The sequence below is a fragment of the Anarhichas minor genome, unplaced genomic scaffold (assembly GCF_050575085.1).
Source record: "Anarhichas minor isolate MPS153535 unplaced genomic scaffold, ASM5057508v1 ptg000136l, whole genome shotgun sequence".
In the NCBI taxonomy this organism is placed as follows: Eukaryota; Metazoa; Chordata; class Actinopteri; order Perciformes; family Anarhichadidae; genus Anarhichas; species Anarhichas minor.
The window spans coordinates 18,175,197-18,245,945 of record NW_027466582.1 but is presented as its reverse complement, the minus strand read 5'-3'; the positions used below and the strand labels follow the sequence as shown (position 1 = coordinate 18,245,945).

Below are 70,749 nucleotides of genomic sequence, written 5' to 3'. Positions count from 1 at the left end.
AATAGACAATAAAGTGTAACTCATATGTGTTCACTTTAGTTGTAGGATCTGTGTTTTATATGCACCAGTATCATATTAACGAGTAAATAAGGGTTAATACAGTGAGTGTAAAATGGAGACAGTTAGTTTAGTCAGTATTATTTTTGCCAGGAGGATCATGTGATCGGTCGCATGTCTGTGTGTGTGAGTGAGTGTGCACCTCTGTGTCTGTCCAAGTGTAATCTCACATTGTGCTAACGTTATTTCGGGTGGCCAGTTACTGTTGCATGTTCAAGGACCTCTCGCGGTTGAGGTGATTCACACTTTCTCAAAAAACTTTTATTGCCTGTTTTACACTGCCATTGACGCTTACATGGAATTTGACTCCAGTTTTCACTTTGGTCTCAACGTACATACACAAGTTTACAAATAGACAAGAGAAATATAAAAAACATAAAACAAAGACAATTAAAAAAGTAGAACAGATGTAAGTATAAACATTTAACGACTATGTACAAATAAATACAAATATATATCCAAAAGTATATACAGTATATATATGAACATAAACCTATACAACAACGACAGTGTAATTGAGGTAATAGTGAAAATAGAGGTAGTAGTGCAGTTTCTCTGATTAATTGTTCATCAGAGTGAAGGCCAGCGGAAATAAGCTGATCCTGTGTCTGGTGGTTTTGGCGTACAGTGCTCTGTAGCGCCTACCAGAGGGGAGGAGTTGGAACAGCTTGTGCCCAGGATGTGAAGGGTCTGCAGTGATCTTTCCTGCATGTTTCCTGACTCTGGAGGTGAACAAGTCCAGGATAGAGGCCAGGCTGGAGCAAATGATTCTCTCTACAGACCTGACAGTCCGTTGTAGTCTGTTTCTGTCCTGTTTAGTGGCCGATCCAAACCACACAGTGATGGAAGAACAGAGAACAGACTGGATGATGGTGGAGTACAACAGAATCAGCAGCTCCTGAGCTGGCGCAGGAAGTACAACCTCTGCTGGGCCTTTTTCCTGATGGTGTCGATGTTGGTGGCCCACTTCAGGTCCTGGGAGATTGTGGATATATGACCTGTATATGCAGGTGTCATCAGCATAGTGGTAACATAGTGGTGTGTAGGACTTTGTCAGGAGGTAGAGTGTAACTAGAAAAGTCCTAGAACTCAACCTTAGTTGACTAATAAGTCCTCAGGAGTCATGTGTAAAACATTAGGACCGGATCCATTGTGACATACTGTTTTTAGTCATTATTGAAAGACAGCCACGAACTGAACTCTGTGATGGTGTCAGACATGGTTGCTAGGAGATTTATGATGCAAGTGCAAATCCTCGATGACGCAAGGATTTGCCTTGTTAGCCGACTGTAGCACAACACTAGTGTGACTCAGCTGGTTATGCATGACTGCTGTCTGAGGAGTCAGTCCACCGCAGACAAAGAGTCTGCCCTGCTCGTCTGCCCTGCTCCGCCTCAGTGATGCTGTCAGTGAATGAAGGATTCAGCTACACGTCAATTCCAAAGCACAAAGAACTGAATATTACGAAATATTACGAATATTAAGAAAACTGCAAGTTTCAGTTGTAACTATACTTTTCCAATATAGTTGGATTACGGAGACCTTGTCACATTGCACTACCCATCTCACTCCCCTCATTTCCTGTCAGCTCTCTACTGTCCAATAAAGGCTGAAAATAGTTGCAAGCACGGCCGTTCCAGGCTTTCGTTGATACAGAAAACATAACATAACGTAATACAATGATTCCCAACCAGGGGTACTACTTAGTTGGCAGGGGGTACATGGAGAGACTTTGGAATAGCTCAACTATTTTAATTAAACAAGAAGATTTAGGTATTTCTTTATTGTAGAACACAACAATGCAAAAGTTTTAGTGCAAAATCGATTCCTTAGTTGTCATTTTTTAGGTTCACATAAAGTTTATTTTAATGTTCTAATGAACACAAAACATCCATCTTGATGAGGCCTTAATCTCATTTGATTCTGTAATAACAGCAAACTCCCAACATTTGTGTTTTCCATGCCATCTTATGATTCATACTAGAGTATTGACATCATGATCTGACAGTCATAGAGTATAATTCATGGTTATTATGGAAATACAAAAGTGTTTAAGAACAATCAGAAAGGAAAATCCTGAATTTGTGGAAATTCCTTCTGACAGTAATTATCTCACATTTGAAAGGGTTACACACAGATGGGAAGAATTTATGTTACTTATGTCACAATTACTTTTGAGTATTCTGTAAATGGTATTTGACAGGGCTGGTCAAATCTAGCATGCACAACAAAGTAGGCTAGCACGGTCACCGAAATATAGCTAAAAAGGCATTTTTGGTTGAATCATATTTGGGAAATGTTCATCATTTTCCCTTCATACAACTTCTTAGGACTTTTTTTTGTGTCCTTTCATATTGAGGACAGACAATCCACTGAATTTCTTTTTGTTGCAATCTTTGTGAGGTTGAGCCACATTTTTTTTCGGTAAAATTCCTGGACCAAAGGGGAAAATCAGTCAGACACTGCAGTTCAAAATCAAGTATTTTACAGGTAAAAAAGGTAACTACGGGCTACAGTATAGACTTTCAGTCTAAAACGTGAACAGATAATCCAATAAATGTAAGCAACACTTATATTATGTATTTTTTCCCTAAAAAATATAATTTTCTCATAAAATCTAAACATTATTCTCAAAATAGAATTTTTTCCTTTTAATATTAGGAATCTTTTGTCAAAATCTGAGATTTTTAGTTTTGTCCTGACAGTGGTCCTAATACTGTGACTGGAAGGTTTACACATATCTTGGGACAGACATTTTCTGGTGGAAAAGCAGAGCAGTGCGGTGCTTCGTTTCAAACTCATGTCATCAGCTGGCATCATCAAGTTTGAGTGTTCAGTTGTGAGGCACAAAAGTTTCCATCGTTCTGCTTACGATGTCCCGGGCAGTGAGTAGTATTTGAGTTGGCAGCAAAGTTGGCCACGATAGCAATGGGAAAAAAAGAAAAAAGAAGCAATCTGCGAGAGGAGAAAGTCCCATGTGTGAAAGTGTTCCTGGCAGGCCATTGGCGTCATCTGTGACCTGTTGCTTCTGTCTGGCCTGGATCACCGCTTACTGTGTGTCAGTGAATGCTGGTTTAGTTTGAACGTGGAGGGACCGTGAGTACTAAGTGTGAGTCAAGTGGAGTGTGTGTGAGTGCGTATATGCAATTCATGCTTCAGATATGTTGTATTGAAAAGAACACTGAGTTTAATGCTATCGACAGATGATTTGACGTCATGAACCGCATCAGGAATCGTTTGGGACATACTTACTTTTTACTCACAGGAAGAAAGGTCACTCCCACAGAAAATGACATTTTCTCAAGTGCTGTGCCATATTTTTGTCAGATAATGATTAATTTCCCACTCCAGATGTAAGACAAAAAGCTAATTTTGCCACAAGGGATTCTGTTGACCTTTGAATCCAGAAAGAAGTTAATCTAAAAATTTTGTGGACTATCTTTCTCTGGGAAACCAGTCTACTGGCAGCAAGCATGAGACAGTTCAATTTGGTGTCATCAAGTCAGATCAAGTTGGTCTGTTTTTTCCCTTATGCTTCTTGTCCTTGTGACAAGTCTTCTTAGAATGTTTTACTTTGTTTTCAGGTAATTGTAAAAATTTGGTCACCTAAAGATGTCTTTTTCAGTGTTTGGTTGCACTTAGCTCCTCCCTCTCTTGTTGCATATGGTTGCAAAAAAACCAAGATGGCGGCGACCAAAATGCCGAACTTGAGGCTTCAAAACCATGGTCAACAAACAAATGGGTAACGTCATGGTGAAACAGTCACGGAATGCAATCTATTGGTTGCTAGTACAACATCAATGGTCAGTTTTTTTTTTGTTGCTCGGTGCGACTTTTTTTCATTACAAAATGAGAGTTAGATTTAGGTAACACAACCATTTAGTAAGGTTTAGGAAAAACATCATGGTTGGGCTTAAACTAGCAGGATCATAATTGACTTTCTATTGGCATCCTTAGTGACAAAAAAAACAAAACTGTAAATTTGTGTCAATGCACATAAAACAAGAGATTGCATTTCGTGACTATTTCACAACCTGCCATGATACTGAGCTAGACTATGTCTACTCTTTATATACAGTCTATGGCCAAATCCATTGTTCCTCCGGGCTCCCTTACAGGCAAGGTGCCGGCGAAGATAACAAAAATGAAATGTATTCATCTCGTGTCGTACCTACCTTTGATTGGCGGAAATGCCTTTTGCTACTGAAGCAGACGTTGATCACTTGCGGCCATTAACAGCCAGTTAAGAGAAGTGAGGAGACTGCAGTCAATGACGGTATAAAACAGTCAATAAAATAGTCAATCAATCACCACAACCACCAGAGGTCCTTGAGCATACAGTCATAAATGAGCACAAAAAATATCAGGCTGATGGGTCTAGTAGTGTGTGAGATTATCTGTGGACAGACAGATACACACTCACACAAGACTGAACAGACCATCTCCCCACAGACCTATGCCAGGCGGAGATAACTAACAGTTGAGCTGATGGTCAAAAGGCTATAAAGTGCAGGGAATGTCAATTAAAATAATTTCATTCTCTAATCCCAAAAAGAGGATGGGAAGTCACCTTTCCTGGTGAGTAAACAAGTGCTGCTTGCAAGATGTTTGTACGATATCTTTTTTCAAAATCCGAAATCTGTGTCTCTGCCATATATAAAAAAAATATATATATTTTCTTGTTACATACTGATAACAAAGAATGTATTTGGGTTTAGGTTACCATAATACAGCATTATTAAAATCAAGAATAAAGTTTATTCATGAGAGGACGGAAGTTACATAATTGTATAGAGCTGAAACAATTGCCATCCCTTGTTAACTCCAGTGTACCATAAATATCCATGAAAAAGCACTTACATCCTGCTGTTACAAATATGTCATCACTCTTGCTGTTCTTTGTATGTCTTTGGCACGTCATGCAAACCCGTTGAAGCATTAAGAGTGTGACCTTGTGAATATTTTTAGCCCATTAGGTTACACCTTGACTTTCCTAAGCAACCTTGAGCCTTTATTCCGAATGCGTGTGCCAGCTCTTGTTAAACAAAAAGTGACAATAATTGTTCAATGCTTGTTAGTCAACATGTGCAAGGCCTTGGGACATTGCCCTTCCCACTATGATACAGTAATTGAATATCATTTTCTTTAGCTGATGATTTGTGAGGAAAAGTGTCTTAGTCGACACATCCTCTTTGGCAATAATGTTGTTTTTGTCACTACGGAGGTCTTTTAATAATAAACCCCACCACTGAGACGCCAACTCATAAATCCAGTATGACAGTAGCTTGCTGCACTGCCAGTTGTGTTCTGTGCTAGCGGGTGATTTAGTTCTTCCATTGTTGCTGGAAACACGTCAACGTTAACATTTTTTTTTAAAAGGTGTCTTTTGGGGGACCACAAGTAATACATTTCCAAAAAGGCAAACCACAGACAGAGCCAAAGAAAGAAAAGTCTCACACTGAAGCGGCTTAGTGGAATAATCAGTGGAATAAATGCTATGTTGAATTCCAAAAAAGAAGTCTCCAAACGGCAGGGTTTGGTTAATTAATTGGCACGATCAGTCGTCTTGCAAAACTTCCCGGAACACCACAGCTTTGGAAAGGCCTCTGCTCGATCTCTGGACCTGTGAGAAGTCAAAGCTGAACTGATTCCCAGTGTAACCAGCCACAAAACAAAGAGCCAAGTCAGACGACCAATTTAAGAAATTATTTGAATATCTCTTTTAAAGCTACATCATAAATCAGCCTTAAATTAAGGATGAATGGAAGCTCTTTCCTTTTTTTCCATTTCTTTTGTTGGAATTACTTATATAGTAAATTAGTTAAATGTGTTTTAGTTTCCTTTATCGTTTGTTCAGACGTTTAAAATGACCGTTGTTTTCTCTCCAAAACATTAACCCTGACCACAATCTTTCCCCAACCTTTTTTACCATCAGCTTCGTTCTTGTTGTTTTTTGTTATTATAATAGCCTAATAGCAATTATTGCTGCTTATAAGGCCTTTACACACCAGGGGCATTTTTTTGTGTGATTAATTGATTTTAAATATATTTTTTCAAACTGTTTCAGAGTACTTTCACACATAATGTGAATATTATGCAGTGAAAAAGCTATGTATTTTTTTTTTTTCAGAAATAAAAATTAATCAACCAATCACGTTGTACAGAACCATAGAATAAGAGGTGAACATAGTCACCGTGACGTCATCCATAGGTTTGTGGACTGCAGTTTTGAAGCCTTGAGTTCAGCATTTTTGGCTGTCGCCATCTTGTTTTTTTGCAACCAGTGAAGGGAAGTGACTATATTTGGCCTGTTGAAGAGTGACGTAGAGACTCCGCATACGGCTCTGGTAGTGGTAGAGACAAGGTAGCCCTGCCCTAAAGCATATCCTGCTTTATGGTCTATTTGACTCTTAATAATTTACTAAATGAACATCATGCTGTACTGAAAAAGACTTGAAACTAGAGATTGAGACCATAAATTCATGTTTACAATGTTTACTGAGGGAATAAATCAAGAGAGAAGTAGAGTCATTTTCTCATAGACTTCTATACAACCAGAGGAGTCGCCCCCTGATGGTCAGTAGAGAGAATGCAAGTTCAAGACACCAGTATTGGCTTCACTTTTCAGAACCGGAGGCTCCGTAGTCTGAACCAAACAACAAACTTTATTACTTTTCACCTTGACAAGTAGTTTTGCCATAGTTTTAATGCGAAAGTCAAGTATTTTGCATTTTCATGTTAGTCATTAGTCAGAAAAAAAAAAAAAGGTAATATTGATGAAAACTTTTAGGAATTCCTTTTCACTTCTCTTAACTACAAAAGCTGAGAGCGGCCATGCTTGTAATTCTTTTTATTAATGCCGTTATCTCAAGATCGCAAGTTAATTATCCTTGTTATCTTGAGATGACGAGATAATCTCGTCTTTTTATATTAAACTTTCTATACACAGACTTCTTTCCAGTCTATGGTCAGCTCCATCTGGGCCATTGAATGGTATTTACCATGAGGGTCAGTATATGTGTGCACAGCAACTTTTGTGTCCGTCAGCTGATTTGACCGCGGCATCGTGGGTTTCAGTTATCACTATGCACGCTGGCGTTCTTGATCTCTGATCAACGTAATAAGACAAAACGAACTTTGTCAGATAACAACATTCGTTTTCTCTAAATAACAAGATAATTAACTTACTCGTGATATCGGGATAACTGATTTTTTGCTCGGCAGTTCTTGGCTTCCGTAGTTTACCGTACTTTCCATAGTTTAAAAGTGGCTGCATTTACACCCATAGAGACAAGTGACCTGTCCTTGTATGGACACATACTGAACTCATGAGCATGAAGGAAAATTTCGTTAACTGGTGTATTCAAGGCAACCGCAGTCAAATGCATGATGTCAAAGGTTTATGTAAACAACTTAACCCCAATATGCCCCTGACTGGAGTGTGAACAGCAGCCGGGGTAATGCGTGCATGATTAATATGTGAATAAAGTCCTGACAAGATTTATAACTAAAAGGGTATCTTTTTTTATTCCCATATTTATCTGTAATGATTAATTCGCATTTCTAAATACTGAACATTCAGTGCTAGCGTGACATTAGCAGCAGCTGTGGTCTGTGCTTTAACTCTTTCGTGACATCTGGAGTAGAGAAAGAAAGGAAAAAGTAAGTCACACGGTCCATTACGCTGCAGCAAACATCCTTTTCATATTCAACTTCATCCTCTTGTACTGTTTCAAATTTTCAGCAGGATGTTGTTCTCCGTTTCTCTGGGTGACCTGCCTAACGAATTAATCAGATTTAATAATAGTGGAACTTCTCGCCATACCTCGCCAGATTCAAAACATGTGGGAAACTAGTCTCAGTGTTTATGGTTCAGTATAATTTTCTGGGGTGTGGGCCTCCAATGTGAGGCCAGACCGATGGAAAACCAGAGGAGGATTTTCAGCAACAGCACAACAATAGACACTGTATTGTGAATGTGCCAAAGCCCTCGCTGACTTATAGTCCACGGTTATGTAACAGGCAGGAGTAAAACTCCATCCAGAGGACAGTTGTTTTTTACCTTCTCTTGCCTTGCACATTTTAAATGCTCATATAAAATCTGGCCCTGTAAAAACACCACCACCACCACGTGGTTTACATTGCTGGACTCCGGCCTTGCATATGCTGCAGAATTCATGCAGAGAGGGAGCATGCATACCTTGAAATCCAGCCTCAGGGCTGGAATGTTGCTGAAGCTGTTTTCAGCTCATTTTTGAAATACCTTCGAATGTTTAATCATTTTGGAGACATGACATTTGGAAAGAAAATCAAGAACTGTCTCCAAACAACAAACGGCGGGATTAAAAAGCATTTTTCTATAATGAATCGCTAAAACTACACCATTTATCTAGGCAGAAGGTGCAAAAAACGTCATTATCGCCAGATTTTCATCTTTATGACGGTCCTTGAACACATCATGTGATCCTTGAACACATCATCTGATGGAACGCCTTCCATCAGAAAAAGTAGCCAAAATGAATCTTAAAATTATGGTATTTCATCAAAATATTTAGTTCTACCTAAAAAAAATTTGAAATCTCGCCCCATACAAACAGTTTGCTTTCACCAGATGCTGTAAAAACCATTAAATTCTAAGCTCCTCAGCGTAATTGGGAAGCCATCATTGACTCGGCTGAGAAAAACAGTCGTGACAAACAATTCGGTGAATCTTCGACTGAACTTCAGGCTGCTGAACACAGAGCAGAGAGGAGAGGACAGGAGAGGCTTTAAGTAGAGGTTGTAAAAATGTGAATAATTGAATGTATATAGCACATTCTCTCTACTTCTAGCCATGATTGTGTTGTTTCCATATAGGTTCAGGACTTTTTATACTGCAGTGAAAATCAAGGCCACAGAGAATAAAATGTGAGAGGAGCAAAAAACGCCCCAAAACCTCTTGGGGCTCAGAGGGTTGTTAAATGTCTGTAATTCAATTAGTCGATTAGGAAAACAGAACCTCATTAAACAAATCACGTCGAAGTCCTTTACCTCTCGTCTCCCCGTCCCTGGCTTGCTGTCAGTACATTCACCAGAATCATTCGTGGAGTGATAATTAATCCTCCACCAAAGCCTGTAATCACTGTGAGCATTCCTTCATTTTGGCTCACGCCTCCATGAACAGAGATGATTTTCGGGAGCTTGTCCAGCCCACAGACAGAAAGTCATGATCCTTCTGATGGCTGGTTAATTAGAGCTGTTCTGGTAAAACAGGGAGAGAGTCGTTCATGTCTATTAATATTTTTCAAATGTATTAGACCATAGGAATAACATTCATGAATTTTGAAAATGGGGCGTAGTTCCTCTTTAACGTATGTATCAATGTAATGCAGAATAACCTCATATAGTCATAGCCTTCTGATCATATACAGGTCGAAACAACTTCTTTTTTATTCAGAAGATTCTCATTATGAGGAGAATTTTGTAACGAAAGGAAAAAATAAATCAATATCCATAGTTTTCTTGTAGATTAAAGATAAACTAAATTAAATTATAGAGTAATATAATACATGACTGTGATGATTATTACAATGAAGATTATGTGGTATCACTCTAGTTGCGTGTGAAAAAAAGAGAACTCAAAGCAAAGACAAAAAACAGCAGATGGAGTTTCCTCCGTTGTCATGGAGACAGAGATACAACCTCAGAAAATGTCCCGGTTTCATGGTATACGTCATCATGGAGACCGGCCATCAGAAGTGACAGGTTCTGAGCCAGGCTAAAAGTCGTTAGTATGTCACTTTATTAAGTTTTAATATGTTTTCATGTGAGAAAGTAACAGCTAAGATTCCCAATACGTGGTCAGTTTTCAATACCGTAGACAAGCAAACGTACACGGTATGATGACCGTCACAACCCTATTGAATAAGCTGAAAAGGATTTGTCTCTCCTCCAGATCCACATTTTAATATATTCCCTGGTTCCTCACAAGTCAGGACTGAAACAACAAAACCCACGCATGATTACAAAGCAAGTATGCACCAACAGCGCACGCGGACCAGCTGACCCCTGCTGGGTTGCGTTGAAGCTGGTATTTCCTCAGTAATCTTCCAGCTGTTTTCTTTAGTGGGATCAGTCACCTGTTTGTCCGTCTCTGACTGTCTGCTCAGACTGTGGGAACATCCTCCTCAAAGAAGTCCACCACAGTGAGAATCCCATTGTCCTAAAAATGCCTTTTTATAGTGCTAACATTGGCTTTTTGGATCATATACTAAAGAAATGTCTGTATAAATCCACCCATAACAACACAAAACCATTTATATCAGATGCTTCACTGTAAAGTATTATGGCAGCTGCCTTCAGGACGGGCTTGACTTGAAGTACACAAAACTTATAAACAATCAAAGATGAACTGCATGCATGCTCATAACTTCTGGAAGCTTTCCATAGTTATATTTCAAGACACTGTGTATTGTCTGGGGAGAGGCGTCTGTTTATTTAAACTGGAGGACAACTGTAAGAGTTTCTGGGATGCTTGGCAGTGAGTTGAACTTCTTTATGGTGCTTCTATACAATGACAGCTTTATGGTTGTCTGGGGGTATGAATGTGTCTGCTCTGTGCTTCCTAGAGCACACATAAGAGATTATCCAGACTACAATGGTGAAGGTAATAGAGTCTTTAATGTTGTATCTGTAGTTGGCGTGGTTTCATATGTTGCATCTTGAATCATTTCTCTTTTGGGTTGTATATTATTCAGTTGTTTGTAAATTTTTTTTCACAGCACTGGATGGGAAAAAAAAGATTCATGATTGTAAATTAACTGTATTTCTGACAGAGGGGCATGTATTGAATGAAGAGGACAGAATGGCTGCCTCCCACTGGCAATAGCCATGGCTGGATATATATATATATATATATAATTATATGGCATAACCACTCGGCTACTAAGGCGCTGCCATAGAGCAACAGTTTAGTGTTAATATTAAGTAACTAGTAATACTCAGTGGCCAATTTATTACATGTTTTAACATATAACTGGAATTCTATTGTCTACTTTCACACTACTGCTGAAGAGAGAACAAGATGGAGTAAAACAACAAAATGAACCGATGCGTTCAGTAGCTAAAATATGTGCTTCTAATGCGTCTACAGTCTTGTATGTGGCTGCAGGAGACACGTAGTCTCTCCCAACTCGCTTTTGTTAGTGGCTCTACGCTTAGGTTTAGGCAACAAAAGTAGTTGGTAAGATTTAGGAAACGGTTTTAGGTTTTGTTATGTAGTTAACGAGTGGAATGTAACGTAACAAACTTACAGATTTTAACGTAAGTTAAAGTAAACATTGACTTTTGGTTTCACGCTGGACACAAACACTCTTTCACTCTGCTTGGTGAAAGTCCTGTGTTTTCTGACCCATCCGTCCACCCTGAACTCCTCCCTATGTGAATTTTGCCCGTGCTTTTCACTACCTCGCTTGACTTTACTCCAGCTATAGCAAGGTCTACGTAGAGCATCGTAGTTTGCAGCGTAGGGCCTCTGATCAAGCTGCAAACTTGGTTAGATTTAGGAAAAAAGTCATGGTTTGGGTTGATATAAGTAGGTTTGTTTCGTATTCAAGTACGACATAACTTAACGTGGCGTAACAAAACATTTAGGAAACAAAAAAAAAGAGAATAACTATTGTAATGTAATGTACCGTAGCTTAATGGAAAAGAGCGGCATGGAACAAACATACGTAGGGTTAGGTTTAGGAAAAGGGTCATGGTTTGGGTTAAAATATGTATTTGTTACATATTTAAGTACAATATAGCATATCATAACTTAATGTAACGTTAAGGCCACGAAACAAAACGGAACATATTGTAATAAAACGGAACGTAGCTTAACGGAACAGAACGGAACAAAAGTACATGGGGTTAGGTTTTGGAAAAAGGTAATTGTTTGGATTGAAACAAGTATATTTGTTACATATTTAAGTAAAATATAACATAACGTAACGTTTAGGCAACTAAACAAAATGTAACATATTGTAATAAATGTAATGTAGCCTAACTTGAAATAAGTCAACATTGACTTGTGTTTTAATGCGGCAACACAAACACTCTTTCAGTCTCCTGGGTGAAAGTCCTTCGTTTTCTGACCCATCCATCCACACCGACCTCCCTGTGTGAACTTTCTCGCTTTTTTTCCCTCCCTCACCCCTTTCTCTCCCTCTATAACTACGGCCACGTAGAGTGTCATAGTTTGCAACGTAGGGGCCTCGGACCCAGCTGTTTTATTTGACTGCTGGGAAGTGAGAATGGGCTGGTACAGCAGGCGTCACATTTAAATACATTTGAATGTCATTAAGTAACTCCCTACAATCTCCCTACAATCCATCTTTTAAAGACTGCATCTGGACACTGGGCACCATGGTAACTGTGGCTGAAAACAAACAAACGTCTCTCCCTTTTTTTTCCTAAAGTGTTGGTCTTGATTGTTCAAGAACTCCCCCAACCCACCACCACTTCCAAACACTTCCTGGTTTCTCCTCTTCCACCGCCATCGATCACACCAGTTCTTTTCTGACATTCCTCCCCTCGGTGACTCACAGCACAGGGCTAGGGTTCAACATCCCTCTGCATTAAAGCTGCCTGTCCAACACAGCATATGGGAATCAGTGAAAAGCTCTCTTGACACTGGGCCCGTATCCCCTCGATGTAATCCAAAAAGGCCCAAAACCAGATGTGGAGCTTCCGTTACAGTGTCCTATCTCACCATCATGGCATTCAGCTGCACCAACAAACACAAGAGTTAAAACCCTGCAGCTTGACTTGCTGCTGAGGACAGAAATGAGTGATTGTCAAGGAAAGCTCCCTAATTTACAGAATATGATAAAAGCCCACTTTTTTTTTTTTTCGCATGCAAGCAAACAAGTGGCTGAGTATCAACTGTGTTTTCAACCAGGACAAACTTTGTTAAGCCTAATTGGCCGAATTTGGCCGTAGAAAGTGGATGAATCAAAGGTGCAGTCTGTCCGGTTGACTCGACATAATCAAATCCTGCTCAAATGCTCAGTTTAGATGATGTTTTGGCACAGAATCTTGCAGCGGCTGGGCTTCATAGACTGCAGTTGGACATTTGTTTATGTCTTTGCTGCTCCAAAATGAAGAGAAATGGAAAGGAAGCAATCTGAATTTTTATGAATTGGGTGACATGGAAAAAGTAGATCATCAAATGGAGCGTGGAAAACATTCTTTCAGCGCAGATAGAAGTTTAAAGGAGTACCAAGACTGAGGCGTATAACTGACAGATAATGTGCTGCAGAGTGGATGATTGAGAAAAGAGAGGTAAGGAAGAAAGAAGATCAGAAAAAAAGATTAGCTTGGAAATGACCCCAGATCCACGGTTGTTTGGTTTCACAATCTGTCAGTTGGGGATCGGAGGAATCTCAGGATGCGTGAGGTCTTTTCTGTTATTTTTAACAAAAAGTATGCTAACAGAGTATTTAATGCACTAAATGGGAGGAGCTTATTAGAATAAAAGGGAGGAGCTTATTGGAATAAAAGGGAATACGTATCAGACTTTAAATGGAAACAACTTACTTACCAGCCCTATTTCTGTCTGATAAGAGAAAAGTTCCCCCCCTTAACAAACCACCAACTCCCACGCTGATCCCCACACACACACACACACACACACACACACACCATAGAGAAACATCCAATCAAAACAACACACACACATGCTTGCACAAATACACACTCGCATTCTCTCATTTCCTGGCACGGAGGACGAGGTGAGGTGTCGGATGAGGACGTCCTCGCATGGCTAGCGCGCCCTCATCTGCTTTCACTTACTTCTCACCAACTCCATGTCATGACCCTGGCGCACACAACCATTGGCTCGACAACCTACTGCCTGGCTCCATGCAGATGATCAACTTGTTCTGTATTTGTCCCATGACTGTCTTGTTCTTGCTCTCTTTTTCTGATCTTCTTTTTCTTCCTTATTTTTCGACCATTTTGTGTCCACTTTGCTGTGTTTGGGACGTTACCGAGCATCAACTTCTATAAAGATGGAGCGACTATAGGTGCCAGATCGTGAGCATGCATCTAAGAGGAAGCATAAAAATGACGTTCCTATACAACCAAACTGCATTTAAAGTGACGAGGTTAACTTAGATGACATTTGACATACCACAATTACGTTTTTAATTAAATCCCAGAAGTCTGAATGGGGATGAGGTGGATGGGTCAATCAAACACAGTATTTTAACCCAAGGGACCAGTGTTCGTGTCCTGCGTGAAACCAAAAGTCAATGTCGATTTATTTTAATCTACGGCAGTAATTTAAATGATTTAACAAATTTACCTATTTTATGCCAAACCATGAGGTTTTTATCAACCTAACCAAGCAGTTTTGTTTTATGTTTGGTGTCATTAACAACGTTAATCACGTGTTTTAAACTGCGACCATAATCCGGGACGACAGAAGTTTCCCTCTTAATGTAATGCAGGACACAGGGATGAGGCCAAATGCCAAGCGGATAAAGCTCCGAACCAAAACAAGAGTGAATCTGGGGTCAGCTTTCACCCGCTGGCGAGCACTGCAGCCGTCATTGAGTCGAGGAGGAGGAGGAGGGGCCAACTCTGAATGCTGTGTTTACAAACCGCAAACAACAAGTCCTACTCATTGTGCCTTAAACAAAAATCTGTTTAACACCATTTCAATATCATAAAAGATAATATTATACATTTAGGGTTCAAAAAATGAATTTGATCCTACTTCATACAAAGCCAAATTCATCGTACAAATAGAACAATTGTCGTAGGCCTGGCGACATTGATAGATGTTAACAATACAGATTTTTTAAATATTTTTAAAAATTGGCTTTGCAGGTTAACCACTGTAATGGGAAAAATGTCCATTATACTAATTAAATGTTTATACTTATGAAATGTTCCTAATCAGGTTGATAGTTTTGTGATGCTTGACAGTTTCGGTGTTAAGACCCTTTTGTCGCCTACGCTAAGTTTCCAAGAAGCTAATTATTATTATGCTAATTATAAAGCCCTGAACACAGGCCCAACCCTAAAACAGACATTAAAGGAGGCCTTATTGTGCTTTTCCTCTTTTTCCCTTTCATAAAGTGTGTTATATATTTTTTTGTACATGTAAAAGGTTCGTAGAGTTGTAAAGCATGAAGTCCGCTCCCAAAGGCGGTCACTCTCTCCCTCAGAAACACTGCTCCTGAGCTGCTGAACAACCTCAATTTGACTTGTAGCTTTTCTGTTACATGTAGGCAGATCTCTATAACCAACAGTGTAGCTGTTCTCCAGATAGACAACCGGGCGTGTATTTGTGTAATACAAGGATATAGTGGATTATTATCTCCATCCGCCTTGATGTATTTTGACTCTTTACACCTGTCCTCGTGCTAAATGCCTAGCTGTCTGAGTTTAGCTGTGAACCGTGGGTTTGTTGTTGTTATAACTCACCCTGGTGTGTGCTACAGCTGTCTTCACAGAAGCTGATGTGTGATGTCACAGCCTCTGTATACTCGTCCACACATAAGGGTTTACAGAGTTATATGATATCAAAACAATCTATCACTTCAAATATCTCAGCTGGAATGACAATTGATTGGTGTGTTGACTGTTTATGAGCTGCTATTTTACACATGTTTTTGTGAAGTTACTCAAGGGCCAGCTGCGACTAGTGGAGCCAGAACATGCATGGAGGAGAGACTGCCTGGTTCATTCATCTCAAAACCTAATGAGGAAAATAAGACACTGATTCAAAAGATCTCTCTTATAATAAAGTAAATAATGATTTGGGAGGCAACAATTTTGCTTCAAATAAAATGCTGTTATCATATTGTTGATTACAGTTCTTAGCATCTTAGATAAAGAGAAGGACGTGTGTTTTAACACTACAGCATAGGCCCGTAGCCTAATGCTAGCTGTGTGCTACTAGTGTTTCCAGGTAGTTAGCTTGCTACATAGTGCAGTGATTGATTATACAGTATATACCTGTCGTAATATTTGACGTGTTCAACTTTGCTGAGCATTCTGGCACAGTTTCTACAATTACACTGAAATAAAATAAAACAAAAAACATTACATAGACAGCTATAACATAACAACTTACCCCTGTGAAACGTCCTGCTTCAGTCTTGGTTGCGGCGGTGGTTCGGGTCTATCGGCTTCTACTTCCTGACTTTCTGTCTGACTCGCGTTCACACTGATACGGCAGGACAGATGCAGTCGTTCATTTAGCTAATACAGTGTTTTGAGCTGCTCTGGGAGCCTTTGGGGCTGAATTCTGTTTAATCAGGGCAGAATGGGCTTTTTGGGAAGGAGGAGCAGCGCTCAGACAGAGGGCCTTTCTCAATATCAAGAACGCCAAGTACGCACGTGTACCCAAGAACGGGAGGACGCGGTACAGTCATTCTGCAATTGGACCAGCAGCTAACTTGATGACCTCACCACCTCAGCTGGTCTTGCTCATGAGTTTACTCCAGTTCTTCACTGTAAAGTATTTTTACATTCAAACCAAATATGACAACCCTGCCTTGTTTTGTTTTCATTTAAAATAAAAAAATGATATACATATAATGTGTGTATATATATATATAAGAAGAGGTGCAGCAGGTCAGTCAGGATGAGAAAACAAGGCATTTTTTGAGCATTAACGCATGTAAACATGTAACGGTAACTTGCACCCAAAAAAGAGCATTATAGGACCCGTTTAAAGGGGCGTTTACCAGTAAAGTATTTAATCTCTGCAAAAATTCCAGAATACACACATTTTCTGTCTGTCTGATCTCCACACAGGCACACGGTGTTAGCAATTAGCTCACAGTGTTTCCTCTGAGCTGAACCAGCTGCTTTTAACCCCAGCAGGGCTGAGCTTCACTCAGGGTTCGTACGGTCATGGAAAACCTGGAAAAGTCATGGAATTTTAAAATGGTTATTTCCAGGCCTGGAAAAAAATAAAATCCCAAAAGTTTTGGAAAAGTCATGGAAATTTGTTATATTCATATTTTCATGTCGTTCATTTACACTGAGTTGCCAGCCAGCGTTTCTCAGATTGGAGTGAGACGAGGAGAAAAGGTGATGTCGTGGTCTTCACAATAGAACATCTTTGACGTGTCGAGTCTTGGCCAATCAGCGTTCAGATGTGTACAGCGTCTTCATTTCCCTCCGTTAAAGTTTAAGTTCCGTTATGTTCCGTTGCCGTTCAGACTTGCTGGGTTAAGTTAACGTCCACTGCATGCGGAACTTTGTCGACTGTTAACGTTCGTCATTATCGCGATTTAGAAGGAAAAAACGTAACGTGACGAAACATGAAGCCCCCCCGTGTTCCGGTTCAGTTCACGCGGTCACTCGTTAACGTTAAACCAGAACACCGGCGCATCTGGTTGCAGGTTGTTTGTTTTAACTCAAAGTAGAATGAGGATGATACTGATGAGATGATGAGGTCAAAGAGCTCCAGGAAGAGGAGGCTGGTTGTAGTGCAGCTTGACGCAGGGCTGAGCTGTGAGTGGAGCTGGGCCTGGATAAAGGTGGAGGTGGGCCTGGATAAAGGTGGAGCTGGGCCTGGATAAAGGTGGAGGTCTAAACAGACGTTAGTACAGCTTCCTGCTGTCACAGTGTTTTAAATACATTGATAAGGCAGGTATGCTAAATGCAGCCTCTGCTCCAAGGAGATGAAGTACAGCAACAAGGGCTCACATGTCCTCTCATCACACTGTACACACTGTTCACTGTGATGACCACAGCCAGTGTACTAACAGTCCCACGTTGCTCTCAAGAACCCTGAAGTAATGAGAGGGTTAAGGTGCCTGTACCTTGATTTCAGCAGGTTGCTAATGCAGAGGAGTGTATAGATCACAGCTATTATTTTACTCTTGATAAGTTACCTTAGCCAGAGTAGATTATCATTTTCATTTAAATAATTGAACTGGATTGAATGCATATTAATTGCAAATAGAAGATAGGCCACAGTTCTACCAGCTGTACAGTAACAGTGGAAGTTAATATTAAGCCATACAGTAACAGGGTTCAATGAAACATGTGCACTACAAAAGGGAAAGCAATGTGTGCACTAGCTGGATGCTACTACCTACTAAAGCTCTTATTGATGTGTCAGTGGTATGAATGTCTGTCAACCAGAGTATATTTATAAATGTTTATTCTTTTAATCAAACTATTGTCTCATTCGTTTGTGTCATTTAAGGTAGACTGTATGCTTTGAATTCTCATTGTTAGTTTAAATACATTTTCTCACTTTTTCATGTATACACCGAGATTTCACAAAATGTTTGGTCATGGAAATTTGGTTTAAAGTCATGGAAAAGTCATGGAAAAGTCATTGAAATCCATTGGTCAAAATGTGTATGAACCCTGTTCACTGCCGTGGCTTTGAAAACAATGAGGTCATCTGTTTTATCCTCAAGTCACCACGCAAGGGATGTTTTCATGAATTGTACAATGGGAGGTTTCAACCAATGGGATTGGGCAAAAACACGTTCTGCTGTTCATTTTGTATTCCACGGGTTGCTATGCCAACTCCAGACTTTGAAGAAGTTTGAAGAAATTGTCTTCGACATCAGAAAACAACTGCGAACAATTACAACAACCGCAAACATTTGGTGGATGTGGAAAGATACTCTTAAAGTGATAGTCCACCTAAGACCTTATGGAACAGTGAGCTTGCACATTTTCAGCAGAAATGGAAACTGTGCTGAATGTGTGGTTTTGAAAGTTTTATATGGAATTTCTTCTACTTTACTGCATTATTACTATTTTTTTGGCCACTTGGTGGGAGGTACAGCAGGGAACCTCCTCTGCGTGTGCTGCTTAAACGTAATCCTCCACTGGGGCTTCTGAGTGTCTCTGGACAATCCTGGCAGATCCATTATCAGCTGTTTTATCTCAACTGGAAACAATTGTTAAATTATGATGAACTGAAACAGAGCTTAATATGAGTCATTGACTACAATGGTTGATCAGCCTTGTTTCAGCATTTAGGAATTTCAATCAGGAGAGCCAAGTTTGATGAATTGACAATTGTTTATTATTAACAGATGAGATGTGATGATAAAGTCTTGACAGAGTCTTTGGCTCTTGGACTCTACAGGGAGAGGGGGCGTCTGGCCTGAGCAGCAGCAAGATAACCCCTCCCCCCCCCCCCCCCTCCTGGAGGCTGATGAGGCTGATAGAATGATGAGTTGATGAAGCTGATGAATCTGATGAAGATGGGGAGGTGGAGGGGTGCGTAACAGCAGCATGAACGTACTGACGGTAGAGAGACAATCATATTTAAAAGAGACAGCAGCAAGATGATAGGCTAACCATGTAAATGCTTCGTTGTGTCTATTGGATAGAGGAGACTAGCTGATCAGAACAGCTGATGTCATGATTGACAGCCCCGAACAGCAAAGGAAAATAAGGAGTGAGCCTGCGTGAGGAGTGCTTGGCAGATGTATGAGAAATAAACTACGGGCTTAGGAATGCGAGAGTATAGTCCTCCTGACTGAACTTACACTTGAGCTTCATGTGTCTCAAATCACTTTTTCCCAAATGGGCTGAAAAACCTGGAGTTGTTTTTACTGGCTATGTCTCTATCCCACTGAAACATCTGAATGTCATCATGGAATAATTGTGGTAAAAGTGGAACACAATAACCAACACTGGGGGACACTGGCTTTATGTGTGCTTTCTGTCTGGAAACTGCCTTTGGACCATAAATCACTTGGTTAGACATATCTGCTTCAATTAATGAGGATGGGCTAATTTAACTATCTGCACTCTTACAATAACAATGGTGGTTGAAAGGTGGGATTTCCCAGCATAGGGGGCAATGTTTTAATGATGAAATGAATTCATACCAGGCATATTCTGTCTTCGATTGGTAAGTAAATGCTCTTTCCTTCGAGTTTTATAGCTTTTAAAGATTGTTAACTCAGTATCTTTGTGGCTTTACATAGTCAAACATGTATCATTAAATGTCAAATGACCAAAATAAATCCACAACCTGGTCATGGATGGGCATGAGTTCGCTGACTGCTGGATTTTACAGTCTGCTATACATTTGGGGCATATAGGAATACATAAGTCCTTAGGAAAGAAGATGTTATCTAACCACTACTGAACTCTTTGTAACCAAAGAAGGGAGGATGGACTTTGTCTTTAAATAGTGAACAGCAGCTTTGGTGAGTGAGGCCTGTTGAATTGTGTTATTTGAGTTTTATGTTATTCTCCCTGCTTTGTTATCATATAAATATATGTGACTGGTTCTTGTGAGTTTGTTCTTGTCATTGTGTTAATTACATTGATTTTGACTATATGCATTGCCCGTTAATGATGAAGCATCCCGTCATGCTGCGTCATAGTGATAGACCAGCATCCTTTATAGTTTTGCGCGTAGTCATGTATAGAGTGCAGTCATGTATCTGCACTCTGCAGTTAGTGTATTTGTAGGTCTCGAGCTTCATGTAACATTTTATTTCACTTGTGAAAAATGTGACAGTGTTATGTGAAGATGAGGTTTTTACATACAAAAAATAATAACCTGTAGCTGTGGCGTCACAACGAGGTTATTAGGAGGTGGTTCAAATATAGTAGGATAGTTTTACAGCATTACTTGGCATTCTGGGGTGGCCTGTTACAGGAAACCTTTACATTTGTTCATTCCCATGCAGGGACCTCCCTGCGGAGGAATGCTGTTTGTACTGGTCACCATGTTAAGACACAGCAGCATATACAGTATACAGTTAAGCTTTTGAAACAAATCCTCTAACACTGCCGTTGGTGAAATACTACATTGTACCAAAAGAGAACCTTTTCAGCTGCTTCCTTCATGGAACTCAAGTGTTTTATGATGCTAAACTGTAAACAGACCAGAATACGTTTTCAGTTGCACTGCCATCATAACTCCCAGGGTTGTTGAATGAAAGATGCATTTTAAGAATATAAAGACGGTAAACCACATTGATGTCAGAGGCAAGGGGAGACTTAAATGGGCCCCCGATCACTCCGGGAAATGAGCTTGACCCATACTCGGGACTGAAAGTCAGGATATCTCAAACTGCAGATTTGATTTTGACCCTTCGTAGTTGTGTTTGCCTCTTTTGGACATGGCCAGGTTATGAGACAATGCCCCTCGTTCTGTTTCTCTGTGTAGTCATATTGTGTCTCCTTATAGTTGTTTTTCATCTATTTGTTGTCGTTTTGCAGGTGAGCCATACTCTCAGGTGGTGCTTTTAGTTGAAAAGCTTCAGCTGACTTTAATTTTTTTAGGCTGTCTGACTCCTGTCCAAATTTTACTGCAAAAACACAGGCACACCGATTATAACAAATACTGCAGCACACTGTACAAAATATATGATGGAAAAACATGAAAGAAAGCCTGAAATGCAGTTTTATTTTCTTAAAGCAGTTATTTCTACTTTAAATTATTTTATTTTATACATTTTTATTTATTTAATAATGTGTATCTGTATTTAATGCTGTTCAGCTGTAATATGAAGGTTAATAAAGTTTCTTAATTTTAGGGGAAAAGGGTCACGGCCAACTGTGCACCTCTGACTAAACTCCATACTGTAGTTTTTCGGTGCCCAGGCAAGTACAAGGCAAGCGCCTGGCAGGGGACCGCGCTGCAACGAATACCAAAGCAGAAAGTTAGATGAAATATATTGATTGTATTTAAAATAATTCAACTTTATATTAAAAAATGTTAACTAATTGAACTCTTCTGTTTCCCATATGGGTGTTTTGTCAAATGACTCACTCCCTAACTTCATCAGAGAGGAAGAGTTCCACATTCTCTTTGTTTAGAGTACGAGGACATGGTGTACTTTTCCAACACGCAGTATGCAGATGGTGGGCTCCCTGTCGATGAAAAATATATTCATGATGTGTAGTCATTGCCGTTTGTGCCTCTGCATATTTATCATTTATTATTTAAAGTTACCAAATGCTGTGGTTTATTGAGATGCTATAACAGTTCTTGAAATGCAGCCAATCACAACTCACGAAGACTTTTTCCAGATTGGAAAAAGCTGTTGTGTCGAAAGTCTTCCAGACACACAGATGCATTGCCTATGTACCGCCTTTAAAGTGTGCAAATGTGTCAACAAGGTATAAAAACCTATTTATATAATTTCCTTAAATTACAGTTAATGCACATATACTCAGAAGAACTCACGTTGCATTAGAAATGGGAAATATGTTTTCATGTTTCAGCAGTACAGACACTGACACACCATGTTGGGTGTGTGTGAGTTTACCAAGATACAGGGCACCACAAGGAGCCCTTTTACATTAGACAATAACTAGAAGAGGACTGATCAAGACCTCTGTGGTTCACTGCTACCATCTAGTGGCTACTATAAAAGAGTGCAAAATGAAATGGCTCGCTTTATCAGGAGACAAAGTCTGTCTGCCTGGACTTTACATGGTCTATCCTGACAAATTAGCTTCACAGGATCAACACAGTTCCCTGTTTTAGACAAATAGAGAGATACACAACTTTTACTATGTGTCACATCCTGTGCGATTTATGTTTTCTGGGTAAGCTGGTGTGTGTATAAGTCTTAATTATCATAGGACAACAAGTTCAGCAACATATAAGGAGTTTAAAAAATAAAAGAATCGATGCACAGACTTGTGATTAAGTACAATACTTAAATACTGTAATTGCATTTGACTATTACCCACCATTGCCTCTGTGCATTGTTGCAGATGCTTTTTGCAGTTGTGTTATTGTCTGATTCAATGCATGCAGAGAACATGCAACTTCTGATCATAGAGTTTTCTTAAGAGACGCTCAAAGAAGTACACGCGTAATCGGTCTAAACTGAAGGCACACAAGCATCTGGTTTTTTGTTGCAACCTTGGTTGATATAATCAACACAGTCTGTTTTTAGTTTATGCTAAAGTTTGCTGTGATTTGCACGCTCTGCCTTTGCACAAACGCTTGCAGACAATGAAGCTCCGTGGCTCGACCTCCCTGAGGTTACATAGAAACAATGATCACGTCAACACAGAAAAACAGACACATTCACAGGGAAACTATAAAAAGCCCCAAACACCAACAAAACATGATGAGTGATGCATTTCTTCAAAGTTACTGTGAGGAACTTTTAACTGGTTGTGAAACAGTCTCAGTTTAGTCCTGATCCTCTATATGACCGCCATCAGTAAACGAGACCATTAGAGAGAAGATGGTCTATTTCTATATAGTTCTTCTTAATGCTCGTCATCGGTGCTAACGCTGCGGATTCTGGTGAAATCAGATGAAATCATGCAGGTTCACCAGAAACCCCTTCAGCTCAGCAAGGCCTCCAGCAGAGACCAGTCCACCGTGGTCGGACCCAGATCCGGCTTCACCGCAGCCTTCGACCTGCAGTCAGAGCTCCGGCGGGAGGAGGAGAGCTCAGCTCCCGGCAGCAGCAGTGTCTCCTCCTCCTCCAGGAGCAGAGCTTCTTCTCGCTGCTCCTCCGGTCACTGCTGGGAGCAAACACCGACGCCACACCACTGGAGACCCAGGACGTATTGCTGGGCCCGCTGGAGGGAATGGAGACATGGGAGAGCCGGATCCAGGACTGCGCATAGCAGACTGTCAGACCCCTGCTGCTGTAAAATGAGAGGTTTTCTGAAGGGAATCTGTTGCTCGGAAACATTACCTGCCTGGTCATGAAGACGCATCCTGATTTGAAGTTGGCTCCTATTCCACGGAGTTATAGATTTCCAAATCTCCATTATATTTTTGGATCGTTTAAGGCTACTGTAGGAAAAGTAAATTTCACAAAGCTTGTCTGCAGCCTAGATCTGATTTATACATCCAATCTTAATCTAATAATTCCTTTGACAATTTGGTGAAGATTTAAATAAAGGGTTATCTCTCCAGAGTCAGAACTCCAGTTCAGCCGTGAGGAACTTGTCGTCTCTGTTATGTCATAAAACCTGTAAATATAAAAAAAAGGTTTTGCGACTTTTACTCAAAGCTTTGATGTATGTAGTTTTCTTACAATGAGAAAGTCAATTATTAGAATTCAATTTAATATATCTGTATAGCCCAATATTACAAATCACAAATTTGCCTCAGAGGGCATAACAATCCGTACAGCGTACCACATCCTCCGTCCTTGGACCATCGCATCGGAAAAGGGGAAGCTTCTTCCTCTCAGCAGTCTTTGTATCAGGAACTGTTTTATCATCATTGTCTGCAATTATTAGCATCGTTTTTCAAGGAATACCTTGTAATTTCATTTGTAATATATTTACAATAATTCTGAAAGGAATTTAGTCCTTGTGTGTTTGCTTTGTTGGCTTTACATTCTTATTATTTTGGGACCTTCAAATATATCTTTTCTTTTCTTCTGACTTTGTTAAAAAGCTGTATGTGGAATAGTAATGAAGTAAGAACCCTTTCCTTTGCTACAAACTTGAACATTTGATGAAGGTGACAACTTTGTTACTACACCAAATAAGGAAATATTTGTATGTGTATATGTTTGCCAAAAAGTCATTCATAGACAAATAAATATAGTACTATCCTGCAGAAAAAAAGGTATGTATTGAGCTGAAACAAACACTCTTAAGTATGTTTTTGAGCTGTTAAAGATGACATCAGGGTTAGGAGTTGATCTGAAAGGTTGTCATTATGAGAGATGTGGTAAAATTGAATTAATGAACAGAAGTGCACTCTTGTTATATAACCTTATAGGGGGATGTTTGCCTTCACCTGAGTTTATTATAGATGGGCTGACAGGAAATGTGGAGAGACAGAGACACGTGCAATAAAACTCCCTGGCTGTGTTTCAGCTGAGCTTGTTGCAGTTTACATGGTAGTCCAGACCTCAGGGACGCCCCAGGAACATCGAGAGCACTGTGTCTATTTCCCCCTACTGTTAGTGTCAAATCACATACTTAACCTTCTGAAGAATTTATAATTATATGTCAGTTCCTTTCCAGGAAATTATCAGGAAACAATGGGACCTGTAAAAACAACAAAAAACGTTTTCAACTAGTGCATGCTGGGATAGAGTGCTGCCCCCTTGACGATATTAGGAAAAAGCAAGTGTACTATTAGTGTAAATTCCATTCAAAAGTAAGTACGAAATCACAAAATGGTAACTTTTACTAAACTGAAACTACACTTCCTAGATAGCCTTTAGCCTAGCCGTGCTCATTGGCTGCAAACTGGACACTCTGGAAAAGGTGGTGGAGAGGAGGACACTGAAGAAACTATTGTCCATATAGGATAACCCGGACCACCCTCTCCACCACCTACTGCAGGCACAGCTGAGCACTTTCTCCAACAGACTGATCCAGCTCCGCTGTCACAAGGACCGATACAGGTAAACATTCCTGCCCTCTGCTATAAGACTCTATAATAAATCAGCTTGGGCCAAATCATTCAGATGACTGTAACACTGCTACACTGTTGTTTGTCTGTTGTTTAGTTAATCTTTGCACTACTGGTTGGTTAGTTAGGTAATTCATATTATTCTATTTCATTCTATATATTGTGCATTTTTTATTTTTCATATTTTTTACTCTGTTATTTATATCGTATATTGTGCATTTTTATACTTAATATTTTCATTTTTTTTACTCTGTTACTTTGATTGCTTAAATATATTTTTGCTGAAGAAATTTCTTCTTGCGGGATGAATAAAGTATCTATCTATCTATCGTAATTGAAAGTGTGCCATGGAGAATCTGACCACAATTACTCACTTGTTTCTGTTGCCCATTTAGTAAAAAGACATTTTAAATTTTGGTAAACAACATGGTTCATGTCACATGCTTTGCAGAGAGGCCTCGGTTTGAGCTCATGATAGAATTGCATGGACATTTTAACAACACTTTCAGTCTCTATTTGTAGTTTATATGAAAGAGAAACACTTGAATACATTAGTAATCAGTTGCTTTTGGAACGCATGATCTGTCAGAATAAAAATATCTCTTTGCAGTCTACACAAACACTAACACTGCTCTAAAATTTGGTCTGTCTGTTATACATTATCAATCCCCCACACTTGATTAAACACATTCAATTCCCAGCGTCAGAATGGCGCATATGTCTGAAGACACATGTGAATTCGGCAACACTGTGTTCAGAATCTCTCTGATAAAATCTTGGATGACGCTGATATATGCTGCTGTTTTGACTACACTGTTCCCTGAAAGTAGAGATGCTCCTAGGCCACATGGTTTCAATGTGGAACTATTTGTGACGGTTTACTTTGCTGGGTCACACGGCCAGTCTGTCCGTGTCATCTGGAGGAAGTGGTCCAGCAGCCTCTCGGTGACAACAGGCCTAGAGAGGTGGCCCTGGATTAACTGTGAGTGGAGCATGACAGCCTGCGGCGGGGGATTGTGAAGAGGAAATTTCACATTTAATAACGGCATTCTTGCAGAAAAAGATGAAAGAAAAAAGCCACAGAACACTCACTTGTATGAACTTCTGTATTCAAGCTTCCCATTCACAGTCATTGACAGACATGTGATTAAGGAAATAAAGTCAAATATCACTGATATGTCACAATGCATCGGAAGTGATTTGGAGGGTTTATGTCATTAAAAAAAGTGCATGGTTTGTGAAAAGTTTATATATACAGTATATTGTATATATATATACATACAGTTTATACACGTTCAATTTCAGTAGAAAAACAACTGTCTGATTTAGAAAACATAAATGCATACCAGTTTTCTCACTGTAGAGTATTTTTTTAATCAACCAAATACAAAATGTAAAGGCTTTAAATTATACAAAAGAACCACGTTTTTGTAGCGTCATAGGTCAAAAAAGACTGGGATGTAATCTCTGTTTCTACGGGAGATGATGTAGGGTCGGAGCAATATGACCACACACTTATTGTGAGCTGATCATGAGCAATCAGGCGTTTTTGTCATAATGCAACCACGTTGCAATCGTAATTTTGGAAAAGACTTGGTTATTTTGTTCAAAAACAGTTCCTCAATTGATTTTCCAAGAAGATTTACTTTAATCGTGATATAAACTGATACCACCAGATAAAGGAATTTACCACCTAACATCCTATCTTTATTTAGAGGTAGAAAACAAACCATTTTAGTGAGTCCTCGCCACTGAATAGCTGCACATTATGCATGGCTTCACAAATAGCACAGGTATTCAATCAATCAATCAAACTTTATTTTAGATCCAGGGTCCAGATAAAACGGGACATTACATTGAATAAATTACATACAAAAGCACAAGAATAGAGTACATAGGCCTACCAACGCCTTACAAAGAGCCTCCACAGCTGGTCCTATTTAAGCCTATTGTGCCACTATATGACACCACCACACCTCTCCATCCCTGTTGTCCCCTCAAGTATATCAAGTTTTCCAGGCTTGTAGCTTAGTTTCAGGCATTATACCCCCCCCCCCCCCCCCCCCTTTTTTTTTTGTTATGCGTTGTCTGGGTGAGATTTGCAGAAGACAGATTCCAATTCAACCAGTCTAACCTGAACAGGTAACCTAAAGGGGGGGGGGGGGGGGGGGGGGGGGGTACTTCTTTAAAAAAAACACTTATCGTTTTATACATTTCATTCTTATTTCATGTTAAATTACGTTTTTTTTATAGCAGCAGTGCAGATGGGTAAAAACTGAACACCATGTGACGATACCAGGAAGACTAGTGGCCTCTACACACACTAATTACTTCCATACTGCGATACTGTATATTGACAAGAGGAGCATTGTTCCAGTGGTATTGACATAAAGTTAATTCTAACTTTCGATAAGAATATATTTCCCGACTGTTCAACTATTCAAATGTAGCTTGATTTACATGTCCTTCTCATATTACACGACGAGGGAGGACATTGATTCGTCGAGCGGGAGCTCCGGCTCTCTCCAGTTGGCTGGGTTGTACACGTCAGCAGTCAATAAGTTGGAACCAAGATGTATCACCGTCCCGTCATCCTCTTCCTGGTATGAAGAGCGTGTTGACACATAACACCTCGTTTGGTGAGTCAAATTAAGCTAGCTGCGGCACATAGCTTCCTTTTTTAACGCCACATTAGCACATATCTTGTATTTAATGCGCACCCACTCCGTTCGCTTTGTTTTACTTTGTTCTTCTTTCCAACAGGTGGAAAAAACAAGCGGCCCCAGCGACTGTTTGGCAAATGGCACGGGTTTCAAGTGCAGAGACGTGAGGAAGCAGCCATCAAAAACCAGTTTTGACGTGTGGTGTAAGACACGCGAAGCGCGACTGTTGTAACAGGAGTTGGAGCTTCGCCGCGCGAGGAAAACAAGTTTACAATGAGGGCGTGCGTGAGACAAGGTGACTGAATTTCTGTTGTCTTCCAAAAGTCCGGTTCACCGCGAGAAAATGAGGTTTCGGCTGCTCAAACGGAACCTGCTCGCGCTGTTGGGTGTTTCCTTTGTAGTCGTGACTCTCCTGCTTACACGCGTGTTATTAGTTTCTGATAATGACACGAGCGGACCCGATAGTAACGTCGTTCAGATAAATCAAGTCGTGCATTCTGGCGACACGCCGAAGTTCGACTTTGGTTCGCTTCCAGAGTTGACGAAGTCCGTTTACAATGCCAATTACAAGCAGTGCGTGCGCAACGCGGGTAAGTTCCCAGGGGAGCCTCGACTGGTGCTGGTTGTGCAGGTCCACAACCGGCCCGAATACCTCAGACTGCTCATAAGGTCGCTGGAGAAAGCCGCCGAGGTCCACAGCTTCCTCCTTATCTTTAGCCATGACTACTTTTCAGAGGAAATAAACGCCATTGTGCAAGGGATAACTTTCTGCAAAGTGCTGCAAATTTATTTCCCCTTCAGCACTCAGCTGTATCCCGTTGAGTTTCCTGGGAAGGATCCACGGGACTGCCCCCGGGACATATCCAATGTCAACGCTTTGAAAACAGGATGCCTCAACGCAGCGCACCCGGACTCCTACGGACACTACAGGGAGGCCTTCATCACTCAGACCAAACACCACTGGTGGTGGAAGCTGCACTTTGTGTGGGAGCGGGTGCAGGCGATGCAGGGCTACAGCGGCTTTGTGATCTTCCTGGAGGAGGACAACTACATCTTGCCGGACTTTTTCCATTACTATAAATCAATGATTGAGTTCAGGAAGAGCAGCTGCCCAGATTGTGACATGCTGGCGTTGGGCAACCACAATGGCCTGACTGATTTCAACAAGCTGTCCAACAAGGTGTCGACCACCGGGTGGATGTCCACGAAACACAACATAGGCATGGCCATCTCCAGGGAGGTGTACTACAAGCTGATGGGCTGCAACAACGAGTACTGCACCTACGATGACTACAACTGGGACTGGACCCTGCAGCACCTCTCGGGAACCTGCATATCGAAGCCCGTCAAAGTGCTGGCAGCCCAGGGCTCCAGGGTTCTCCACACGGGAGACTGCGGCCTCCACCAGAAGGAGAACTGCCGGCCGGAGTGGGCCTCGCAGAAGGTGGAGGAGGGCCTCCTCGCGGCCAAGGACGGCCTCTTTCCTCCGTCTCTCGTGCTCAGCGGCGCGGAAGCGGTGGAGCACAAGGTGCACATGAAGAACGGAGGGTGGGGGGACGTTCGAGACCACATTCTATGCAATAACTACGCCAAACGTCTTTGAGCTGTGACTTTTCCCTGAGCAACGTGGGTAAAATGCTCATTGTTGTTCTGCAGATGTGCCATTCATACGTAACACTTCAGGGTTTCAGGGGCTGCGGCGGGTGTGCTAATATTCTGCTTCCGACTCGGTCTTCCAAGAATCAGGACCAAAACCCACGTCCAAGAGGGCTGCATATACACAGCTGGACTTCAACTTAGTTTTTTAAGTATTTTATTTTGAATCACCAAAGCTGCACAGTTGCCAAAGACTCCCTTGATATTTGTGTTGTGTTAATAATGCAAGCTCGGTCAGGCTGTTCAGTTTCATGTCACCTGGTCTGTTTATCTCTGGGTGTCTTACGAGCCAAACAATTAGATTAGATTTATTGCACAATGATGGGAAATAAGAGTAAACTATCAGAATGCCCACAAACGCATGCAATTATTTTTTTGTGCAAATGATTTCATTGACTGGCAACATTGCACAGGATGCTGTTTATTTACAAGAAGATCAATGCGTTGGGGATGTGTGAGAATGACTTGCATTGATTTTATGAACTGCAATGCATTTTACGTGTGCTTTTTATGGTGCGATTTTTAAGTGCAACAACAAAAGGGCACATGCACACGGTGTACTGTACAGACTTAAGAGTTTAACACATGTATGACAATCTTAAATAGAAGGGGGAACTTTTACTTTATGCAGGAACCGTCTCTCTGGAGTTTACCGCTGACTTTTATTATTTGCTGCACACGATGAGATTTGTGTTACTGAATGTAACCTTCACCATAACCAGGGGTCTTTTCTGTTGAGCTGATGTCAGCTGACACCACTTAATCAGTCTGCTACTCCCCACCTGTATCGACCCCTGGTTTGCAACAAGAGAGCTGGCTTGATGTTGATTTTTTTTTCTTCTTCTTCTTTTGATTGTGAATCTATATTTGCATTCTGATAAGTGAAAAGTGACCCTTTGGAGTCTCGTTCGAGGTCTTTCGCTCTGCAAACATCGGGTTTATCTGTGATTCTGCATTTCTGTGATTGCACCTTCTTTGTTAGAATTTTATTTTGAGATATAAACATCCACATGAGAGCAGAATGAATTGGATTGGGATTCTATAAAAAGCTGTTTTTTGGGGGGCATTCATTCAATAGTTGGTGAAACTGAAAAAAAATGGCCTCTTTACAGTGTAAAACTGAGAAAATGAGCACAAGCATATTGATGCCATTATTGCCTTAAATCTGACCAAAAGTGCCTTTTTACTTTGTGCCTCAACTTGTATAATGTGTGCATTTATCAGTGCTGGGGACTAGTGAAAATATATATATATATATATATATATATTTTTTTTTTTTTGGGGCCGTCTTTCTTGTGAGGTGTGAATGTGATGTGAATGGTGTCAAAAAAAAACTTCATTGTACAATTAGGATAAATAATTGCATCACTTTGGAAAGATGTGATCAGATAAGTGGTTTAATCTGATATTGGTGCACCTCATGGTGCCTTGTGGAGATTCCTGGTAAAGAAATATGAAGTGAATGACAATGAACTTAGTAAATCTTTTACTTTATGTTGAAAAGCACAATCACTTCTTGAATAACACGGCAAAGATGGCCTAATACACCAAGGCATATTTTGTACAGATGACTTTCCCCGACGGTGTGTCTGTGGGGTGTGTGTATTTGGGTTTTATGATTCTTTAATTGGTTGAAAATGAGACCAACTTTTTTTTTTTCTAGCGTGTTTCCTTTTCTTTCTGATAATCACTTGAAATAGCTGTTCATTGTTCACGCAATGTTTGCCTAATGGGGAAAAAATAAAAGGCTGAATTTTCATTGTTTTTCTCATCGTGGATAAAAAAGGTGACACTTTATTTTACAGGTCCCATTTTTAAAAATAATGTAAATATTAACTTGTATCAAACTGTAAATTCCTATGGAGGTTTCCTGGGAACTACAAATTCAAATTGAGACCGTGTTCAAAGGGGTACACTCCTAGTTCATTCCATCGTCTATCTTAAGGGCAGGAGGTTTACTGAGAATACAAAAATGTAAAAATATGTCTACAGACAAGCATACAATTTGCATGTCTGTCAGTTTCTTTAGTTATCCCTTATTTTAGCAGTTCAGTCAAAGAAATTATTCTGAAAGTCAACAGCTATATATGAACCCAACAAACTAAACATTACCTATAGTTAATGGGCTATGAAATTAGTTATTACCAGGAACAGTTTGAGGAAGTTACAGGACCGGTCAAATAAAGCATCATCAAGACAACTAGTTAGACAAAAGGCTAATTCCAGTCGGAATATCAGTGAGTGATGTGACGGCTGTTAAAAGTAGTCGCATCATGGCATGTTTAAGGTCTTTTGAGCTGCTGAACCCTGAACAAAAGAGAAGCTGATCACAGATCTGTGGTATTTTCCGGACACACGTCATATGACTGAACGCTGTGCTTTCATTGGCCAGCTTCCTTTCCCGTGTTTATTTCCGGAAGTAAGTTGTTGTCAGTGTCAGACTTTCCATAAGGACTATTTGCTTAAACCTCAAATCTACCGCACCGGAACCACAGGTAAACAGCAAACGTCTACTTTATTTAAACTAATTAAATTTTTGTTTTTCGTGAAGTACAACTAGTCAGTTGTCACATCGATTCAATTCGTCATGTTTACGTTTCCACAATGATGTAGCCAGTGTTAGCCGTTAGCTGTTGCTTACGTAATAGACGTTTGTTTACAACAGACGGACAATTAATTGTCAAAAACACCATTTGTAGCAACTAAAAGTAACGTCAGAGTCTTAGTATCCTTTGTTTCAGCTAGGTAACTTTGGGAAGGGTCAGCTAGTGCCTCGTGAGAGTGCTAATACAGCCGCTAGCGAGTTGTAGCGATAAGATGACGTTAGCTAAGACGACACACAAGCTAGCTAATGCTGCCTACTTAATAAACAATTCACTAAAATGTATTAACTTTCAGGGAGGCCATCCATTCCGCTGTATGCAAAAATGTGTTACTACCGGAAGTACAACTCATTCATTAACCGCTTGTCGTCCTGTGTTTTTCAACCTTTCTTAAGGTGTGTCCACGTCCACAGGATGGCACATTGGTTTCACAGAAACCCACTGAAGGCAACAGCGCCCGTGTCCTTTAATTACTATGGAGTGGCAGGGAGCCCCGCTGCCAATAAGATATGCAAGTACGTCTTATCTCCATTTAATATGTCGGGAACAGTGTTGTCAAATTAGACTGTGACTGTGCCCATGATCGCGGACAGAAATGCTGTAGTGTAATTCTTTGGTCTTGTCACCTTACACTCTACCGATGATGTAATGTCCTATGGCATGCTACTGTTACTGCCATTTGATCACAGTCACCACTGTGGCCTTACAACAGGGCAGTGCCTTGGTGGATATGATTACACTTGAGTGCCTAATGATCAGCATATTTTTAGAGCATCAATTGATCGCTACATGTTTGACACATTCAGTGACCTGAGGACAAACAGGGCGAGACTGCTGGAGATGTTCACTGATGTCACCTGCAACCCCGAGATGATGAAAAATGCCACTGATGCATACTTCTCCCTCCTCCAAGGTGTGTTTACACTCCCAAACAAATCGATCATATCTATTCTTCTCTATGTCTTGTTTGGGTGTCAACCCCTTAAAATGCAATGTTGCCTGCCAATGCAAACTCTTGCTGTCATGTCACACATAGTGTAAGTCAACATAACTTTACTTTAATTCTGGTAGAGATCCCAAAGTTCACCCAAGATACCAGTTCAATCAGGAGAGACAAGTGAATGATTAGTAGTTAACATTTATTATGACAGATGATGCGTTAATGAGTTACACAGAAATTATTTGGCGTGGAGTCCAGACACTGGTGGTGATGGTGGCTGATGAGGATGATAGAATGATGAGTTGATGAATCTGCGAAGATTGGGTCGAGATGGGGAGGTGGAGGGATGCGTAACAGCAGCTTGAACGAACTGAAGGTAGAGAGACAATCATATTTAAAGAAAGACAGCAGCAAGATGATAGACTAACAATGTCGTTGTGCTATTGGATAGAGAGACCAGCTGATCTAGACAGCTGATATGATTGACAGCCCCGAACCATAACAGCAAGGAAATAATGAGCCTGCATGAGGAGTGATGGCAGATGTATGGTAGATAAGCTATGGGCTTAGGCATGCGAGAGTATAGTCTTCCTGACTGAACTTCTGCTAGAGCTTCATATGGGACAGCCTTAATTGGAAAAAAGTACATTTGTGTTATGTCCATTTAATTGAACGGTATCGGTGCTTATGATGCTGTCAGACGGAGTGGAATAAGGATTTTCCAACTTTTAAGGTACTTAAGTGGAAATTAAAGGGGAAAACTAGATGTTAAAGGATTAAAAGCTAACACTTTGCACAGTTAATGTTCAAGGTCTTGGCATGTTATTCCCTGAAAACACTAGTTGTTAATTATTATAAATTGTGTTTCTGTGTTTGCCTTCTATTATTACCTTTCGCGGGCAGACACCTTAATAAGTTCAATTTAGTTTTTAGCAAGATTGTTTGAACTTTCTTGTAAGACGACTTTGAGTCGATTGCCTGCATACATCGTTTGTTTTTAAGTTTGAAAGAAGTGTTTTTTACGAAGCCTTAAAGCCTGTAAGTGTCTAGACTGGGGGGGTTAGCCAGTCGTGGGTTGTAGTCATTCAGTCACACAATACAGCAGTGTTGTTGCAGACACACCTGGCGGAGACCTTTCAGGATTTTTCTTTCATTTGGCTTTACACCTAACCAACTGCTTCTGTTCTTTTAAAATACTGGTTTATGATACAATAGGCTTTATCTCATCCTTGGATGGAACTACTCAGGAGAACAAGATGAGGTTCATCCAGAACTTCAAGTGGACTGACACCTTACAAGGAAACACACCAAGGTAAAAACCAAGTTATTACTCCCCGTCTCACTTCATGTAGTGTTCACGGTCGCATGGTGTTGGTGAGTGGATGGGTTGCAGTTTTAAAGAGGGGCAAAGTAAACAGTTTGATGTGCTTTCCAGGAGGCCTTAACCACTTCTTTGAAAGAGTATTTAGTCATATTTGAATTAAAGAGTGCTGCAAGTATTAAGCACTCCTGAATGAGGAGTTCTAGTAAGAGCCGGTTAGTAGAAACGTGAAGAAACTTTCCAAAACGCAGTCTATTATTTTCATTCTTACTCATGACTTGAGTGACATTCCAGTGAACACACCGATAAACATCTGACATCAGTGCTATCTCCTGCCTCACTGGGTCTAACCCTGTGTGAAGGTCCTCACAGCAATGAAGACTACCCAGCTCTGGTCTAGCTCATTACATTTTTACCACAAAGGCTCATATGACATACACAAGGGCTCATATTTAATTTTGTGTGCTTGTGCCTACACCAGCCTGTATAACCCACCGTCTCTCCATGCTCTCCTCCCAGTGCCCAGCAGGATGCGGTCTTTGAACTGGTCTCCATGGCCTTCAACGTAGCCCTCTGGTACACCAAGTTTGCCTCGAGACTAGCAGGGAAAGAAAAGTATGTGCTATTAGTTGTTGTCTGTATTGTTGCACTCATTTCTGTGAAATCAGTCGTATATTGAATAATGCTTTGTTACTATGTTGAATATTTGCTGCTGTCATGTTTTCCTGTTCTATAGCGTGACGGAGGCTGAGGCGAAAGAAGTTCACCGGAGCCTGAAAAGTGCTGCTGGTATATTCAAAACCCTCAAGGTGAGGTGCATCTACAGACAAGTCAAGTCTCCCCAAAGACCCGTTCCTACTGGACACAAAACCCGTTAACATCCACTAACATCTGGCTGTTGCCAATAGTGGGAAAGGTCACAATCGGTTTTCTTTCCGGCGATAAATGACTCTGCAGTAGTCGCAGGTATTAATCGTCTTCACCACCGATCGGCAGCGATGGAAACACGACATCCTGATGCTGTGCTATGTGATGCGTTTAAGTTAATATATAATAAATAAAATAAACAGGGATCAGGACAAATATTATAATTTATTAACATGCAATTAATGAGCTCTCCTTAAAACCACCAGACTCCAGTCAGCCAGCAGTAGTGTTACCTCGCTGAGCATCGAAACTCTGCAGTAACTAAATAAAACTCATCAAACCCGTCTTTGTTAGTCTTTCCACTGTTTCAACAATCACCAACTCTTGTTTGGTAGAAATAAACCTTTAATTCACTGAGTTAGGTGTGAAAAGAGGCGCCAGTTATTGTGCACGTCAAAGCTAACAGACTCCATCGACAGAAACAGGAATTGTACCTCGCTGATCGTTGTAAAACACACCACATTAGATAGAAACTCTTTCCACTGTTCCAACAATCACCAACTCTGGATTGTGGGTTTGAAAAAGAGAGACTGAAAACAAAAGAAGTAACCAATGTAACATTTTCCCTGTTTACTAACCCTGTTTTGCCGCTCATCTACTGGTAACTTGTACCTCCATGATGGGAGTCTATCGCCTATTTTTAGCGGGTTTTCCTTTGTTTATAAAACCTGCATATATGTGCAAATTTTGGCAGAAAAAGGTTATTATTAGTAGAAGTTATCATGGAGCTGTGGGACCTGGATGTTTTGGTGCTGTGATTGCAATTTACCCCCAGTCTTACTCTATATGTAATATATTGTAATATATCAAATTCTCTGGCATGTTTGCTTCAGGAGGTCCACATCCCTCGCCTCATCACCCCAGCCGAAAAGGGCCGAGACCTGGAGCCTCGAGCGATGGATGCATACATCATCCAGTGCCAAGCAGAGGCGCAAGAAGGTAAAGATTACTACAACAATGTGGCATGATGGTGGCAGTCTTTGTGTACTCTAAACTTTACATCTAACGTCAAGACGGAAGCGTGATCCTAAACATTCTATCATAACCTGAAACAATACAATCAGAAGATTAATGCTTGTACGAAGTAACAAAATATTTCTAAAACAAAATCATTCTTAGGCTGGGTGAGGTATAGGAACTCTAACCTGTGCCTTGTTTTACTTTAAATTAAAATAATATGACACCGATGATTCCTAATCGTATCCAAATTGTATTAACTTGTATCCAAATTGTGGTTCTTTACCATCTACTTCTATTTCTTACAGTGACGATTGCCAGAGCAATTGAGCTGAAGCACAACGCCACTCTCATCGCAGCGTTGGCGTTTGAGACGGCGAACTTCTATCAAAAAGCTGGTCGGTATTGCAGCGCTCTTAAATGTTGTCAATTATGTCTCTTACTGTACTACGTTAACCTGCGTGTTGCGATGGCGCTGAAGTTGTGGTGATTTAGCAGGAAGCCTAACTGACTGTCCAGCACCGTGAATCCTCTCACAGTAGCCTTTCTGACCCGTTAGCAGAATGTTGTAACGTCTTGGGACGGAAAGGCTGAAGCAGGTAAAACAGTCCGAGGAACCGACAGGCGGCAACACCCGGGTCTAAAGAGCGAAGCCCGAGGAGAAGTGTCTTCAACCTGCGTTCTCTCTATTGGCCATCAGAGGGGGACTCCTCTTGTTGCAAAAAGAGGTGTGATTGTATAGAGGTCTATGAGAAAATGACCCTTCCTCCCTCCACATTTATTACCTCAGTAAACATGAGGTTAGTGTCTCAATGGACAGTCTATGGCCACAGAGCGTAGATCTCTGGGTAACTCTGCACTGAAATGATTCACTACTCTTGATATTTCCCGTAGACTGATATTTTAACGGAAGAAAGAAGGATATCTGTGAGCTGTGATTGGTTCTTCGTTGTCACATGATATGCGGTGCAGCTTTCCAAAACTTGAACAATTTTATTTTTTTTTATCTTGGAGGGCAGCCGCCACGCCCTCTGAAAAACAGGAGCTTGTGAACGCTTGTGAGCCGCGGCGGTGGCGTTGACGACAATGGCTTTGAGAGTGCAACAAAAACACAACAGGGCATGTGAACACCCCTTTATTTCACTAGAGTATCTAATGTTACCCTGTCACAGGGAGCAGTGAGAACATGATCAGCTGTGACATTGTAATAATATATAATAGAATATATCTGGTGTCAGGGCTCACTCAATAAATACAATTATAATATATATATTTTTTCATGTTACCTTTATTATCACTGGACAGACAGGAGATTTGCTTTTAAGTATATGTGGGTGACAAACAAACAATCTACAGAGGTCCTATGGTAATCACATGAAACGTATATCAGGTGAGTCACAGAGACGGTGCTAAAGCCATAACCATTCTGCAGCAGGCTATTAAAGGTCCGTATCTCTGTCCGCAGACCACACGTTGAACACCTTGGAGCCAGAGTGCAGTGGCAAATGGAGGAAGTACTTTCAGCTGAAGCAGCACTTTTACATGGCTTATGTAAGCATATCCTAATGCAGTTCACCGTACTTTTGTTCATGTAAAGGAACCTAACTGAGCAAACGTGCCTTTGATGGAACCCACTCTTCATCACAAAAGACAGGAGAAAGCAGGCTCCCAATTCCACGTCTTACTGTTAACTGTGTTTACAGGCGTACTGCTACCATGGACAGACGCTGCTGGCCAGTGACAAGTGCGGTGAGGCTATACGATCTCTCCAGGAGGCGGAAAAGTGTACGTATATCTGTGATTTAGCATCTGTTTCATCTTGTGTTGCACCTAAAAATGTTTATTTTACACATATTAATGTATTTGTACATGTATTTAGTGTATCCCTTCATGACGTTACCGTCATCCAGTATTTCTGCGTGAAGCACAGGTTTTATGTTTTTCATTGTTGGCCATTTATCTGTGGAAAGGACGTTATTTTTCTTTGGCATGATTTTTATACACTCATTGTGTCACAATGTCAGCTACGGTTCATGGGACGTATTCACAGTACACTATCTACAGTATGTAATCATGAATGCATGTATTGTTTGTTCAATTTGTCTTGGTTATGTCCGGTATGCAGACTGTTAGGTCTTAGAGAACACATTATCTGCTCACTTGGGTTCAGTAACATGTAGTTGAAGCATGATGTATTTTTTGCATATATGTCGTTACACAGGTGTTTCCTGTGTGTCTGTTTCCTGCGTGTTGAAATGAAGAGTCCACATTTCTTCCCCCCCTTGCCGCACACTGTCTCCATTCCTTTTGTGTTTACGTGAAGTCGTCTCTGTTTAGGTTACTCGCATGCCGAGGCGCTGTGTAAAGAGTACCGTCAGACCAAAGGGCCCGGCACCACGGCCAAACCATCGGAGCAGCTGTTCTTCCTCAAACTGGGCGGTCTCATTAAGAACACACTGGAGAAGTGCCAGAGAGAAAATGGCTTCATGTGAGTGAGTCGGGGCGGACACGCATGCGCGCATGCACACGGACTCATTTACTGTATACGTTGTTGTTGTTCTTACGTGGAAACCTCTACAAACTGTAATGTTTTAATGGAAGCATTTTGGGGCGGAGCATTTATTAATGGTGCACAGAGCATTTTATACCAAAGTTAACAGTTTTTAGTTGCATATACATATTGTATGTCCCCCAGTTGTTACATTTGTGGTGGCTTAACGGGTCTAGCTGCAACACTAAAGCCTCTGTGATATCTGATCCAAACTATGAAGAAATGTCCCGTCTTCAATCGTAACTTTGGACACATTTCCTCAGATACTTCCACAAGGTCCCAGTTGAGGCGCCCCAGCTGGAGTTGAAGGCGAGTTACGGCCTGGCTGAGCCGATCCCCTTCGAGCTGCCACCCCTCAGTGAGCAGTGCTCTTCTGAAGTCTATGCCACCTTTGACCTGACCAAGGGAGCCAAAAATGACAAGGTACTACGGCTCACCTCAGAGTTTATCGCAACATAGGCTGGATGACAGTACGCACAAACACTTAATGAAGTCTTTGTTCTGAGGAAAACCTATTTATGAATATATAGATATAGATATATATCTATCTATCTCTAGTTGCAGCACCACGTCCGTCTCCGCCTTGTTTACAGCTGCTTCCCCATGAGATCACGTGAGAGAAATGCAACCCCATTTCAAAATCGGTCCGGATTTTAATAGTCCTGTAGTCTGAGGCCTGCTTTAGGAATCGCCCATGTCCACATTTGATGTATTTTTCGTAACGTCGGGAATTTGATTTCCGGGCAAAATAAAGAGAATGTGGCGTGAACCTCACGTTCACGTGTGCGTTGTTGAGAAAATAGACTTGCCGCATGTAGCGCTTCGAGTCGGGGTTACGCCCGGGAGACGCGCCATAGACTCGAGCCTGCATGTAGCCGGTGCAGACGTCTGCACAGTTTAAAATGAGATTGTATCTAAAAGAAAAGCGCCGCTTGCTGTCTAGACAGCGGAGTTAGACATTTGCGGTTTGTATTTATTCAATGCACCTCTCTAGCTTGCAAGTGTGTGTGTGTGTGTGTGTGTGTGTGTGTGTGTGTTCAAGGCTGTGTTGCTTCACATTTGTGTTGTTGTTGTTCTTAACTCCAGGCCAAGCCCAAGGAGGAGGAGGTGAAACCAGTGAAGGAGCCAGATCTGAAGCCTCAGAAGGACACGGGCTGTGTCCTCTCCTAAACCATCCACTTGTCAGCCCTCATGCTTCAGTACCATCTATTGTAATGATGGCATCCATACTTATTTTCATGTAAACCCTCCATAGGGAAAAAATGTATATATTCTTTTTCATTCGTGGTGTTTTACGCTCCTGCTGAAACGTGCGTAGTGCATTTGGGTGTGACAGCCGTTGTCCTTGCATTCGAAGCCAGAGCCTTAACTGCTCACAGCTGCTCGTAAAGCAAACCCTAAAACAGTTTAGAAAAGACGGGAAGCTCTTAAGTAATTCACTGTCAGCTTAAATGCTAACTTCAAACGAAGGTCTTTACATGAGGGAATTTCTAAAGTACAACAATTCTAAATGAGCCTTATTGGTGAAGCAGTCTTATTAATGGTGCCTTTGGCTACAGAGTTAACCTGCTCACTGCAGCCTCTTACAGAAGATGGGTTGTAACCTTTTCTTCGGCACTGGAGCACTCTGGCCTGGTTATAGACGACTCACATAATGGAAACTGGCCTGTTAAACATGCTGGAAGAAATGCCCTCAGGACATGGATCTACACAGAAAAGATGCAGCAGAACAGAAAATATCTCCCCACTACATAGAATATGATCCAACCATCCACAATGAGCAACTGCAGGAGATTGCATTCCCACAGCCGGCCTGTATGATCTGCGTGCATTTCAAGCCGATATTAAAACACACTCGTGATAATCAACAGGGTTGAAATGTAAATCAGTAGTGGACGGACAAAAAAAAAAACGAACAAAACCGCATGTGTCCTCACTGGGCATATTTGGTTTGTTTTAGCTGTTGCAGTTTACAATCAGTACTTTATTTAGATCACATGACGTATATATACAGTTCTTTTTACACATGACAGCGGTTTTCTCTGTGTTTTTTTTTTACTTCTACTATTCATACAGGAAAAGTTTTATTACTGGATGAATCATTCTTTATCATGCTTAGGGATTCTTTATTTATCCCCAATATTAGTAGTTTAATTTATTTCTATTATGTAATATTTTAGTTGAAAATACTTACGACAGCATATACAATCCTGTGTGGCTTATGTTTTCGGTGTTGATTTTCATTTCTTATGTTTCAGTGGCTGCACCACTGATGCATATATATATATATATATATATATATATATATATATATATATATATATATATATATATATATATATATATAATGGTGAAATGCTTACTCTTGTGCAGTGTTCAGTTGCTGAGAGAGTGCTGTCGTCGACAGTTGACACAGTGTACGTAGTGTGTACCGTACATCTGTGGAGTGTGTTCCCCTTCCTTAAAGACAGAGATCGGGGCATGAGCGGTATCAGATCGTGTCTGAAGTTATCTTATGTGCTGCTGCCTTACAGAAGTCAAACACTCTCCCACAGTTAAAGCGTGACTATCGATGGCTGAAAAACTTTGTAAAAACTCTAATATACTGCTCACATGAACTCGTTTGTGCCCCGACAAGTATAATAGCTCACCTGAGCTAGACTCTAACGGTAGTGAAGATCAAAATCAAGCGGTGTCACACTAAATTTCATTATAGCACATGGTAACGCCGTTGCACTTTATATCCAGCTGTGCGGCGAAGTTCAGTGTGGATCGGATGGAAACATCATGGCTAAGGCATGTAACCAATGTTCATTACACCTGGAACAGCAGGTTTAGAGTTGTAGAAGTAAGACCAACGCTAGTCCTTTGTTCTTTTCAAGGTTTATTTAAAGGGTGTGTCAGATCACCATTACAGTGTACACTCTCCTGTAGCTCATTATTCCTCCTCCAGCAGTGTCCGTCATGTAAAATGTATTTCTAACGGTATTAAATCATCCATACAAAGTCCATTCTTCCACGTCTTGTGCTCGTGTATGTCACCATGATTTAAGCGTCATCTCTTTTTTCTTGCACAAGGATTTAATGAAGGAACAAAACCTACAAAACGTATAAATGCTGGTTGTATATTCTTTTTCTGTATTGTCCAACTGGAATTAATATTACGCCAAAGGGAAATAGTACACTATTATATGGAATTTTGTGAATATGCTAACAATATCTCATTTATGTATTAACATTATGCTATCATAATAACCTTTTACTTTGTATTTAATAATCATATTATACACATTTACACTAATTACTCATCGAGGTTCAGGATAGTGCACCTTCAGTGGAAGCCTCCGCCTCTGAAAAGTGAAGACAAAGCTGAAGTTCCTTAAACGTGCATTCTCGCTAATGTCCACCAGGGGGCGACTTTATACTCTGATTGTATAGAAGTCTATGAGAAAATGACTCTACTTCTCTCTTGATTTATTCCCTCAGTAAACATTGGAAACATGAGTTTATGGTCTCAATCTCTAGTTTCAAGTCTTCTTCAATACAGCATGATGTTCATTTAGTAGATTATGGTCCATTTAGAGTCAAATAGACGCAGAGTATGCTGTGGGGCGGGGCTACCTTGTGATTGACAGGTCGCTACCACGGCTTTGTCCGGTCTGAAAGTTGTCCATATTTTGTCTTACAACTTTAACCCTTTCACAGAGTGTTTTTAGTCAGTGAAAGTTAATTGTAACATTTTTGGTAGCCTAAAATGATCTTGTTCGGCGTTCGGTTGTGCTCATGTCGCTTCTGGTTGCAGAAAATCAAGATGGCGACGACACAAATGCGGAACTTCCATCCATCCATTTTCCTCCGCTTATCCGGGGTCGGGTCGCGGTGGCAGCAGGTCAAGCAGGCCGACCCAGACCTCCCTCTCACCGGCAACATGTTCCAGCTCATTCTGGGGGATCCTGAGGCGTTCCCAGGCCAGCTGGGAGATATAATCCCTCCAGCGTGTTCTGGGTCTTCCCCGGGGTCTCTTCCCAGTTGGACGTGCCTGGAAATCCTCCAGTGGGAGGCGTCCAGGAGGCATCCTAATTAGATGCCCGAACCACCTCAGCTGACTCCTTTCAACGCGAAGGAGTAGCGGCTCGACTCCAAGCTCCCTCCTGATGACCGAGCTCCTTACCCTATCTCTAAGGCTGAGCCCGGCCACCCTACGGAGGAAGCTCATTTCGGCCGCTTGTAGCCGCGACCTTGTCCTTTCGGTCACGACCCAGAGTTCGTGACCACAAATGCGGAACTTGAGGCTTCAAAACTGTAGTCCACAAACCAATTGGTGACGCCACGGCCCGCCGTTGGTGGTGCCGGTCTGAGTCAAAAAGTCCAGGGCCATTTGTCATTCCTATTTGCTGCTACTTCAAACAAATGTATAATATTAATGTGGCCCTCTGGAGGAGTACACCCCAAGACTTTTAGAGAGCTGTCTCCTCACCACCCACAAGTTACTTTAAAACCTTCATCCGTGAACTGCTGGGCTCGACTTTGCCGCTATCTGTAAATGAAATACATTTGACCTTTTAATCAAGATCTCTAAACACCAAATTTGTCAGACAAGACACATCCAAAAATAGTGGTCTCCTGGATTTGGATATTTTTACCTGCAGATATGCACCATGTAGATGTGAATGAATGGGATGTTTTATCTGACATTCAGGCCAACCTCAAGGGAGAAACAGAAGTGGTTTAAACGGCTATAATTGAGAGTAAACCATGACGATCTACACAGCAAAACAAGCCCAACCCCCTCAAACCCAAGAATGACACTGATTGCCTCACAGTGACAGCTCTGTAACTATTTTCCCGTGATAAGGTGTGTACTGCTGTATTTGGGTGTCTCCGGTTTCAAGTGTGATCCTGTATCCTGTAGTTGTTTTTCTCCACAAAGCGGAGTCGGCGTGGACGGACACGCAGCACAGCTGTGTCACCACAAAGCCTTGACGGTGCGTCGCATTTGGAGCGACAAAGAAAGACTTATGAAGAATGAACGACGGCCACCAGGAAGTAAGTGTTGTAATAATGAGGCAAGACAAACAGACATGTTAGCTTAGAGGTTGTGTGCAGTAACAGCACAAGTGTAAGTTAACTTTTAACAGCTTGTGTGTGACTTGTAGTGAATCTTCTCTCTGAGAACTTGGTGTAGTTTTTTTTTAAAGTCTATAAAATGACAAAATGCTGGACACAGCATAATGGGACACAGAGAGTACTTTTCAATGCAAACAAAAGCGTCTCTAAAGACCTGTCTGATGTGTCAGCCCTCATCAGACGTACAAGAAACTGAGTTTGGGAGTCCTGCGCGGTCCAAACAGAGGAGGACCATCCACTTCTCCAGCGGTGAAACTCTGGAGCAGAAAGACAGTGAGGAGGAGGAGGAAGAAGAGGAGCAATCATCAAACAGGCCTCCCTTCAGAGAACCAGAGAGGGTGGGACACTGTTAAGAAAATAAATGTCACGTTACATCTAATACTAAGTCATGTCATGTTTTTTTTTTTCCTGACTCTTCTTTCTCAGACTAGGTTGTCATTCAAGAATGTGGCCATTCTAGTTGGGAGGATTGCACTGCTGAGTACGCAACTTGACAATTAAATGCATTCAAGCATACTACATCAACAATAGTCTCTAATTATAGCTCTGGAGAAAGTCTCACTTATTATGCCACTGTCGCCAAAATATAGCTTGCGATTTCCTTGGAGAGAGACTAGCTGGTGCACTAGGAATGAATGCGGCCAAATACCAGTATGCCATAGATCAACATCATCGTGACCACAAGGTAATGTAAAATTCAAGAGCAGCAAAACAAGCACACTCACAAGATACTTCTTTTGTAGTAATAGTTTGTCGGGGGCAGGAAATGGGATGAAACTGCCCAGTCTCTCAATAACACACTGACAGGCCTGTGGGTGGTTATTTCCTTGTATCTCACTCATAGACAACAAGCAGCCAGGCCAAGGACAACCTCCGGGAAGGACAGGCAGAGACGATCCACCTCTACCCCGGGCTGAAGGATCGGAGTCATTACGGAGCTACAGGAGAAGCACGGTGCCCTGCTGACTCCCAGGCGAGCTGTGATGAGAAACACATGGACAGAAGTGAAGGACGTCATAACAGAGCTTATCAAGCAGATGAGGATTAATTTAAATAAAGAGAAAATTAAAGAAATGAGGGTTGTAACTTAATGTGTGCACTGAGTAATAAATGATGCAATCATGTTTGCTTAAATACTGAAGGGGGACTATAAAATATGCATAAATAAAATATAGAAAAACATGAAAAGCAGTAGTCATTATTGCACTGATTTAGCAAGAAGTTGTTGATCGCTTAAGAGTATTTAGTGTAAAAGTTCATGGAAAGCAAAATACACCGACGAGGATGGGATTCGAACCCACGCGTGCAGAGCACAATGGATTAGCAGTCCATCGCCTTAACCACTCGGCCACCTCGTCAACGATGCTCGAGACCAGACCATGCAGGAATAAAACCTACACAGTTTCATGAGTACGTTCCAAAAACTAATCGTATGTTTGTTAGCCTGGTTCTGGCAAGAAAGTACCTTGCTAACACTAGCTAACTGGCTAGTAAGTCATGCTAATGAGCCATGCTAACGTTGCCTACGACTAAAAGTGTAACGTTAAAAGTGAGTAACATAGTTTGTGTCGCCTGGAATACTCTCTCTTTCACCCATAAAGCACGAGGCATTTGCACGGGTGAGATTTGAGTTAACGTAACGTGTGGGACTGCGACGTAAAATGTAACGTTAGCATCAGCTCGCTTAAGTTTTCTGCAACACCGCCAGCTAGTGTTAAGTTAAATAGTGTTATCATTTACATCATTATATAACGTTACTAAATATCTAGTACATGTGACGTTTACCTTAGCGTCACACCACTACTACTCACATCTCTAGCTGTAACTACATGTACACTCTTAAAATATGACATCCGGATAGTGAAAGGGAATACATGTGTCCATAAAACTAAACGCTCTTGTCCGTGTTATATTACTAGAGAACCCCGGTAACGTTACACGGGTACTCATTTGACAGTTTAAGAATGTTGTGAAAACCCAGTCAAATCCGAAGTCTCACTGGAACACCTGTTACAGTAATGATTTCTTCCAGTCAAAATATGAATCCACAACCATACAAAACAACTGCTGGTCTTAACTTGGGGTCTATTTTACCTCTTATATTTTTGAAAATCCAGACTCAATCTGCTCCCATACTTGTTGTGAATAAACTGGGTTTACACAATAACAGTGCTGGTTTGGGGTATTTGTCGCCATCTAGTGGTTGAATTAGCTCATTGTAAAATTAGGTGACTTACTCCTTTACCTTCACTTGGCCCCATAACAAAAAGACACATCAGAACCAGTAGGCTACTTCTAATGACCTCGAGAAATTACTTTCAATTATTTGAGAATCTCCAATCTAACGGCATACATTTGCAATGTTGGGGAAATTGGAGAACACCAAAGCCAATGTTGGTAGAACTCGCTTGTATCTCAAGTAAATCTGAAAAAACATTTGTTGCTATGTCACATAAACATGATAACATTTCTGAATTCAGGGTTATTAGGAGATGCTAAAACAAAATCTGATAATGAGCCAGATAACAGGGGCAGGTAGTGTAAAGAAAGAAAAAAAAGCATTCCACTGCAGCCTTTTGCACATAAAAAACCTCATAAATCAGCTCACCAATTAGTAACAGCGAAGAGCCAAAGTCCCTCAGTTACTCTGAGGAACTGGCGTAAACTTCATTCAAGGGCTAAAGGTCATATCTTGTTAACGTGCCTATTTAAAGCAAAGCGGCATCGTTTACTTCACACAGCAGGATGATGGAGCGAGCCCTGTTATGGTTTGGTCTAGTGGCCCTCGCCACTTCATACACTGTAAGTATTTATCCATTCACGATGAGGGAAGTGTGATGTGATTAACTGGGTGACTACTCACACTGTTTTTTGTTTTAATCAGATACCCGTTTCCCCTGAAGTACACGGTACGTCAGATCCTAAACTATTTCTTCCAACAAATAACAACTGTTGACAGGCTGTGAGAAGAGTCTGAGCCATGTCTGTGCTTGTGTTCCAGAGGTTTACGAGAACGGCGAGGATGAGAACCCCATCCTGAACCTGGGTGAGCTACAGCATTTGCTCGTTGCTCCGGATCCTGTAGCAATGTGTGAAGTGTTGATCTAAGCTGTGTGTGTGTGTGTGTTTCTGGTTTAAATATAAATGTGTTGTTCCTGTGCGACAGGATCAGACGCCAACCTGCTAGAAGGGGACATTTTAATTCCAGTAAGTTGTATTTTAATGGAAATGTTTTCTTATTATTAAGAAAAACTGATTTTGCTTAATCATTGCTAATTCGTCCTTGAGCGCTTTATTGGCAGCTATGCTCCGATGTGTGCAATCACATGTCAGGCGGACGGGACTGTTGGCACTCTTGCTCTTGATTAATTTTAGTGCGATATCTATTTCAGATAACAAGATGGGCTTTATTGTGTGTGCGTTTATTATGAGCATCGATTAGGTTTATGCAAGTCATTTGTTTTTCTACTTTTTAAAACACCTCTCTCATGCTACAGGAAGGAAGGAATGCCTTGATTGACAAAAGATACAGATGGAAATTTCCAATTCCTTTCATTCTGGGCGATGATTTGGGTGAGTTTCTTTTTCACTATACTCACTCTCCACCGTTCAATGACTCTTCGGGGATGAAAGAAAATTGTGTCTTCTTTTGTGACTTTTTTTTGTTTTTGTTCTCAGACCTGAACGCCAAGGGCTGCGTCCATCAGGCTTTTGAAATGTATCGGCTGAAGTCTTGCATTGACTTCAAGCCTTATGAGGGAGAGAAGACGTTCATCAAGTTTGAAAAGAGAGGAGGGTAAGTGGCTGCGTTTGCAAAAAAAATCTCCTGTTGATACCAGTTCACGGAGTTAAAAATTGCAATAACCTGATAACTCTCTGCCTGTTTAACCCAGTTTTAATTGTGGGTTCGCGTTGAAGTTAACTGTTCCTACTGCGCCCAGGTGTTTCTCCAGCGTTGGTGACCAGCAGACCGGCCAGATTCTGTCCCTGGGGTCGGGCTGTGACCACAAGGCGGTGATTGAACACGAGCTGCTCCACGCTCTGGGGTTTTACCACGAACAGTCCCGCACAGACAGGGACGACTACGTCGACATCTGGCTGAATCATGTGACGCCGGGTAAGTCCGGGATCTGATAACATGCAGCGACCTTCGACCCTTCTTAAGGCATTTTACGTAGTTAAGAATGACTAAATCAACGTGAAATTTCCACCACAGGACTTGAACACAACTTCAACAAGTACAGCGACGACTACATCACCGACCAAAACACGGCGTACGACTACGAGTCCGTCATGCATTACAGGCCCTTCTCCTTCAATAAGAACGAATCCGTCCCCACCATCACCACCAAAATCCCGGAGTTCAACAACATCATTGGCCAGTACCTGGACTTCAGCGAGATGGACACCCTCAGGCTCAACCGAATGTACAACTGCTGTACGTATATGCTGCAGGGTTCAGTTCCCTACTTTGATATGTTCATCTGTTTTCCTTGGAAGTTGGAAATGGGCCAAAACTTTCAAATGACCCTCTTCCCTCCCCAGCTGGTCCTCTCACCCTGCTGGACCAGTGTGCCTTTGAGTATGCCAGCATTTGTGGGATGATCCAGGCCTCCTCCGACGATGCCGACTGGGTCCACACCAAGAGCAGTGTGGGTGCAGAGGATCACACCCTCCTGGGAAGATGCAGAGGTCAGAGTGGACTATTGTCTCCCAATTAAAAATCCCAATTACTGACAGCATGAGAGAAAAAAAGAGAAACAAATGAAGTTGTATGCTGCAAGATGCTTTCCTTGTTCTTCCCTACTCTAGATGCTGGGTACTTCATGCACTTCAGCACCATGACTGGGAAGCCTCTGGAGTCTGCACTGCTGGAATCCCGAACCCTCTACCCCAAGAGGAAGCTTCAGTGTCTGCAGTTCTTCTACAAGATGACCGGAAGCTCCACGGACAGGCTGATGATCTGGGTCAAGACAGACGACGGCACAGGCACCGTTCGTAGAATGAAGAAAATACACACTTTTTATGGTAAAATATGAAGTGCCCATGTTTATGGAGGACACATTTCCCAGCAGAGAAATGTGTCTGCTGGGAAAAGCAGACACCTAAAGCCACCAAAGTACAATAGTACAATATTAATTTGAACATTTGTTTAGCTGCTCGGTAGTTTGAAAATGATATTCAAATCAAGTTATTGTAAGACATCATGAAACATACAAGCTGGACAGTTACTAAGTGTCTGGACAGTTAATACGCATATCTGCTTCTTGCCGACAGTTGTATGAGAAGAACGATACTGTATGCTAAATATAGCCTGGCTCTGTCCAAGGTTGGATAGGAAAGGTTGCAAAGCTATTTCAGCAAATCACTGGTCTGCAAAGATGTTCCTGCAAATAACCACAAGTTGTCGTTTGCACATTTTTGTTTGTGTACGAATTATAAAAAGCATGTTAATGAGTATAACTTTTTTTTGACCCAGCGGATTCTGACCACACGTGGAAGATCGCCCACGTCCCGATGGAGGTAGGGGCGAAATTCCGCTATTCTTTCCAAGCGGCATCCGCCGGTGGCATCTACATCGACGACATCAGCCTGACCGAGACACGCTGCCCCAACGCCGTGTGGAGGATCCAGAACTTCTCCAAGATCATGGAAACGGCCAACAGCAGCACCGTTATTGACAGCCCTCGTTTCTACAGCCCCGAGGGCTACGGCTACGGTGTCCGTGTCATGCCATTGTCGAGTTACACTGATTACACCGGGAACTACGTGGGGCTGTACTTCCACCTGGTCAGCGGGGACAACGATGTGGTGATGCAGTGGCCGGCGGTAAACAGACAGGCCACCTTGGTGGTGATGGACCAAGACCCAGACATTAAGCTGAGGATGTCCTCCGCTCGCAGCCTCACCACCGATATGAGGAAGAGTAAGCACTCCACTATCCTCAAGCATGTTTGATTGGACTGTGAAACATTATTTATAGATCCAACAACCAAATGTTATGTAAAAAAAGTGCTTTCCAATGCATGAGCTAACAAAAAGGTCAACTTAAAATTGTGGAGCTAACAACTACTGAAGACGACATCTCCAAATGTTTTAGTGCAGATCTTACATAACATGTTCGTGTAGTGTTCTTGGTATGTCCATGCTAGCAGCTCTGTGAGGCTGTGAATGCTAAGGCTGGCATGCTAGCATGCTCCCAGTGGCAATGCTTTGCATTGGACAAATTTAATTGACGTAATGATGACATTACATGAAAAGGGATCACCGAAGTTATTACAAGTTATCCTGAAGGGGAAGTGAATGTGTCTGGTAGATTTGAGACATTGTACTCAAAAACCACAAATGGTGCTAAAGTCAGGGAATCACCAAAGTCCTTATTCTGGCGAAGGTCTCTTCAAAATGTCAAGACAATCCATCCAATGGCTGCGATGCGACCGATATGAAGTCACAGGTTGCTCTTCGATGGGATCCCTCCTCACATGGCAGCTCTGTCTCTTTGTGTCCTCTAGCACCAGACGGACAGCTGTTTTGGGACAATCCCTCTAAGGTGGGGGTGTATGACCCTTCCTGCGGCTGCTACAGAAGCGAATCGTGGGGCTGGAGGAACTTTATCAAGCACTTTGACCTCAAGAGGCGCAATTACCTCAAGAATGACGACCTCATCATCTTCGTCGACTTTGAGGGTAAGTGGTCTTCTTGTTCAGTATCATTTTGTGTTGCGTGCCAGGATGCGCGCATGACGGTGATTATTTCTTCGTCCACAGACATAACATCCCTGATCAAAACAGAAGTTCCCATTAAACCACAGGAGTAAGGCCACTCAGGATTTTACATCATGATTAACTGGAGGTAAGGCATCTGACTTCTATTTCAAATACTACATCACACTTGTATGTTGACTTTTATTTTTCTCTGTCATTTGAAAATATCAGATGCAACATATGCAGCTGGGATGCGAAGAATGACCTGTGAAGATGAGGAAAAGATGGAAGATTACTGCTGTGGCACAATATAAGAGTTATACACATAATTAAAAAACAACTTCAAATGTAAAGTTATATTTGTTACATAATCAATGAATGCAATAGTGTTTGTGTATAATAAGCTTTTAAAGAGCGTCATCATTTTGAACTCTTGTATCAATGAAAACAATCAAAGAAGAGTGAAGGAGGACGAATGGGAACTCACGAGGCTGTTTGAGGGTAACAGAATAAAGATTAATGAGCATGGGAAAACTGGAAGCTTATTGATTCTGACAATTCAAACGTAGGGTATTTGTATTATATCATGTTAAGCTCAGGGCAAAGCACTAAACACACGGAAATACAAACAATTTAAAAGCAACCCTGAAAAAAGTCCCTGAACTTTGTGGAGGTGCAATAATAAATCACTCAAGTCCTCCTTTAATATCAACGAAATCTGCTGCATTGACATTTGATAGGGAAACATGTAATAAAAAGCAGGTTATCAGGTTCTAATGGTGTTATGGCACAACAGATTCAAGTTGTAAACGAAGATTACAAGTGCTGGCACTCGAGGCAAACTCTTTAATGCACACCCTGAAGGCATCACCACTCTCATCAATCAGTTAAGGCGAGAAACCCCTGGAAATTTATTTTAATGCATTGGTCAAGTTTGAGGTTTTGGTCTGTTTGGCTTCCATAACATGTCTTCTTTCAGACTAGTGGAAGGAAATCATCCAAAATACACTTTTAAGTGTTTATTTGACTACTTTGTCTATTTGCATCTTTAGATTTCTCCTAAATTCATCAAAAGTTACCATTAGATAATGCCTAATTTGCATATTTTAACATATTTTTTTCGGAAAACTTGTAATACAAAAAATAATTGACTTTATGTAAGTAACCAACTGGGGAAGTTTCATGGTGATATCTATTAGTTATTTTTTTTTACCCTATTTACCTGTCGTGTCTTCAAAACATATGTCAATTTACAAAACACATCTTTAAAAGTTAGAAATCTCCACTTAAGTTGCACTTACATACACCAAACTTCCCAGTTTTATTCCCATCTACATTATGTTCTGAAGATTTTTACTGAGGGGTTTGTTCATATATTGTTTATAGCCTGATTTAAAGAACATTTTATTACTTAAAACATGGAGAAAAATTATGATGATCTGTTGACAGTATTTTCTGATTTATGGAGTGATACAAGAAGATATTCAAACTTCCCTCTGTAAAAACCTTTGACTCTAATATGTCACCAAATGAAACAAGAATTTTTAACCTGGCTTTATCAATGTTCACATTTCTGTTCTGGAAATGTATGCAAATCAGCACATATTTAATAAGATAATGCCTCATTTGAATATTCAATCATACAATTTCAGAAAACTCATGTTGCTATCTACTAGTTTTAATGTTTTCTTATTCACCTATGTCTCTAACACAAAGAGGACATGGTTTTGACACAAACAGGCAACCCCTCCTGTTGTTGTTCCTCACAATGATGCTTTCTGTGGCCTTCATGACTTGGTAAATTTCCATCCCCAAGCAACACAGGGGTCAGAGGTCAAACCCACTAACAACATAACTGCCTTTTTTATTAGACTTAAGATCAGAGTTCATATTATTCCACAGTTGATTCTGATGCCTCTGTACAGGGTCAACAGCTTATTGTGCCGCCATTACCCATGCATGCCAGGACACCCGACAACATGTCAGTCGTATAAGTGGCAGCGAGGACACGTGTGAAGTGCCTATTACTCATTGAACACCACAATCCTGATCAAAGTTCCCCTCCAGCTGCTGTCTTTATGGGCATGTTAATGTAGCTTCAGAGAAACACCTTTGGGTCTGGGTAGCGACATGGGCTCCGGGGACAGTTTGAGCAAAATCGCCGCGCTGATCGGAGTCTTTGTGGTTTTGACGGTAGGGGCATTTGTAATTCATTCACATTGAGAGAAATTGAAAAAAAAGTCTCTGTAGAGGGGTTTAAATTTTGACATACCTCTTTTTGTGCGCCAGGTGCAAGCTGTTCCTACACGTACCGGTTTGTTCCCGTTAACTTGATCACATACACGTAAAACAAGCATGTTTTTAAAAATAACCCTTTTTTCGCAGTAACAATACATTTATGTTCCAGATGATTATGCAGATGGTGGTGAACTGAGGGACGACATACTTGAGATCAATAGAGGTATACTCTTTTTTAAAGCCCTGTCTCCTTTTGATACATGTGTTTATGTGCTTTGTTCATTCATATTCATTAAGCACTAAACTTGTGTTTCTTAAGGGTTAAACCACCTGTTTGAGGGAGACATCGCTATTGATGTAAGTATCTTAGAGATGAGATGTTTGTCAAGAACTCAAAAGCAGATTCTGAACCCTTCCAATGTGCCTTACAGCCCAGCAGGAATGCAATCCTCAATCAAATACTGAGATGGAAGTTTCCCATTCCCTACATCTTAACTGATTCTTTAGGTAAACTTTGCACGACGGAGTACATTTCCACCAACAAATAATCGAACGAGAAGGTAAATATACACATGCTGATATGGAATTCCCTTTATCCTAGAACTGAATGCTAAAGGTGTGATCCTCCAGGCTTTTGAAGAGTACCGTTTGAGATCCTGCGTGGACTTCAAGCCCTATGAGGGAGAGAGCAGCTACATCTCCTTCACCAAGCTGTCTGGGTGAGCTGCACTGGCTCGGGTGTGCTCGCGGCTGTTGCACAACTTTATGGGATCATGCCGTGTCATCAAAAGCGTTACGAAGTGGACATCTTGTGATGAAATGCTAGTCAGAGAGCACTAACAGCACGTTCGCTTGATCACGTTGTAATTTCAAACCTCCATTTTATCAATGCAGATGCTGGTCGTATGTTGGAGACGATAGAACAGGCCAGAATGTGTCCATTGGAGCCAGGTGTGACACCAAGGCCATTGTGCAGCACGAGCTCCTCCATGCTCTGGGCTTTTACCACGAACAGTCTCGCTCAGACAGAGACGACTATGTCAAAATCTGGTGGGACCAGATTGAAGAAGGTGGGTCACAATTGTATCATTTTTTTGTTTTGTTTTCTTCAGGCCTGTGACCAGGATTTAATAAATACTCCAAGTTCAAAGAGATATTCATTGAGAACATTTAACATACACCGAACGAAAATTAGGCTGTGCTTTTTAATCAGTCATGCAGTGGTAAGTTTGTTTTCAAATGTAAATTTACATTATTTGAAAAAAGAAAAAATACAAGGAAGTGAATTTCAACAAATAACCATACTTTTCAAAGGATATGTTTTACAGCTTCTACATATACAATACATATGTTATGTGGGAGCACTGTTTGTAGGCGTTGATAAACCATCACTTGACTGTCTACATGGCGATGTTATTTTCTCCTCACAGGGAAGGAGCACAATTTCAACAAGTATGAGGATGACTTCATCACTGATCTGAACACGCCATATGATTACGAGTCCATCATGCACTACAGGCCGCTGTCCTTCAACAAGAACGACAGCATCCCCACAATCACCACCACCATACCGTATTTCAATGAGGTCATTGGCCAGCGGCTGGACTTCAGTGCTGTCGACATCACCAGGCTCAACCGCATGTACGACTGTGGTGAGTGTCTCCTTTCCTGTCCGCCTACGGGTTAGAGAAGGTATCCTGGCAGGGAAAGTGGTTAAGTGATGTGTAAGTAAAGTAAAGTAAAGTACTTGTTTTATGTCACACTAGATCTGAAATACATTTACATCGTCATCTTAAAGCTGCACTAAAATAACTATCACCCAACTCTGACGACCCCCCTCACCTTTCCGAGTCAAAGTGGAGCTCGTTCAGCTGCCCCCTAGTGGCCAAAAAGTCAATAAATATGTCTTTCTGCAATAAAATAACAGCCACAGATATTTGTTTGACGTAAAAAAAAATCACATTAGTACTTTGAAAATCCTCCATATTAACCCCAGAAAATATTTTTTGTTGCTAACTTTCCTGTTCCAGCCAACACACTCACTCTCTTGGACCAGTGCTCCTTTGAGCTGATCAACATCTGTGGAATGATCCAGAACGAGGAGGACAACGCAGACTGGGTCCAGACGCTGAGCAGTCCTGCTGATATGGACCACACCGTGGCAGGGCTCTGTAGAGGTACTGAACTTATGTTCTAGATCAAGGGAACAGTGCCTTGCAATTAAATCTATTATTACAAAATGGAAAGAACATGGCACCACAACAAACCTGCCAAGAGAGAAATACTCACGGACCAGGTGAGAATGCTATTAATCAGAGACCCTAGGTAACCCCAAAGGAGCTGGAAAGCTCCACAGTATCTTTCCATAGGACCACTATTAGCGTTACACTCCACAGAGCTGGGCTTTATGGAAGACTGGCTAGAAAGAAGACATTGCTCAAAGAAAAATATAATACACATTTGAAGTCTCACATGCTCCTTTTGGTGAACTCCAAACAATCCCCGTCCTCACAATAATTCAGTTGACGTTTCATGTACCGAAGGTTTTTCCCTTTCCAGATTCTGGCTACTTCATGAAGTTTGACACATCTTCCGGCGCGGCGGGAAGCAGCGCCTTGCTGGAGTCACGTATCCTCTACCCCAAGAGAGACGGGCAGTGCCTGCAGTTTTTCTACAAGATGACTGGAGCAGCTGGGGACAAACTGGTGATATGGATCAGGACTGACGATGGGACCGGGACTGTGCGCAGTGTCAGGAAGATCCACACCATTGCAGGTATTCTGTTTTTATCATTCCTACGCCAGCACAGAATAACAATACAATTAATCAGCTTCTTTTTTTGTCTTTCAGGAAGTGGAGATGCTGCCTGGAAAATAGCCCACGTGACTCTCAAGGTGACAGAGAAGTTCCGCTATGTCTTCCAAGGCGTCAGAGGATCGTCCGGCTCTTCGGGTGCCATCTTGATCGACGACATCACCCTTACTGAAACAATTTGCCCCAGCGCCGTCTGGCAAATCCACAACTTCACCGGTGTTCTCGCCAACACTCCTCTTGGCAGTTCGTTGAAAAGCAAGTGCTTCTTCAACTCAGAGGGCCACTCATTCGGTATCAGTGTTTACCCGAATGGAAAGGAGAGTGACTACCCAGACTATGTTGGCATGACCTTGCACCTCTGCGGTGGGGTAGATGATGCAGTGATGCAGTGGCCAGCCGAAAACAGGCAGGCAACCATCGTTGCCATGGACCAGGACCCTGATGTGAAACTGAGAATGTCTTCTACAAGAAGCTTCACAACAGGTAAGCCCGGGTCACTGACAGTCAGGAAAAAGAGAGTCCGATGAAAGAGTTGGTTTAGCTGATTTACATCTAATAGTATTAAGCCACGCAGATAGTTTGGCTTTCACTTGGTCAGATTTTGAGATTGTTGCTTCACCCCAGATAGTGTCAAAACCAGACACTGTATCACTCCCATTTTCAAACTCGACGTTCATTTTGATGTAAAGTTTTTTGACTGCGTCTGGCATGGTTGTGACGCTATCGTGGTGACAAACTCAGTCCACGGACAGAAAGAGATATTGACACAAGACAAAGTACTCAGAACCTCCTTTGTGGTAGTTCCTGCTACAGTAGGTGTCTCCACAACCACATTTTGCCACGATGACTCAAACTCTCAAGGTGAAAGCAATACCAGCATCGCTGTCGCGGCAGAATGTGCAGCCGTCAAATTAGAAATAAACGGTAGGCATTGAGAATAAATATGTTCACTTTACACAATTGGGAATCTTCTGCCAGCATTCCTCTTTTGCCTTATTTACTCCAACAGTGTTGGGTTTTGCGGTAATAATTATTTCATAGACAGCGTGCAATTGGTCCATTTAGTTCGGTAGGAGAGTCACAAAGTCTGAAGAAAAAACCTGGGTTTACAAAGAGAACGGGTATCTCAAAGCCTGGCATTGTAGAAGTTGCATCATCTCCCACTCTCACATCATATTATAACCACAAATATGTGAAATTGAGAAACGGATAACGTTTGTTTGTTTTTCTTGACTATCCCCCCCCCCCCCCCCCCCCCCCCCCCCCCCCCTCCTCAGACACTCATCCTCGTTGGAACAGACCAACAGCTACTTCAGGTGCAGTGTGGGATGTCGGCTGCCAGTGCTTCCGCGGTCAAGACTTTGGCTGGAGCACTTTCATTTCTCACAAGCACCTGCACAGCAGGAGCTTCCTCAAAGACAATGATCTCATCATCACTGCTGACTTCAATGGTGAGAATCAAAAAATATCAGCTCCTCTACCCAGCTATAGATTATTTCTACATCAGACAAATGGTCTGCCAGACAATAGTTAATGTTTTTCAGAACATTTCCAGCGTGTTCATTTCATAGAATTCATTTTTGCACCTACTTCAAATCTTGTCTCTCTTACACATTCAAACATTGGCATCTCAAATGAGCCAGTGCTTTATTGCACATTTACGTGAACTTTTTAAATGATCTTTTCGTTAGATTTGACCCACCTGATCAAGACCGAGGTGCCTGTAAAAGCGGCCGCACCGAGCAATGACATCACGGACGAGGAGCCAATCAGCGAGATGGAAATGAGACCGGAGGTTTCAAAACACAGAGAAGCCCGTGCCGCCAACCCCTGTCATTCCAACCCTTGTTTCAACGGAGGCGTGTGTGTGGAGAGCGAAGGGAAAGCCTCATGCAGGTGTGTGTGTTTGCAGGGGTTAATATACAGCACACGTTGCTTGCATTCCTAAATGTCTACTTTTAAAATTTAGGATTTCTAGAGAATTGGTTATATATTTTGGGCAATCCTCACTTACAAAAAAATATGGATTAAAATTAAATGACAATGAGGCACAGGCTAAAGCTAGAGAAAGCACTTACAAAAGACTTGCACTCATAAGTTGAAATTGTGTGTTAAGTACGGAACTAGAGACAGGTCTCCCTTAGCTTAGCATAGCATAAAGATTGCAGGCAGAGGGAGACAGCTAGCCTGGTTCTAGCCAAAGATCAAAAATGCCTACCAGCACCTTTAAAGCTAAGTAATAAACACAATCCCTCAGCATTACGTTGGCCCATTTATAACAACATTAAGCTACTCTATGCTAGAGTAGCTTGGGACATTAAAAATAATGGGAAATTAAATTGTAGTTCCTTCAGAATCCTTAAAGGAATTTTGTGACATTTGAGCTTTTTTTGCAGACAGTATGATAAGAAGATCTGTACCGCTCTCATGTCTGTTTGTTAAGTGAGCTGGAGCCAGAAGGCAATTAGCTTGAAGCATGAAGACTGGAAACAAGGAGAAATCTCTGCATCTCTGTTTATTTTAAAATATACACAAACAGACATGTAAAGTGGTTTTATTGGCAGTTACAAGCTTTAACTATTTCTTGGTGAACCAAATGTAGAAGCAGTGACTTGTTGGAGTTTTGACGTCACCATGAGGTTGCCGCACAGAAGTGCTGGGGGGGACGTATAAACTGCTTTCCCCTACTTTTAGTCTTTATGCCATGTTAGCTCCCAAACTGGCTTTAGTTTTATACTTCAAGCACATACATGGAGTGGTGTCGATCTTTTCATCAAACATTCAAAAAGAAAGCGAATCCATTTCCCAAATGTCAAACTATTCCTTTAAAGTCTCTCGAGGAAAGATTTGCGTGAACAAACTTTTATTCCCAACAAACTGCTAACCAACCACTGTTCTGGTTAGCCAGATGACACAATACTCAGCAAATTCAGTACTTCGCCAAAAAGAAACAATAGCTCAGCATGTGTGTCCAACAATATAGTTCAAAGCAATTACTCGTGCCTAATAAAAAAATCTGTGATTTTCAGGTGTGCGTCAACCCAGACCACCTACTACGCTGGTAAGAGGTGTGAAGAACTGAACATAGACAGAGGCATCGTGGGAGCACTCATTGGTGGCGCAGCAGGGACCGTGATTCTGACACTGGCTATCTTCACCATCATCAGGAGAGCTCAGTGAAACACGTGTCTTCTGCATTCATTCAGCAGTGGAATCACAGAAAAAAATGCTGCCAATATTGGAGAGAGAAGTGTTTATAGACTTTTCTTTTTTGGACACTAATTGCATCGCAAGCCCCGTATTTTGTGTGTCCCTACATGAAACAAATCTGTAGAAATGAAGCCCCAATCAGAGCAAGAGTTTGTTAAATTTGTGCGGTATGTGGTTTAGATTGAGATTGAAACTTCGCAATCATGCATAGTATAATGAACAATGAAAGACATTATATTCTTTGCCTTTATTTCAATGCATATGTTTATACATACATACGTTAGACACACATGGTATACAGGTTATAGTTCAAGTAGAAATGTGTTAATTTACATTTAAATGATCAAACCATGCCAAACTTGTAAAAACAATTTCTATGTTCTAAATACAATCAGCTTAAACTAGTCGTACAGAATGCACACCATCCAATAATGTGGTTTGAGTCAGTAATAATCTAAAGCCCCTCCTTAAAGCAGCTAAATACAGTAATAATTTAGTATTGTGTTTCATTTCTTTGGCACTCATAATGGAAAATAATCTGTATCTGCTTTACCCTTTAAAGAATGTATGCATTAGCTAGATTTACATATTAATCCCCGGAGGGGATGTTTTCATGTAATATCTTTGTCAGTTGAGGATGATAATGGTCAGTACTGGTGCAACTAATAATAATAATAATGGTCAATTCTATCAAACACATACATATTAGCAAAATGAGTGTTATATTTAATTCATGAATTCAATTTTTATCACAAGCGTGTTAAATTAAGCTTGAGATGAAAATGTAATATATACGATAAACAACATAAAACAATTAACCTTATTTTAGGAAATCCATCTCTATTATCTATATCATCTTATGTAACTGTCTAGGAACTATAATCCAACACAAAGTCGACTCTAGGAGTTGTGGGCTTCTAGTGGAGCTGCATACGTGTGAGCTGCTCCACGATCTGAAATGTAGAGATGGAACATTTTTAGACTAGATTCACAAACTCACTCAATATATATTCTGCTTACATGGGGTGCAAAAGTGATTCACTGCTTATTAAACTGACAGACCCACTTCATGTAACCTAGTGTAGCGTGTTGGTTAAGATGCTAGTTGCTATGGTAACTGCAGCTGCATTGGACCTGGCTGTTTGTCAAACTGTCCAACATGTATTTTTATCACAAAAAGCGGAAAATAAATAAAAGTGGTCGCATAAAATTTGACATTGCTACTTTCCTTTTTCCACGTGGTAGATTCACCAAACTGTTCTAAACAATACACTGCTGCATAAGGAAAGATTAGAATCATGAGAAATGTTGACTCTAATGTGTTCTGTTTGAAATTAGGTTGTAATTTACCATTCGCTAGGCTCCGTCCCCCACTGTTACTCCATCAAGCTGTCAGATCTACCATGGAGCCCACACTGTTACTAACTGCACTCGCTGTATAAATATAATCTAATATTCAAAGAAGTTATCTAAAATAGATTTCAGAGCGAAGCAGACAGAAGGGTCTACAATATGGGTTTGAAAAGGATGTTTGTGGCATTGAAGATGCAATAAATGCATGGAAACAAGTAGATGAAGAGACTACCAATGACGTAACAGAAGACTGACCTCAGTCTTTATTTGTCTTTCGTGTATGTCGTTGAAGTCAAATTCTTCATGCTCTCACTCTTTCCATTTGATTTTGCCTGAGGGTAGAATAAAACAGAGATATAATGCATGTTTCCATCTTTTATGGTTTAATTCTGGATAGACCTCATTGGTAAACTTACCATTATGAGCTTTAACATTTCATCTCGGACCTGTTAATAGTAACACAAAAAAACGTAATAAATTGGGCAGATGGTAAAACTAAGCAACATAGTACCTGGCAACATTTGTAGGCCCAAGGCATCAAAACCCTACCTCCCATGGTACAGGTAAGAATCCCCTACTTATGACCACAGGACATTTTGGAGATTTTCAATAAATCAATGAACATACTGACACTGATAGAGCATTGATTAAACCTACCTTCTGCTCTGCCAAACACCCTGTGATAAAAATGAAAAGGCCCTGCAAGAGAAGAGATGAAATACAACAGGTTTTCTTTTCAAGCATATTTTGGAAAATTAAGATTTGGAATTCTACATTACATGTCTTGCTCGTGGCCTTTTTTTGTCTACATGTGTTGTCTTTATTACTGGAGCACTTATGGCATATGACAGAATACACTCATCAACATTGGTGATAGAAGGGTGGAGATTGTATGTCATTTGTTGGGAGTGGATCTTGAGACGGTCACCGCCCACAACATCTTCCGACCACCCAGGCAGACCTGCCGGACCAAACGCCGCCGCAAGCGCCAACTGCCCCAGAAGGATGGCGGCTAAGCTAACCCAGCTATAGGACCTAAAGCTAACTGACTTTCGGAGTGTAAGTGGAGTTCCCCTTTAAGTTGCGTCTTAGCTTTAGCGCCATGGCAATCCCTAATTACTTCACATATAAATGATCCCAAATGATTGAAGAAGACAGACTAAATGCAGGTTCAATTTGGGGGAAAGAGAGCACTGGTATCAGGTTGGCAATCGATATATGTAGCTGAGCCGAGGTATTGGTACTGGGTGAGAAAAAGTAGGATTGATGCATCCCTAATATCAACATTCTGTTTGGTGTGTGGATTGCTTTCAAATTACCTGGAAGGAATTGAGGATTGTAAAACTGTAGCTAGCAACAGTAACCATGGGATTGTCCTTGTCCAATAGGAGCTGAGCGAAGCCAATGATCCATGTTACTCCAAAGACAGGCGTTAGAAAGACGACCACTTTAATGATGCTTTTGGCTGTCTCCTTGTCATCCACCTTGCTGGCATCAGGGACCGAGGACTTCACTAGAGTAGCAATGACGACCACCATGGAGAAGAGATTTGTCAAAATCACAGTTCCAACAGGGAGGATAAAAGCATGTATGGAACCCTCCAAGACTCTTTCATAAACCAGCCAGCATGTTTTCTTATTATAGTATGGCTTGTTGGTGTACTTGCAATACATATAGCTGGATCCCACTATTAAGACTGGGCAAACATAGCCTACGATGCTGGCGAGGAACATGAAGACTCTTTTCCTCAGCGGACTGAAGACGAAGATGAGCTGGTGGACGAGCATGACACTCATGCACAGCATCCAGCTGAACATGGCCAAGAAAAACAGATGTTTGCATACTGTTAAAACTAGGCACCAGGTTTCACTGTCTCCCTCAGAGGCCAGGAAACTGATGTCAGCAAGCAGGAGGAACGTGGCAATGTTCACCATGGCTGTGTGACGGAAATGCGAAAGGTTGGACTTGACCACGGCTGACCACACTAGAGCCTCAACGGTGAGGAAGATCAGCAAGGAGCAGATGGACACACTCAGGCCCACATAGGTAATGATATCTAGGACTTCGGTAGATATATCTTCCTTGGCCATGAGGACAGAGAATGAAGTCAGGTGGTTGCATTCGCAGACCACCTGACCGCTACCATTACTAGGTTTAACAACGCATCCCGCATTCGACCATTTCTTCTCACTGGTGTTCCAGAAGACGCAGTGAGGTTTAGTGTTGATATTCAGCGTTTTCTCGGGGAACTCCAGCGTAATTTGCAAAAGCGAATCACTGTTGTTCTTCATTGTGGCCGATATTAATAGGCTGGTAGGCAGCGTATCGAGAAAGTCGTTTTTTAATTTCTTCATTAGATTTTTGATGGCAACAGCTTTGAGTATTCCTGTGGTCCTGTTCAGATTCACGCCGATGCCAAACACAGACACATTACAGTTGCTACTCGAGCAGAATTTGAGCTGTAAATTTCGACTGAAGATGTTGCTGCTGTTGCTATTGATCTTGATATTCTTCACCAGACCCTCCACAGACTGAAGGTAGTTTGATGACATCTTGTGAACTTCAGATTTGTTGACCGCATCCCAGGACCCATTCAACATATTGCTTGCCGCGCTAATAAAATCCTGAAATAGAAGAATAAAAAGATAATCAGTGCTAAGACACATGCTATCTAGGGATGTCCTAAGCTGATCCTCAGGATCGGTATTGTGTCGATCCAGTGATAATATAATGGACTAATATTGGCTAAAAAAAGCAGATCATAATCCAATCCTTTCTTTACTGTGATGTCTTTTGCCCACCACAGCCTACAGTGTGAGCATTTCACTGCAAATGGAATGACAATTAGAGTGTGTGAATGTGAAAAGTTATATGGGAGAACTGGTGCGAGTTCTGACATTGAGGTTGCCAAAATTCACAGATTTGCTAAGCGCCGATAATAATTATCATTAGTAAAGAGCAATGGACAAAATATTCAGCAAGCAGATTTCTCATTGACAGCAAGCGTTGACCGTCGCTTTCACCAGTTACAGCAGGTCACTACGTTGCTGCTCAACGTTTTAGGGGTCCCAACCTCCCAATTAAACTTCCATTCTTCAAGCTTACCCAGGCGAAAAAAAAATGTACTTTTTTGTATTTAAAATATACTTACATTTTCAATAGTACACTGCAAATATACTATCAAAGAAGTGTACTTTCTGCAAATATATAAAAAGTATACAAAAGTCACGCTTTTAACTATTTTCAAAAATCAACTTTTAACACACTTTAAAATAATTGTACTGTAGTATACTTTCAAGAAATATATTATAAGAAAAATATACTTTAAGTGAAAGTTCTGTGCAATTACTTAAATGGATTTCTTTGAACTTTGTTTTCAAACATATTTTTGGTATATTTCAAAATGTATGCTATAAATTCCATTGAAACAATGTATTTAAAGCACATTTTATGAATATAGATTTAAAATACAGGTGCACACTAGAAAATATGAGCGTTCTGCTGAACTGTGGTGGCATCCCCGACAACAGTCTGTTGTATCTTTTGAATAGTTTGGCGCCAAGTCACTGACCAATCAAGTGCAGCATTTTTGTTGATCACATCCAGCCAATCAGAGCGACCGACGTTACTCGTTCGTTGCATCCTAGCTAGCTTACCCACGTCAATGCAGCTCTTCAGGTGAGGAGGACATGATGCCGTTTCAATTCGCCATATATTACTTATGTAATAAAACACTGAAAGTGGAAAGTACTTCTTTATAATAAAGCCGACCAATTGTATCAAGTGACGTCACAGCCTGACCTCGATGAGGACGATAACTGGATTGAAATCAAATGTCCGACGAGAAAAGAACCGGAGAAGACAGTGGCCGCGAAAGTCCTGCTATTTGGCGGTGAGTTTGGAGTTCACATTTTTCTTTTTCAGCTACTAGTTAACTCCTTAATTGTCTTGTTTTGTCTGAAGAACATGAATGCTTAACTTTTTTATCTGTTCTCGTTTTATCAGATTCGTACAAAGAACTTGTCTCAAAGAAGAATTTATTCATTCTTGGCAAAGACATATGGGCAGAGGAGGAAAGCAGGAGTGCAGGCATGAAAAGAAAATGTGTGAGACCGAAATCTTGGAGCCTAAAAAAAGCTGTGCGGGTGAGTGAATATTGATTTGTACGAGTCGTTTTTGTGACGTGATAATTCAATTTATATTTTTGCTTTAACTTTATATGTGTACCCTACATGCTGATATGCTAGCTCAAATACTCTGGTAGCTAGCTAAACCTTCGGCGCTCTCTTGTATCCAGTAGGAGCTGGCTCAAATCGTAGCAGCGGCAACTCGTAGAGGCACTTCCTGTTGCAAGCACTTGTCGCGGCAGTTTTCCACTGTTTGTGGCAGCACCTCTCCCAAACAGTGCTGCGGCAGTTTAGCCTTTATTTTTCGTTATTTGACAATATGTGACAATACATTAAGGTCCTTGAAGGTATGACTGTTGGTAGTTGTAATTGGTTTAGTAAAAAATGACGAATTGTAATAGTATGGCTACTCGTTTTTATTAAACTAACTCACTTAAAGGTATACTCCCTCTTGTGGCCAAATGGGTCAATAACGCTTGTCTTTAATATATACTTGATGTTACTCTACTGCAGTGGTTCCCAAACTTTTTCTGTCAAGACCCCCTTTGATGATATAGGAACATTGGACGACCCCCCCCCCCCCCGCAACCCGACCCCAAATTTGTCTTGGTTTTTAATGAATTGCATTATAATGCATGAACTGTATAAAATATTTTTGCGCTTTAGACCAGTCACAAATCTGTCCATCTTTGTACATACTTCCTTCTCTTATCTTTATCTTTCTCTGTCGCTCCGTATCTTTCTCGCTCTGTGTCGCTGTGTGTCTCTCTCTCGTTCGCGCTCCCTCACTCTCTCTCTCCCTCGCTCGTTCGCGCTCTCTCGCTCGGGCGCGCGCTCGCTCTCGCTCTCGCTGGTTTTGCCACAGTCGGTCTGTGACATGAGCCGCTCTGGTGGCGTGGTTGGAACACAGTGCATGTCACGTCGGTTATTTTATATTGTTTTACCGGTGTATGTGTGCGTCTGTGTGTGTGGGTTGGTGATGAAGCCGCGACCCCCCTGTAGTACCACCGCGCCCCCCCTAGGGGTCGCGACCCCCACTTTGGGAACCACTGCTCTACTGAATGGAGGCTCTGTGAAAAATGACACCACGTTCCTTTTGTCTTCCCCAGCATCGTCTGCTGTTCAAGTTCAAATGTGTCAGAAATAAAGTGATGGGATTTACTAGGTTACATGTGTCACACATCAGTCATGTGAATTAGTAGAGAGTGGGAACCTCCACACCACTGGTGGTACCGCTCCATAGAGGGATGTACAGACTACTAGCACCGTTTTAAATAATGAAGCACATTGTATAATTATGTGAATAACGTCTATTAATTCCTAATAGGTAGAGATCTTCCAACTGTATATTAATGTGTTCCATTGATTCTCTCATATACAGCACGCCTTGGCTGGCAGCACAGTCACGGTTTCGAAGAGGGCCTTCCTGCGACTTAATCGTTCCCGCATGACCCTTTTTTGCCAGGAGCTGGCTGCCCTGGTTTTCACGAAGGATGTCATTGCACTCTCCGCCCTGACTGGGAAGTCTGGGAAAGAGGGAACACCGAAAAGACAACTGGACGTTGCCAAAGTGCAGGCCATAACAGGTAATTGTCTTGAGTCGTATGTAGACAATTTAAAGCTTCTGCGATTTATAAAGCAGCAGGATCACATGTTCGTGGTAAACACACCACCAGTGATGAAATATACGTTTGACCTGCACTGGTAGGAATATTGGCATATCATATTGATATAGTTCCTCAATATTAATCCTGATTTACTGTTCAAAAAATAATATTGGTTCAACAGGATTTCCTGTGTAGTCAAAATAGAAGAAAATGTTGTATGAATATGCTGTGTGACATCATTTCTCGTCTCTTCTCTTAACAGATGCTGTTATAGAAGAATTTCCACAGACGAGAGCCTCGGACGTGCGAGCAGCCATCAGAAGGAAATGCAACAATGAGCAGTTCAACAAAAGGAAATGAACATGTTTCAATTTCAATTTAGAGAGCGAGAGTCTGAAGCGGTGCAATTTTTGGATGGTTCTGTGTTTTATTCTGAAACATTCTGTTTTGTTTGTACCATGTAAACTTAAAATTGTTTTGCTCTCTGTTCAATATATTTTCTTTTATTTCTCAAAAATGCACTATATTGCAATTGTTTCAAAGTGTGTTTTAAATTGTTGTTATAAATATATTATATATATATTTTAATAAAATATATTTGAAATTCAATAAAGTGTTTTTGATTACTATCTGGGAAGTTCATTCAGCATTTAGGATACTGGTAATACATTTGTAATATTGTAATGTATAATAGTATGTAGTGTACAAAGTAATATAGCATAGTAATAAGAAAGTGTGCTTTCTTAGTAATTGGAATAAGCCAAAAGTATAACTTTTGGTATACTATTACCACAATATCAATATATTAATATTGTATTTGCAAAACACTCATAATATATTTCAAATATACTTAAAACACACAAAAAGTATAATTTAAGTTAGCTATCAGCATGTATATTAGTACATACACAGTCATATACTTAAATTGTACTAAGTATACATTAAGTTGTTCCAATTTAGCACACAAAAATATACTAAATACACTTCAAATTGTGCATAACTACTATTTAATCACAACTAAAATATATTAAGTACAAAATAAGTTGTTCCAAAATAGCACTCTTTAAGTATACTTATGATTAGTAGGGCTTCAAGTATACTCAAGTATGCTAAAATTAAATATACTTAGCATATTTATTTTTCACCTGGGTAAACACATATTTTTGAATCAGGACCTTCAGTGATTGTATCTAGTCACTTGGGGAAATAACATGTGTCAGATTACCCACAACAGTTGCTAATTCAATGTGTCAGATAGATATTTAATCAACATTTCCGTAAGTATTAGGTATCAGATTGGACTCTGTACCATCAGATACCCAAAATTAACTAACTCATATTGGGATCTGGCTGGATTTAGACACTAGGTTCATGCCACAACTGAGAATCACCTTCACCTTTCTGAAAAGCTAGTTTGATGGGGCATAAAGCATGATGATTCAATTTGATCCTCTGGTGCTAAAAAAAACAAGGCTAACAAACAGCAATGGTTAGACAGATTCAACCGGCTACCTGTAGAGTGACTGGAGGATGTAAGAATTATGTTCAGCTTAGGAGGATGTAGAGCTTCACGAGAACTTCACTTGTATTTGTAAGTGCATGTTTAAAACACAATCTATGACAGTGTAACTGCACATTTTGATTAAAGCATTCTTTATTAAGCTTTTAGCCACATATTGTGGCCTTGTCATGGAGATGGTCAAGTTGTTATGACATATGAAAATTCGATTCTGTGGTATATGGTGTGTGTGTGTGTGTGTGTGTACCAGCAGAGATGGTGTTTCATGGTTTCTTGTAAGTGTTGAATCCTTGTGACTCAAAAAAAAGTTCCGACAGCCCAGCCACGCAAAGTAGTCGCAATGGGATGCTTCTGGTGGTCCCTGTTGAGTTGGCAGTGTTTGTCTTGATTGGGTTGGAATTTTAATCACTCCTTGTTGGCCTTCAGTAGTGGCGTGTTCTTGTTGCACAGATGTATTGATACAGTATTGGCTTTTTTTCCGCAAATATTTTATTGCACGTACAGTCAACTCAAGTAATCTTCACTTCACCTGGTTCACCTCACCACAGCTAGCTATCTGCTGGCGCTTCGTACATTTGTGTCTATGTGTGTAGTTTGAGGAGCTCAGCCCGAAAGAGAGAGCAGAGCAAATGCGCACTGCAGCGTGATAGCGAATGACACCAAAACATTAAATAGTACTAATAAAAAGCAACAGTTAAGTCGGGACTTATCAATACTACAATCTTTAATTATTTAGTACCGGGGCCCGTTTAACACTGGATTTCGGAACGCATCCCCACCTTCAGATAGCATAAAAACGCGAAAGGCGAAAGACACTGAATTCCTTCGAAGACGGCCTACTCCCTACGTCGATATAAATGGCTTTTTCTTAGCTAAAGAAAACATGACAAGTCTTAGGTTTGGGTGATTATAAACTGATTAAAACATAGTCATGAATATTATATTCAATATCTGCCAATAAATCCCCCTAAATGTTACACACTGTTGATTTAAACGCAGGCCAAGGGAGCCAAGAATTTTTTTCCATTTGTAATAATTTATTTCAGCCAGACGTGCCGATGCTACTTGGCTAGCTTACTTTGGAATGGATGAACCTGGGCCGATCAAAAGAACTAAAATCCCGCCGTAGAGTGAAAGCTACTTGAATTATGGCTTTCTATGGAAGGTATGGCTCATCTCACACACAAGTGTCTAGGATCTAGGGGTCCACCGATCAATCAGTTTGACCATAGAAGGTTTTTAAAACCATCATTATTGGTGGAACTGGGCTCCGATAGTGGCCTATGGGACGTACATACATGCATAACGGTTCTGCATTATTTTATGGAAGCAATTCTCCACATACGGGCTAAAACTTTGCGGCCCCAGGAAATACAAAGAAAGGATGGTAGCAGGGCTATCATCTATTGACTTTTTCCTTCTCCAAAGTAGTGTTATTATATTTGCCTTCAGAAATCAGTCGAGGAACGGCAGCTTCCCATCCAACAATCAAACGAAGAATTTCCATTCTGAGGTCACATGATAACAATTGAACCATCTCCATGACAACTGAGCAACTCCATATGCTGAGGAGGACTACACAATGTGGTTAAAAGGAAAAACAGGTATCCTACATGGGATCCAGTGTTAGGAGAAGTTTTTTTTTTTTCAAACTGCTGTTTCCAAGGTCAAGCATTAACCTTCAAGCTTAAAACTCCACATGTATTACAGTGAAAGTAATAATCAACAGGGGCTTACAGGTAAGACGCCATCTTGCAAGCTAACATTCTCTGATGCCCGGGCCATCACATCAAGAATATTTATGGAGGCGATAACGTCGGCAATAGAGTAACTGGAATCAGACTCAGATGTAGAACTGTTCTTAAGTCCTGAAAATATATCCATGGCAATCTCCTGGGTAGCCCCTAGTCCCTTCAGGAAGTTCTAGAAACAAAACAAAAAAACAGCTTCATGTAACAATGTACAAAAACACACAAGTTACATCCCCACACAAAATGTAGGTGAGGTCAAAACAGTTGTAAACTTGAAATGATAAGGTTCTGTCTGTGATGTGAGTGGTTTTGAGATACTGAGGTGTAAAGTTTTCACATCCCACACACAAAACAGATTTTACTGTAAAGTTCTGAGAACAAATGTTTCTCTTGAGTTTTAAGGTTCAATCTGCTAAGGCTTTATTCAAAGCAATGATTTTGTTTGAGAAAAGTAGACTCATTTGTTTCAACACACAAAATCAATACACAATTTATTAAGTAATTAGCTAGCTGGAAACATATACATTTTTCTCAGATTCCTACATTCAAAAATTTTGAAACTACATCGCGGTAGCCTAATTTCTGAAGTAGTCACAGTAACTTGAGTTACTTAATAATAGCATTCAATCTTGATTTACAGTATGAGCTTTGTATACATTAGCATGCTAGATGCTGTCTAGTGTAGTACATAATGGTAAAAATGCGCTATTCACCAAGTTCAAACAAGATTACTCTGAACAAGGTTGGCATTTGTGTCAGTATCAATCATAATGTTTTTGATAAAGCCATACTTTTTTAAACATTTGAATAATCCTGTTCGTTTATTTAAACCCAGTCACCTACCAGTGAGGTGATTGGGTTAAGAGACAAAACTTGATTGGTCGTCTTGTCTACTCTCTGAGTAGTGTTAGTTGGTCTGCATGTTGAACGTCATAGAGCCGAGGTTTTGGAGAACAATTTTGGAGAAAGAACTTTTCTCCTGACAAACTTTAGGACCATCAATGCATAAAAGTCTAAATAAACTTTCTCAATGGAATATTTCCATGTGAATAAATAAGGTCTGATAAAGAAAGTTGGATAGAACTTTATAATTTTTCCACACTTACGTCTGCATCATTTGAAACTTTGTTCAACTCTTCGTTGACGCAGTAGTAGAACACATCCTGCCAGGTGCCAATGCATTTACAAGTGCGTGACTTATAGCCAACCCTGCCCGCGTCACATGTGTTATTAATCACTGTGACTCCAGCTGGGGTTTTCGGCCAATTCATGTCTTCCTTGCAAGATA

At 41.0% G+C, this 70,749-nt stretch overlaps 5 protein-coding genes, 2 long non-coding RNA genes and 1 other non-coding gene across 9 annotated transcripts; 7 read left to right on the top strand and 1 right to left on the bottom strand.

The window, feature by feature from the left end:
* The first annotated feature begins 27,954 nt into the window (after positions 1-27,954).
* Positions 27,955-31,471, top strand: LOC142942191 (alpha-1,6-mannosyl-glycoprotein 2-beta-N-acetylglucosaminyltransferase). The gene is made up of 2 exons (XM_076084419.1): positions 27,955-28,032; positions 28,157-31,471. The coding sequence occupies exon 2, from the start codon at positions 28,400-28,402 to the stop codon at positions 29,657-29,659; it is 1,260 nt and encodes a 419-aa protein (XP_075940534.1). The 5' UTR covers positions 27,955-28,032; positions 28,157-28,399; the 3' UTR covers positions 29,660-31,471.
* Positions 31,472-32,054: 583 nt separating this feature from the next.
* On the top strand, positions 32,055-42,020 carry brox (BRO1 domain and CAAX motif containing). 2 transcript variants are annotated; one of them, XM_076083661.1, is made up of 13 exons: positions 32,055-32,207; positions 32,711-32,830; positions 33,122-33,228; positions 34,471-34,567; positions 35,096-35,191; positions 35,313-35,385; positions 36,337-36,442; positions 36,769-36,858; positions 37,926-38,011; positions 38,164-38,245; positions 38,798-38,948; positions 39,275-39,434; positions 40,098-42,020. In XM_076083661.1, the coding sequence occupies exons 2-13, from the start codon at positions 32,730-32,732 to the stop codon at positions 40,179-40,181; spliced, it is 1,233 nt and encodes a 410-aa protein (XP_075939776.1). In that variant the 5' UTR covers positions 32,055-32,207; positions 32,711-32,729; the 3' UTR covers positions 40,182-42,020. The 2 variants fall into 2 exon arrangements, with proteins under 2 accessions (XP_075939776.1, XP_075939777.1); XM_076083662.1 differs by lacking the exon at positions 32,055-32,207 and having other exon boundaries at positions 32,711-32,826.
* Positions 42,021-43,032: 1,012 nt separating this feature from the next.
* Positions 43,033-45,326, top strand: LOC142941665 (uncharacterized). Its single transcript, XM_076083663.1, has 5 exons — positions 43,033-44,057; positions 44,309-44,476; positions 44,565-44,619; positions 44,729-44,823; positions 44,983-45,326. Exons 1-5 carry the CDS (start codon positions 44,037-44,039, stop codon positions 45,184-45,186), a joined length of 543 nt encoding a protein of 180 aa, XP_075939778.1. The 5' UTR covers positions 43,033-44,036; the 3' UTR covers positions 45,187-45,326.
* Positions 45,327-45,414: 88 nt separating this feature from the next.
* On the bottom strand, positions 45,415-45,496 carry trnas-gcu (transfer RNA serine (anticodon GCU)). Its single transcript has one exon. It is a non-coding gene; the product is annotated as a tRNA-Ser (tRNA).
* A 1,390-nt stretch (positions 45,497-46,886) lies between these two features.
* On the top strand, positions 46,887-51,336 carry mep1a.1 (meprin A, alpha (PABA peptide hydrolase), tandem duplicate 1). The gene is made up of 14 exons (XM_076083664.1): positions 46,887-46,940; positions 47,023-47,047; positions 47,140-47,184; positions 47,305-47,345; positions 47,636-47,711; positions 47,817-47,934; positions 48,080-48,255; positions 48,355-48,576; positions 48,684-48,830; positions 48,951-49,166; positions 49,618-50,064; positions 50,651-50,824; positions 50,906-50,990; positions 51,074-51,336. The coding sequence occupies exons 1-13, from the start codon at positions 46,887-46,889 to the stop codon at positions 50,953-50,955; spliced, it is 1,791 nt and encodes a 596-aa protein (XP_075939779.1). The 3' UTR covers positions 50,956-50,990; positions 51,074-51,336.
* A 1,636-nt stretch (positions 51,337-52,972) lies between these two features.
* mep1a.2 (meprin A, alpha (PABA peptide hydrolase), tandem duplicate 2) lies at positions 52,973-59,074 on the top strand. The gene is made up of 14 exons (XM_076084070.1): positions 52,973-53,035; positions 53,132-53,156; positions 53,250-53,303; positions 53,400-53,437; positions 53,512-53,587; positions 53,682-53,799; positions 53,975-54,150; positions 54,511-54,732; positions 55,111-55,257; positions 55,640-55,855; positions 55,931-56,377; positions 57,172-57,345; positions 57,586-57,790; positions 58,924-59,074. Exons 1-14 carry the CDS (start codon positions 52,973-52,975, stop codon positions 59,072-59,074), a joined length of 2,112 nt encoding a protein of 703 aa, XP_075940185.1.
* A 4,498-nt stretch (positions 59,075-63,572) lies between these two features.
* Positions 63,573-64,903, top strand: LOC142942168 (uncharacterized). The gene is made up of 3 exons (XR_012951567.1): positions 63,573-64,349; positions 64,463-64,602; positions 64,755-64,903. It is a non-coding gene; the product is annotated as an uncharacterized LOC142942168 (long non-coding RNA).
* Positions 64,904-65,646: 743 nt separating this feature from the next.
* LOC142941934 (uncharacterized) lies at positions 65,647-66,678 on the top strand. Its single transcript, XR_012951545.1, has 2 exons — positions 65,647-66,170; positions 66,454-66,678. It is a non-coding gene; the product is annotated as an uncharacterized LOC142941934 (long non-coding RNA).
* The last annotated feature ends 4,071 nt before the right edge of the window (positions 66,679-70,749 follow it).

Bases quoted from the DNA above. Each gene is read 5' to 3' on its own strand.
- LOC142942191 (XM_076084419.1), top strand. From the start codon at position 28,400: ATGAGGTTTCGGCTGCTCAAACGGAACCTGCTCGCGCTGTTGGGTGTT.
- brox (XM_076083661.1), top strand. From the start codon at position 32,730: ATGGCACATTGGTTTCACAGAAACCCACTGAAGGCAACAGCGCCCGTG. The intron at 33,229-34,470 runs GTGTGTTTACAC...ATGATACAATAG, and splicing joins ATACTTCTCCCTCCTCCAAG to GCTTTATCTCATCCTTGGAT. The intron at 38,949-39,274 runs GTGAGTGAGTCG...ACATTTCCTCAG, and splicing joins CAGAGAGAAAATGGCTTCAT to ATACTTCCACAAGGTCCCAG.
- LOC142941665 (XM_076083663.1), top strand. From the start codon at position 44,037: ATGAACGACGGCCACCAGGAA. The intron at 44,058-44,308 runs GTAAGTGTTGTA...CTGATGTGTCAG, and splicing joins TGAACGACGGCCACCAGGAA to CCCTCATCAGACGTACAAGA. The intron at 44,620-44,728 runs GTACGCAACTTG...GCCAAAATATAG, and splicing joins TGGGAGGATTGCACTGCTGA to CTTGCGATTTCCTTGGAGAG.
- mep1a.1 (XM_076083664.1), top strand. From the start codon at position 46,887: ATGGAGCGAGCCCTGTTATGGTTTGGTCTAGTGGCCCTCGCCACTTCA. The intron at 46,941-47,022 runs GTAAGTATTTAT...TGTTTTAATCAG, and splicing joins CCCTCGCCACTTCATACACT to ATACCCGTTTCCCCTGAAGT. The intron at 47,048-47,139 runs GTACGTCAGATC...CTTGTGTTCCAG, and splicing joins CGTTTCCCCTGAAGTACACG to AGGTTTACGAGAACGGCGAG.
- mep1a.2 (XM_076084070.1), top strand. From the start codon at position 52,973: ATGGGCTCCGGGGACAGTTTGAGCAAAATCGCCGCGCTGATCGGAGTC. The intron at 53,304-53,399 runs GTATACTCTTTT...GTGTTTCTTAAG, and splicing joins CATACTTGAGATCAATAGAG to GGTTAAACCACCTGTTTGAG. The intron at 57,791-58,923 runs GTGTGTGTGTTT...TGTGATTTTCAG, and splicing joins GAAGGGAAAGCCTCATGCAG to GTGTGCGTCAACCCAGACCA.